The 72089-nt window shown below is 38.3% G+C and overlaps 4 protein-coding genes and 1 pseudogene across 4 annotated transcripts; 4 read left to right on the top strand and 1 right to left on the bottom strand.

Annotated features, from left to right (window-relative positions):
- The first annotated feature begins 13981 nt into the window (after positions 1-13981).
- On the top strand, positions 13982-14950 carry LOC101122603 (olfactory receptor 11H6-like; annotated as a pseudogene).
- A 14555-nt stretch (positions 14951-29505) lies between these two features.
- LOC101122362 (olfactory receptor 4K14-like) lies at positions 29506-30453 on the bottom strand. The gene has a single exon (XM_004010941.4). The coding sequence runs from the start codon at positions 30448-30450 to the stop codon at positions 29506-29508; it is 945 nt and encodes a 314-aa protein (XP_004010990.3). The 5' UTR covers positions 30451-30453.
- Positions 30454-39049: 8596 nt separating this feature from the next.
- On the top strand, positions 39050-40005 carry LOC101122113 (olfactory receptor 11H12-like). The gene is given in 2 exon segments (XM_004010940.5): positions 39050-39632; positions 39635-40005. Coding segments are annotated over 2 exon segments (930 nt in total). The 5' UTR covers positions 39050-39073.
- A 16839-nt stretch (positions 40006-56844) lies between these two features.
- LOC101121860 (olfactory receptor 11H6-like) lies at positions 56845-57789 on the top strand. The gene has a single exon (XM_004010939.3). It carries the CDS (start codon positions 57007-57009, stop codon positions 57787-57789), a length of 783 nt encoding a protein of 260 aa, XP_004010988.2. The 5' UTR covers positions 56845-57006.
- A 9775-nt stretch (positions 57790-67564) lies between these two features.
- On the top strand, positions 67565-68521 carry LOC101121608 (olfactory receptor 11H6-like). Its single transcript, XM_004010938.5, has one exon. The coding sequence runs from the start codon at positions 67565-67567 to the stop codon at positions 68519-68521; it is 957 nt and encodes a 318-aa protein (XP_004010987.3).
- Positions 68522-72089: the final 3568 nt, after the last annotated feature.

Here is a 72089-nt window from a genome sequence, read left to right as displayed (position 1 = left end):
CTGTCTGTGCCCTAATGCTGTTCTTATGAGTCACGCCCTAATTGAGGGCTGGCTGCAAGGACTGGAGAGATCCCCTCTCCCTAGTGCTTTGTCTGTATCTGAAGCTTTTATGGTCCTTATGCCACCATTCAGCCTAATGAGCCCTGGGATTCCCTGGGCTGCTGTTGTTTGAGTTGTCTGTATGTCAGTTCTTGCTGGAAAGCTGACTTTAGGCTCTGAAAGGTTCTGAACAGTCAAACCTTATTGTACAACACAGCCCTCCCATTTACCTACTTCGTGTTGATTAATTTGACACTACGTGTGTTACTAATTTTTCATATGTCAGTCTGTTATCTGAGCAAAACGATTCTCAATGGTTTCCCAACCATGCTTCCTGGAGTGGGTTAGGCTAAATGATAAATGCCAAGTTACCATAGGAAGCTATACAAGCAGTAACACTTCCTTCAGGGTGTTACAGAGCCTTACCACAACACAAGTCTCTTGATGATACTTCAAGCATCTTCTCTGGTGCCTGTGTATGGATCTTATCCAGAAAACAAAGATGCTATCTTTAGTAAGTGACTGTGATGCTGTCAAAGTAAAATTTTTTATGTTATAAAACATAATTCTGATATGGCTGATTCATGTTGAAGTTTGACAGAAAACAACAAAATTCTGTAAAGCAATTACCCTTTAATAAAAAATAAATTAAAAAAACATAATTCTGAAATAGATGATGAACACATGTCAAAATTGTATTTAATTCTTTAGTGAGGGATGATAGAATGACAAAGCCAATTCAAAAAACAATATAAATAATAAATTTATATAAACACAGTATAAAAAAGAACACTAAAATAAAATTTCTAAGGTATACATAAACCAGTTAATGCCCTAAAGGAAAACACAACCTTAACATTTGGGATTTTTCCCCCACACTAACAAGAAAATTAACACAGTTTAGCAGTTTTCTCTTATATCTATCTATATAATTGTATACATCTGTAATCCCATAAATAGCAAATACTAGGTTAAAATTACATCCTTCTAGAGTTAGATGAGCCTTAAGTAGTCTTGTTAAATACTATTTTAACATGACATTAAAAGGTAACACTTATACTTGGATTTCACCTTAGGATAAGAATAAGAAATAAAGCATACCAACAGGATAATATCAGACCTTTCTCTTTTGCAGAAGGAATTCTCATGGCAGACAGGTTTTTAGCTTTTTTTTCCCTCCCACTGCAAAGTGACAGTTCAAGGGAAAAGATGAGATACACGCAGGTGAGAGTAGGACCCACGCCGAGTTAGATAATCCAGGCATTGTAGAAGTCAATATCGCCCATCCAACTGCATGAGCGTAGCTTCCAGGGTCCCTGAAACAGACATACCGAGTCATTAGAGTCATTGCTCTCCAGAATGCCCAAACTTATAGCTTCTCATCAGCCTCATCTATGGCTTCTTAATAGGACATTCATTATCTTCTTACTCTAGATAAAAATTTCTAAGTCAGTTTTATCCTAAGAATTACTTCCCACTAGCATAGTTGACATTCTACCATTTTTAGGTTTTCAATGAACAGAGATAGAAAATTAACCCAAAATAATATTTACTTAGAAAAACTTATTGCAGTTACTTTGTGGGTTTTTTTATTTTATTTATTTATTTATTTATATTTTTATTTTTACTTTATTTTGCTTTACAATACTGTATTGGTTTTGCCATACATCAACACGAATCCACCACGGGTGTACATGAGTTCCCAAACATGAACCCCTCTCCCACCTCCCACCCCACACCATCCCTCTGGATCATCCCTGTGCACCAGCTACTTAGAACTAAAGTGAATAATTTACTTTCCTTCAAACTTCTAAATCTTTCTGTTTCATCTCAAGTTTTATGTTTTATCACTTTTATTTTATATCCAGCATAAGGAGATCAGTCCTGGGTGTTCACTGGAAGGACTGATGTTGAAGCTAAAACTCCAATACATTGGCCACCTGACGCAAAGAGCTGACTCATTGGAAAAGACCCTGATGCTGGGAAAGATTGAGGGCAGGAAGAGAAGGGGCTGACAGAGGATGAGATGGTTGGATGGCATCACCAACTCAATGGGCATGGGTTTGGGTGGACTCCGGGAGTTGGTGATGGACAGGGAGGCCTGGTATGCTGCGGTTCATGGGGTTGCAAAGAGTTGGACACGACTGAGCAACTGAACTGAACTGAACTAGCCATTTATGTTTTCAAACAAATTACTCTTCTTTGCTCTTAATAAGTAAAAACATATCTATTATTTTACATATACATTTGCATTTCCTTGACACCTATGTATCTGGTAGAGTCTCAACCACCTATATTGCTTACACTTGTCAACAAAACGATACTTGAGGATTTTTGTCGTACACAAACATCTCAGCAGATTAGGAATAAGCACACATTTTATGAATTCCTATAGTCACAAAAATTCCTTTTTGTTTCTTAAAGAGGTGAAAATAAAAATGTGCCTTAACATCGCCTAAGCGTAGCTAAACACCCTATCAAACTGTTATCAAATAGCCATTCTATAATATATAATATATATAAAAATAGAAAAATCAGAACTAAGCATGCTTCTCACTCCAATTCTAGGGAACTGTATGTAGGGAATGTTGCCTTGGTAATAAGTAGATGGGAAGAAAAACAAAAGCCCTTGAGAACCTGGGGTTACAGAGAGGCCCTCATGAATGTAGCAGCCTTAGTTTACATATCAGGAATCTCAGACTTTGCTTTCACTTAGGGATATCTTTAACAAATAGTGTCCTCTGGTGCCTGACAGCCACAAACCCTGGGTGAGGAAGGGATTTTCCTCCTGGGTCTCACAGAATCCACACAAAAGTCTTTCTCATAGACAAAGAGCAGACAAAGCCAAAGACAACTGAAATACTTCAAAAAAAATTTCTTTTAGTTGTAATACTATTGTACTGCCACAGTAATGCAACAAATGACCACCAACTCAGTGGCTTAAACAAAAAATTTATTATCTTTACAATTCTATAGGTCAGAAGTCTACAAAGTCTTGCTATGCTAAATATTAGTGTTGGCAGGGCTGTAGTCCTTTCTGGAGGCTTTGGCAAGAATCTTCAAAGCCTGCAACATTAAATCAAGCCTTGTCTCACACCTACCATCTTTCTGGTTCCTGAAACCAGGAAAGGTTCAATGCTCTTAAGGACACAAGGATACACCTTGAATGGGGCCACCTAGAAACTGAAAGTTTTCCCAGCTGAAACCCTTATCTCAGTACATCAAAGTCCATTTCACCAGGTGAACTAGGAGATTCACAGGCTTGGAATATGTTAGTTTGAGGATTAGGCCTCTGAGATTTTTGGTGATGTTATTTTTCTTACCACAATATACAATATAACAAACTGTCACAAATTAGAGCCAACAAAAAGTTCAGACACAAGAGACAGACACCCAGACTTCAGACACTGGGCTTATCACACATGGTTTATAAAAGAACTCTCAGATACAGATTGTTTAAAAATTATGTCTAAAGAAGTAAAACACAAAGTCTGGATATTTATTAGAGTTAGGAAGGGTGCACCTCACATGTTTCTCCAACTGCTTTTATTTAACGTGTCTGTTTAACACCGATCCTCCATGGATGTTGTTCCTGCTGATGCAGTTCTGATAAGGCAGTTTCCCTCCCAGAATATTCAAGATATAATTCCACATCCGGATTTCACTGTAGATATTGAGCAATCAACTTTCTGCATAAGTCCTACTTCTGGAGATGTAATCAATCAATTTTTTTCTCTTGTTCCTTTTCAAGTAATATATTTGTCTTTAGTTTTCTGTTGCTTACATATAACTCATATAAGTATGAATCTATTCTTATTTATACTGTTTGTAATGTGTTGGGCTTGCTCTTTGAGACTGTAGATTTTTGTGCTTGACCAAATCTATAAAAATTTTCAAACATTTTGTCTTTAAATATTTACTTCTGTCTGCTTCTTTCATCTTTTTCAGTTGTCAAACTAATATTGGACTTCCACTTTAACTTCTCTTTCATTTTTCTCTTTATCTATTCAGAATGCATTACTTATTCTTCTGATACAGTCTCGAGTTAATATATTTTTTATCTGCTCTCTGATCTACTGTTAAACTAGTCCATTAAATTTCTTTTTTTTTAATTTCTGGATGGTCATTAACTTTTCTCCAAAGAATATTTCTACATCCAATTAATCAACATGTTGACACGTCTACCTGAAGGTAGTGGGTAAAGATGTTAAATGACAAAGAAGTTTAAATCAATTGCCAGGGCGGTCCTAAGATGGCAGAGGAATAGGACGGGAAGCCCACTTTCTCCCTCACAAATTCCTCAAAAGAACATTTCAACACTGAGCAAACTCCATAAAACAACTTCTGTAGGCTGGCAGAGGACATCAGGCAACCAGAAAAGCAGACCATTGTCTTCAAAAACAGGTAGGAAAAAATACAAAAGACAAAAAAGGAAACAAAGGAGGTGGGGAGGGAGCTCCGTCCCGGGAAGGGAATTTTAAGAAGAGAGGTTTCCAAACACCAGGAAATACTCTCCCTGCGGAGTCTGCGGCGAGCCTTGGAAACACAAAGGGCAACATAACAAGAAGGGGAAAATAAATAAATAATTAAAACCAAGAGATTACAAGCCCAACAGTAACTCCCCCAGCGGAAAAGCAGCACAGACGCCTGCATCCACCACTGGGAAGTGGGGGCAGGGCAGGGACATGCGGGAGGCGCGGGCTGCAGTGCTTTGTAAGAATCAGGCAAGAACGCCCCACGCGCAACCAGAACGATCTAACTTGGGCTAGCAAACCAGACTGTGGGATAGCTACCACGCGAAAAGCTCGAACATAAGACACCACCAGGACCGAGCACAGAACAAAGGATGGAACGGAAAAAGCTGGGGACAGGCAGCCAGAGCCGTAAGGGCTGGAAAGGGGCAATTGCAGACCCGGAGAGATTTCACTTACCAAACTGCAAGCAGGCTTCTTTGCTAAGACTTCTGGGGGTACTGGACAGTCACTATCTGCCTCACAAGGGGCGCCAGCGGTCCACCCAGAAAACTGAGCAGCAGTGGCAGAAAAGGTGACAAGTCAAAGCGATCGCGCTCGCCAAACTCCTGAGCTACTCAGACCCGGGAACGGCACAAAACGCAGTCCCAACCGAATCTGTGCCTCTGAGGGCTACCTGAGCGCCAAACCTGAGTGGCTTAGACAGGGGAAGTGCACGCAGCCTAGAGCTGGCCTCAGACAGTTCCCAGCTGAGCATCATAGAGCCGAAGTGGTTTGTACGCCACGAGAAGGGACAGGTCAAGCGGGGCTGAGACACTGTGTGCACGCGACAGTGCTATTTGTTTGCAGCATCCCCCCTCCCCAGAGCGCGACTGAACTAGTGAGCCTAAAAAACCAGCAAACAGAAGAAGTTAAACAGAGGGAACCACCTTCAAAGTGATCCCACACGGCCCACAACATCAGAGAAGGGCCAGGTATATTTTTACTATTTTTAAAATCATTCCTTTTTTTTTTCTTTTTTTTTCTAACTTTTTTTTAATAGTTAAGTCTTCTATTTCTCCTCTAATTTTTATTTCTATAACCTATTATTACTATTCAAAAAAAAAAGACTCTTTTTTTTTTTTCTAAGGCAAACACCATATATAGTCTTTGGGTGGTTATTGGTGTTTTGTTTTGTTTTGTTTTGTTTTAATAATAATTCTTGTAGCTTTTTTTTCTTTCTTTTTTTTTCTTTTTTCCTTTTTCCTTCTGCTTCTTTTCTTTAATATTGTACTTTTGAAAATCCAACCTCTACTCTAGATTTTTAATCTTTGCTCTTTGGGTTTTGTTGTCAATTTTGTACATTTAAAAACCCAAACTTCACTACCCAAGTTTACCTGAGAGCGAGATTACTGGCTTGATCACTCCCTCCTCCTTTGGACTCTCCTTTTTCTCCACCAGGTGGCCTCTGTCTCTTTTCTCCCCCATCTCTTCTCTATCCAACTCTGTGAATCTCTGTGTGTTCCAGATGGTGGAGAACACCTAAGGAACTGGTTACTGGCAGGATTTGTCTCTCTCCTTCTCATTCCTCTCTGTTATCCTCCTGGCCACCTCTGTCTACTTCCTCCCTCTCCTCTTCCCTGTATAACTCCATAAATACCTCTGAGCAGTCCAGACTATGGAATGCACATAAGGAAGTGACTACTGGCTAGCTTGCTCTCTCCTCTTTTGATCTCACCGCATCTCATTCCAGTCACCTCTAACTACCCCCTCCCTCTTCTCTTCTCCTTGTAACTCAGTGAACCTCTCTGAGTGTCCCTCAATGTGGAGAAACTTTTCATCTTTAACCTAGATGTTTTATCATCAGTGCTGTATAGATGGAGAAGTCTAGAGGCTACTGTAAAAATAAAACTGAAAACCAGAAGCAGGAGGCTTAAGTCCAAAGCCTGAAAACATCAGAGAATTCCTGAATTCAGGGAACATTAAGCAATAGGAGCTCATCAAATGCCTCCATACCTACACCAAAACCAAGCTCCACCCAAGGACCAACAAGTTCCAGAACAAGACATACCACACAAATTCTCCAGCAACACAGGAACACACCCCTGAGCTTCAATATACAGGCAGCTCAAAGTTACTCCAAAACCTTTGACATCTCATAACCCATTTCTGGTCACTCCACTGCACTCCAGAGAGAAGAAACCCAGCTCCACCCACCAGAACTCCAACACAAGCCTCCCTAACCAGGAAACCTAGACAAGCCACTGATACAACCCCACCCACAGTGAGGAAGCTCCATAATAAAAGGAACTCCACAAATTACCAGATTACAGAAAGGCCACCCCAAACGCAGCAATATAACCAAGATGAAGAGACAGAGGAATACTCAGAAGGTAAAGGAACAGGAGAAATGCCAACCAAACCAAACAAGAGGAAGAGATAGAGAATCTACCTGATAAAAAATTCCAAATAATGATAGTGAAAATGATCCAAAATCTTGAAATCAAAATGGAATCACAGATAAATAGCCTGGAGACAAGGATTGAGAAGATGCAAGAAAGGCTTAACAAAGACCTAGAAGAAATAAAAAAGAGTCAATATATAATGAATAATGCAATGAATGAGATCAGAAAGACTCTGGAGGCAACAAATGGTAGAATAACGGAGGCAGAAGATAGGATTAGTGAAATAGAAGATAGAATGGTAGAAATAAATGAATCAGAGAGGGAAAAAGAAAAACGAATTAAAAGAAATGAGGACAATCTCAGAGACCTCCAGGACATATGAAATGCTCCAACATTCGAATTATAGAAGTCCCAGAAGAAGAAGACAGAAAGAAAGACCATGAGAAAATATTTGAGGAGATAATAGTTGAAAACTTCCCTAAAATGGGGAAGGAAATGATCACCCAAGTCCAGGAAACCCTGAGAGTTCCGAACAGGATAAACCCAAGACGAAACACCCCAAGACACATATTAATCAAATTAACAAAGATCAAACACAAAGAACAAATATTAAAAACAGCAAGGGAAAAACAACAAATAACACACAAGGGGTTTCCCATAAGGATAACTGCAGATCTTTCAATAGAAACTCTTCAGGCCAGGAGGGAATGGCAAGACATACTTAAAGTGATGAAAGAAAATAACCTACAGCCCAGATTACTGTAACCAGCAAGGATCTCATTCAAATATGAAGGAGAAATCAAAAGCTTTGCAGATAAGCAAAAGCTGAGAGAATTCAGCACCACCAAACCAGCTCTCCAACAAATGCTAAAGGATATTCCCTAGACAGGAAACACAAAAAGGGTGTATAAACCTGAACCCAAAACAATAAAGTAAATGGCAATGGGATCATACTTATCAATAATTACCTTAAACGTAAATGGGTTGAATGCCCCAACCAAAAGACAAAGACTGGCTGAATGGATACAAAAACAAGATCCCTATATATGCTGCCTACATGAGACCCACCACAAAACAAGGGACACATACAGACTGAAAGTGAAGGGCTGGAAAAAGATATACCACGCAAATAGAGACCAAAAGAAAGCAGGAGTAGCAATACTCATATCCGATAAAATAGACTTTAAAACAAAGGCTGTGAAAAGAGACAAAGAAGGCCACTACATAATGATCAAAGGATCAACCCAAGAAGAAGATATAATAATTATAAATATATATGCACCCAACATAGGAGCACCACAATATGTAAGACAAATGCTAACAAGTATGAAAGGGAAAATTAACAATAACACAATAATAGTGGGAGACTTCAATACCCCACTCACACCTATGGAAAGATCAACTAAACAGAAATTAACAAAGAAACACAAACTTTAAATGATACAATAGACCAGTTAGACCTAATTGATATCTATAGGACATTTCACCCCAAAACAATGAATTTCATCTTTTTCTCAAGTGCTCACGGAACCTTCTCCAGGATAGATCACATCCTGGGCCATAAATCTAACCTTGATAAATTCAAAAAATATTGAAATCATTCCAAGCATCTTTTCTGACCATAATGCATTAAGATTAGATCTCAATTATAGGACAAAAAGTATTAAAAATTCCAACATATGGAGGCTGAACAACACGCTTCTGAATAACCAACAAATCACTGATGAAATCAAAAAAGAAATCAAAATATGCATAGAAACTAATGAAAATGAAAACACAACAACCTAAAACCTCTGGGATACTATAAAAGCAGTGCTAAGGGGAAAGTTCATAGCAATACAGGCATACCTCAAGAAACAAAAAAAAAAAGTCAAATAAATAACCTAACTCTATACCTAAAGCAACTAGAAAAGGAAGAAATGGAGAACCCCAGAGTTAGTAGAAGGAAAGAAATCTTAAAAATTAGGGCAGAAATAAATGCAAAAGAAACAAAAGAGACCATAGCAAAAATCAATAAAACCAAAAGCTGGTTCTTTGAAAGGATAAATAAAATTGACAAATCATTAGACAGAAACAACCCATCATCAAGAAACAAAGGGAGAAAAATCAAATCAATAAAATTAGAAATGAAAATGGAGAGATCACAACAGACAACACAGAAATACAAAGGATCATAAGAGACTACTATCAGCAATTATATGCCAATAAAATGGACAACTTGGGAGAAATGGACAAATTCTTAGAAAAGTACAACCTTCCAAAACTGAACGAGGAAGAAATAGAAAATCTTAACAGACCCATCACAAGCACGGAAATTGAAACTGTAATCAGAAATCATCCAGCAAACAAAAGCTCAGGTCCAGACGGCTTCACAGCTGAATTCTACCAAAAATTTAGAGAAGAGCTACCACCTATCCTACTCAAACTCTTCCAGAAAATTGCAGAGGAAAGTCAATTTCCAAACTCATGCTATGAGGCCACCATCACCCTAATACCAAAACGTGACAAAGATGCCACAAAAAAAGAAAACTATAGGCCAATATCACTGATGAACATAGATGCAAAAATCCTCAACAAAATTCTACCTATCAGAATCCAACAACACATTAAAAGGATCATACACCATGATCAAGTGAGCTTTATCCCAGGGATGCAAGGATTCTTCAATATCTGCAAATCAATCAATATAATTCACCACATTAATAAACTGAAAAATAAAAGCCATATGATTATGTCAATAGATGCAGAGAAAGCCTTTGACAAAATTCAACATTCATTTATGATAAAAACTCTCCAGAAAGCAGGAATAGAAGGAACATACCTCAACATAATAAAAGCTATATATGACAAACCCACAGCAAACATTTTCCTCAATGGTGAAAAATTGAAAGCATTTTCCCTAAAGTCAGGAACAAGACAAGGGTGGCACTTTCACTGCTACTATTCAACATAGTTCTGGAAGTTTTGGCCACAGCAATCAGAGCAGAAAAGAAATAAAAAGAATCCAAATTGGAAAAGAAAATGTAAAACTCTCATTGTTTGCAGATGACATGATCCTCTACACAGAAAACCCTAAAGATTCCACCAGAAAATTACTAGAGCTAATCAATGAATATAGTAAAGTTGCAGGATATAAAATCAACACACAGAAATCCCTTGCATTCCTATACACTAATAATGAGAAAATAGAAAAAGAAATTAAGGAAACAATTCCATTCACCATTGCAAAGAAAAGAATAAAATACTTAGGAATATATCTACCTAAAAAAACTAAAGACCTATATATAGAAAACTATAAAACACTGATGAAAGAAATCAAAGAGGACACTAATAGATGGAGAAATATACCTTGTTCATGGATCGGAAGAATCAATATAGTGAAAATGAGTATACTACCCAAAGCAATCTACAGATTCAATGCAATCCCTATCAAGCTACCAGTGGTGTTTTTCACAGAGCTAGAACAAAGAATTTCACAATTTGTATGGAAATACAAAAAACCTCGAATAGCCAAAGCAATCTTGAGAAAGAAGAATGAAACTGGAGGAATCAACCTGCCTGACTTCAGGCTCTACTACAAAGCCACAGTCATCAAGACAGTATGATACTGGCACAAAGACAGAAATATAGATCAATGGAACAAAATAGAAAGCCCAGAGATAAATCCACACACCTATGGACACCTTATCTTCGACAAAGGAGGCAAGAATATGCAATGGATTACAGATAATCTCTTTAATAAGTGGCCATTGAAAACTGATCAACCACTTGTAAAAGAATGAAACTAGATCACTTTCTAACACCATACACAAAAATAATCTCAAAATGGATTAAAGATCTCAATGTAAGACCAGAAACTATAAAACTTCTAGAGGAAAACAGGCAAAACACTCTCCAACATAAATCACAGCAGGATCCCCTATGACCCACCCCCCAGAATACTGGAAATAAAAGCAAAAGTAAACAAATGGGATCTAATTAAAATTAAAAGCTTCTGCACAACAAAGGAAACTTTAAGCAAGGTGAAAAGACAGCCTTCAGAATGGGACAAAATAATAGCAACTGACAAACAACTAATCTCAAAAATATACAAGCAACTTATGCAGCTCAATTCCAGAAAAATAAACGACCCAATCAAAAAATGGGCCAAAGAACTAAATAGACATTTCTCCAAAGAAGACATATGGATGGCTAATAAACACAGGAAAAGATGTTCAACATCACTCATTATTAGAGAAATGCAAATCAAAACCACAATGAGGTACCACTTCACACCAGTCAGAATGGCTGCGATCCAAAAATCTGCAAGCAATAAATGCTGGAGAGGGTGTGGAGAAAAGGGAACCCTCCTACACTGTTGGTGGGAATGCAAACTAGTACAGCCACTTTGGAGAACAGTGTGGAGATTCCTTTAAAAATTGCAAATAGAACTACCTTATGACCCAGCAATCCCACTTCTGGGCATACACACCGAGGAAACCAGAATTGAAAGAGACACATGTACCCCAATGTTCATCGCAGCACTGTTTATAATAGCCAGGACATGGAAACAACCTAGGTGTCCATCAGCAGATGAATGGATAAGAAAGCTGTGGTACATGTACACAATGGAGTATTAGTCAACCATTAAAAAGCATACATTTGAATCAGTTCTAATGAGGTGGATGAAACTGGAGCTGATTATACAGAGTGAAGTAAGCCAGAAAGAAAAACACCAATACAGTATACTAACACATATATATGGAATTTAGAAAGATGGTAATGATAGCCCTGTATGCGAGACAGCAAAAGAGACACAGATGTTTAGAACAGACTTTTGGACTCTGGGGGAGAGGGAGAGGGTGGGATGATTTGGGAGAATGGCATTGAAGCCTGTATACTATCATGTAAGAAACGAATTGCCAGTCTATGTTCGATACAGGATATAGGATGCTTGGAGCTGGTGCACGGGTATGATCCAGAGAGATGATATGGGGTGGGAGGTTGGAAGGAGGTTCAGGATTGTGAACTCATGTACACCTGTGGTGGATTCACGTCAATGTATGGCAAAACCAATACAGTATTGTAAAGCAAAATAAAGTAAAAATAAAAATTAAAAAAATAAAATAAAGAGACAGAGAAAAATGAGAATGAATAGTCCATGAACAGATATTCAATTAATGTAATTCAAAACTCAGAGTGCTTTAATGATATGTATACCACAGTAGCTATTTCTGCTCTATGTGGCAAAATATATACGGAGAGAGAAAGTACCACCATGAGGTACTTTCCCATCATGTGATAAATTTCAACTGAGGACTGAAGCCTGTGTCCTCAACTTAGGATAAATTTTCAATTAAAAAAAAATAATGTTAGTTTATAGTCTGAATCTCATTTATGCAAACCAGTTTCATTTAAAATGTTGTTCAAGGTGACTGTGCATGAAGCTTACTCCTCTTAAGCAAGAAATTCTTGCCTATAAAGAAGTGAAGTGATCTGAAATTCACTCAGTCATGTCCAACTCTTTGAGACCCTATAGACTATAGCCCACCAGGTTCCTCTGTCCAGCGGATTTTCCAGGCAAGAATACTGGAGGGAATGTCATTTCCTTCTCCAGGAGATCTTCCCAATACAGGAATCAAACCCAGGTCTCCCGCATTGCAGGCAGATTCTTCACCATTTGAGTCACCAGAGAACGTCTTTGCAGGTCCTCTGCCTACAAAGAGGATCAAGTTAAAAATGAAGAGTACATTGGAGAATTGTACAAACACTGAGAGAAATTAACAATGAAAATTGTGGAATGTTTTTACAGAGATCTTAAAAATAAGAGGGTACATGAACTTCATAATTGGCTTTGCTATAAGCAATCACTGATAAATATTATATTCTTTATCTCTTTTCCAACACTTCCAATAGTACATAAACAGAAACCCCATCTAAAACTGTGCATGTGTTATTATTAAAGCTTACATAATACACAAACTCTTGCTTTATGGCTATATATTCTCACAACATTTTCTTCTATTTACACAGAGAATGATCTGTACAATTGTTTAAACGTGTATGTGTCCTTATGTAGGTTTGGCTCAGGTGGACATTTCTGAACCACAAAACTAACACAATATTGTAAACCAACTATACTCAAATTAAAATTAATTCTAAAAATAATAGAAATGTTTTAAAGGAATGAATAAGGAAACTATTGATTGAAAGATGTGTCAGACATAGGAACCAGTGACAAAATGTGAACTTTATTTGGCTCCTACTTCAAGCAAACTGAAGAATTCCTTTCCTTCCAGTGGTTAGGACTCCATGCTTTCACTGCCAAGGGCCTGGGTTCAATCCTTGCTTGGGGAACTAAGATTCCACAAGCTGAGTGGGCATGCCTGAAAAGCAAGCAAACAAACAAATAAATTGTAAGACAAGACAAAACAAGTCTGACATAAAGCAATTGGAAATTTTAACTCTTTATAAAATTAAGGAATTATTAATTTTTGGATTATATAGAGATATTTTGATTATAGCTTTTAAAATTTTCCAGGGTTACATGCTGAAATATTTTGTAATGAAATCTTACATTTGGTATCTGCTTTGAAATAATATGAGAGGTATGGAAGTAGGTGGAGTTACAGCAAGTTTGTCTATGAATAATTCTTAGAGCTATGTGATAAATGTGTAGGGATTCACTATACTCTTCTGTTTGCTTTTGTATATCCTCCATAATCGAAAGTAAAAAGAAAATTATTCTTATTAAACTTTGCTTCCCATTCTCTGAGGGGAAAAAAAAAAAAAGCCCCTCTGAATGGCAAGGAGTATCTACCTTGGTTTCTGTATTGCTGAGGACACAGACAAAGGAAGACATTAAATAAACCATGACAGGCATGATGATCATGAAGATGAGGCCATAATAAGCCTCCGCACTCCAAGTTCCTTGTTTCCTCCCAGTGTCACACTGGGTCAAAGAATGCTAAAAATCTTTAAGTAATCTAAAATCATGCTGCTTGCTGAATTAATATAAAGCAGTTCAGAAATATCTTAATGAGAAAACTTCTGTCGAGTCATTTGAAAGATAATAATGTCTCCCTATTGCAGTTTTAGGAGAAAAAAATGAAAAACCCAGAAGGAAACAATCACTCTGACCCTGTGAGAGAATTCATTCTCCTTGGATTCCCTTGTACCTGGGAGGCTCAGATCTTCCTCTTCTCACTCTTCTCTGTGATCTATGTGTTGACACTAACTGGAAATTTGTGCATTATCTGTGCAGTGTGGTGGGACCACCATCTCCACAGCCCCATGTACATCCTGCTGGCCAATTTTTCCTTCCTGGAGATGTGGTATGTCACTTCTACTGTCCCCAGTATGCTAGCCAACTTTCTCTCTGAGACCAAGACCATCTCCTTCTCTGGCTGCTTCCTCCAGTTCTACTTCTTCTTCTCCATGGGCACCACTGAGACCTTCTTCTTGTCTGCCATGGCCTTTGACAGGTACCTTGCCATCTGCAGGCCCCTTCACTACCCCACTGTCATCACAGTGCAACGCTGCATCAGAATGGGAGCCTGCTGCTGGGTGTGTGGCTTTTTATACTTCCTCTTGCCTATTCACCTAATCTCTCAGCTCCCATTTCATTGTCTCAATAAGACTGATCATTTCCTATGTGACCCAGGACCCCTTATAAAGCTGTCCTGTGTGCCAGCCCCTGCCACTGAAATCATTTGTGCCACTTCTAACTCAGGCATAATTTTCCCTACCTTACTCTTCATTACCAGCTCCTACACCCTGGTTATCAGAGCTGTGTTTAGGGTACCTTCAGCAGAAGGCTGACATAAGGCTTTCTCTACATGTGGATCCCATCTGGCTGTGGTGTCCCTGTTTTATAGCTCCATCATGATTGTATATGTGAGCCCAACAGCAGGCAATTCAGCAGAGATTCAAAAATATGTGACTTTGTCCTATATGGTGTTAACTCCATTATTCAATCCTTGGATCTATAGTCTCTGAAATAAGGAGATGAAGGAGGCACTGAAAAGATTATTTAAGATGGTGAGATTTAGTCAAAAGCATAAAAGAAATCTCTGAAGAACTGTGTTCATAGCTGAAATAATGTATGGGAAATAAATAATTAAAAGATTGGTATTCAATAGTACTAATTAAATTAGGAAAATGTATTTTGGAGGAGGAGGAACATACTCAAGTGTAATTAGATGGTCATTAAATTAACTGTATCCATTTTTATTGTTAGAGAAAATTTGATATTAATAGTAAAACTTTTCAAATTCAAATAAAAATAATCAAAAGCCAGATGATCAGTCATCTTGCTGGCATTCAGATTGAAACTAGGTAATAGTTGCTGCCAGTATCACATACATACATAAGGGTACATGTGATATGTTCAACATTTTAAATTTATTACTAGTATTTCTCTAGTGACTCAAAAGTTTTGTATTCTAAACTTATAAAACAACATTTAAATTTTACTATCTCAATATTCAGTTCAACTCAGTTCAGTCGCTCAGTCGTGTCTGACTCTTTGCAACCCTATGAATCGCAGCACGCCAGGCCTCCCTGTCCATCACAAACTCCCAGAGTTCACTCAGACTCACGGCCATTGAGTCAGTGATGCCATCCAGCCATCTCATCCTCTGTCGTCCCCTTCTCCTCCTGCCCCCAATCCCTCCTAGCATCAGAGTCTTTTCCAATGAGTCAACTCTTCGCATGAGGTGGCCAAAGTACTGGAGTTTCAGCTTTAGCATCATTCCTTCCAAAGAAATCCCAGGGCTGATCTCCTTCAGAATGGACTGGTTGGATCTCCTTGCAGTCCAAGGGACTCTCAAGAGTCTTCTCCAACACCACAGTTCAAAAGCATCAATTCTTCAACGTTCAGCCTTCTTCACAGTTCAACTCTCACATCCATACACGACCACAGGAAAAACCATAGCCTTGACTAGACGGACCTTAGTCGGCAAAGTAACATCTCTGCTTTTGAATATGCTTTGTAGGTTGGTCATAACTTTTCTTCCAAGGAGTAAGCGTCTTTTAATTTCATGGCTGAAATCAAATTCTGCAGTGATTTTGGAGCCCGTTTCCAATGAAGTGATGGGACAGGATGCCATAATCTTCGTTTTCTGAATGTTGAGCTTTAGGCCAACTTTTTCACTCTCCACTTTCACTTTCATCAAGAGGCTTTTTAGTTCCTCCTCACTTTCTGCCTTAAGGGTGGTGTCATCTGTATATCTGAGGTTATTGATATTTCTCCTGGAAATCTTGATTCCAGCTTGTGTTTCTTCTAGTCCAGCGTTTCTCATGATGTACAGTGCATAGAAGTTAAATAAGCAGGGTGACTATATACAGCCTTGACGTACCCCTTTTCCTATTTGGAACCAGTCTATTGTTCCATGTCCAGTTCTAACTGTTGCTTCCTGACCTGCATACAGATTTCTCAAGAGGCAGGTCAGGTGGTCTGGTGTTCCCATCTCTTTCAGACTTTTCCACAGTTTATTGTGATCCACACGGTCAAAGGCTTTGGCATAGTCAATAAAGCAGAAAGAAATGTTTTTCTGGAACTCTCTTGCTTTTTTCATGATCCACCAGATGTTGGCAATTTGATCTCTGGTTCCTCTACCTTTTCTAAAACCGCTTGAACATCAGGAAGTTCACGGTTCACGTATTGCTGAGGCCTGGCTTGGAGGAGAAGGAAATGGCAAACCACTTCAGTATTCTTGCCTTGAGAACCCCATGAACAGTATGAAAAGGCAAAATGATAGGATACTGGAAGAGGAACTCCCCAGGTCAGTAGGTGCCCAATATGCTACTGGAGATCAGTGGAGAAATAACTCCAGAAAGAATGAAGGGATGGAGCCAAAGCAAAAACAATACCCAGCTGTGGTTGTGACTGGTGATAGAAGCAAGGTCCAGTACTATAAAGAGCAATATTGCATAGGAACCTGGAATGTCAGGTCCATGAATCAAGGCAAATTGGAAGTGGTCAAACAAGTGATGGCAAGAGTGAACGTCGACATTCTAGGAATCAGCAAACTAAAATGGACTGGAATGGGTGAATTTAACTCAAACAACCATTATATCTACTATTGTGGGCAGGAATCCCTCAGAAGAAATGGAGTAGCCATCATGGTCAACAAAAGAGTCCGAAATGCAGTACTTGGATGCAATCTCAAAAACAACAGAATGATTTCTGTTCATCTCCAAGGAAAACCATTCAATATCACAATTATCCAAGTCTATGCCCCAACCAGTAATGCTGGAGAAGCTGAAGTTGAATGGTTTCATGAAGACCTACAAGACCTTTTAGAACTAACACCCAAAAAGATGTCCTTTTCATTATAGGGGACTGGAATGCAAAAGTAGGAAGTCAAGAAACACCTGGAGTAACAGGCAAATTTGGCCTTGGAATATGGAATGAAGCAGGGCAAAGACTAATAGAGTTTTGCCAAGAAAATGTACTGGTCATAGCAAACACCCTCTTCCAACAACACAAGAGAAGGCTCTACACATGGATATCACCAGATGGTCAACACCAAAATCAGACTGATTATATTCTTTGCAGCCAAAGATGGAGAAGCTCTATACAGTCAACAAAAACAAGACCAGGAGCAGACTGTGGCTCAGAACATGAACTCCTTATTACCAAATTCAGACTCAAATTGAAGAAAGTAGGGAAAACCCTTTAGACCATTCAGGTATGACCTAAATCAAATCCCTTATGATTATACAGTGGAAGTGAGAAATAGATTCAAGGGCCTAGATCTGATAGATAGAGTGCCTGATGAACTATGGAATGAGGTTCGTGACATTGTACAGGAGACAGGGATCAAGACCATCTCCATGGAAAAGAAATGCAAAAAAGCAAAATGGCTGTCTGGGGAGGCCTTACAAATACCTGTGAAAAGAAGAGAGGTGAAAAACAAAGGAGAAAAGGAAAGATATAAGCATCTGAATGCAGAGTTCCAAAGAATAGCAAGAAGAGATAAGAAAGACTTCTTCAGCGATCAATGCAAGAAATAGAGGAAAAGAACAGAATGGAAAAGACTAGAGATCTCTTCAAGAAAATTAGAGATACCAAGGGAACATTTCATGCAAAGATGGGCTCGATAAAGGACAGAAATGGTATGGACCTAACAGAAGCAGAAGATATTAAGAAGAGGTGGCAAAAATACACGGAAGAACTGTACAAAAAAGATCTTCACGACCCAGATAATCATGATGGTGTGATCAATAATCTAGAGCCAGACATCCTGAAATGTGAAGTCAAGTGGGCCTTGGAAAGCATCACTATGAATAAAGCTAGTGGAGGTGATGGAATTCCAGTGAGCTGTTTCAAATCCTGAAAGATGATGCTGTGAAAGTGCTGCACTCAATATGCCAGCAAGTTTGGAAAACTCAGCAGTGGCCACAGGACTGGAAAAGGTCAGTTTTCATTCCAATCCCAAAGAAAGGCAATGCTAAAGAATGCTCAAACTACTGCACAATTGTACTCATCTCAATATTAAAAATATAGCAAAATACATTCACCTTCTTATGAAAAATTGATTATTCATAATTTTATTTCTTTACACTTTCTCATCAAAATTTTGTTAAAATAATTTTACTCTTCAGATCCAGGTCGTATTAATACTTTTTTCCACTGTATATTTACTTTTAATAACTATTTTTGGAAAGAGCTCTCTTAAAAAAAAAAAAGCCAAGCCTTTTCTTTCTTTTTTTTTTTTTTTTTCGCTTTATTTTACTTTACAATACTGTATTGGTTTTGCCATACATCAACGTGAATCCACCACGGGTGTACCTGAGTTCCCAATCCTGAAACCCCCTCCCACCTCCCTTCCCATACCATCTCTCTGGGTCATCCCAGTGCACCAGCCCCAAGCATCCTGTATCCTGCATCAAACCTAGACTGGTGATTCATTTCTTACATGATATTAAACATGTTTCAATGCCATTCTCCCAATCATCCCACCCTCTTCCTCTCCCACAGAGTCCCAAAATCTGTTCTATATATCTGTGTCTCTTTTGCTGTCTCACATTTGTGTCTTCTGTAGGTTAAGGTTAGAAGATAATTACTAGTGACTCAGGTGTATTTCAAATTACAAAATTGTTAGATTTGCCTCTTCCAACTATCTCAAGAACACTAGTACCTCATGCTCTCAACCAGAACTTTCATCATACCATAAAGAGAACCTGGACCCGTTAACTGCTGCTGCTGTTGCTGCTAAGTCGCTTCAGTCGTGTCCGACTCTGTACGACCCCATAGACAGCATCCCACCAGGCTCCCCCATCCCTGGGATTCTCCAGGCAAGAACACTGGAGTGGGTTGCCATTTCCTTCTCCAATGCATGAGAGTGAAAAGTGAAAGTGAAGTCGCTCAGTCGTGCTCGACTCTTAGTGACCCCATGGACTGCAGCCTACCAGGCTCCTCCATCCATGGGATTTTCCAGGCAAGAGTACTGGAGTGGGGTGCCATTGCCTTCTCCGGGACCCGTTAACTATCACTCCCTAATTTCCCCTCTCTCCAGTCCCTGGAAACAATTAATCTACTTTATGTTTCTATGGATTTTCCTATTCTGGAAATTTCGTATAAATGGAATCATACAATATGTGACCTTTTGTGACTAGTTTCTTTCACTTAACATAATGTTTACAAGGTTCATTTATGTTGTAGCATGTGTTCAGTTTAGTTCAGTTCAGTTCATTCGCTCAGTCATGTCGACTCTGCGACCCCATGGACGGCAGCACACAAGGCCTCCTGTCCATCACCAACTTCCGGAGCTTGCTCAAACTCATGTTCATTGAGTCGGTAATGCCATTCAACTGTCTCATACTCCCTTGTCCCCTTCTCCTCCAGCCTTCAAACTAACATCACGGTCTTTTCAAATGAGGCAGTTCTTCGAATCAGATGGCCAAAGGATTGGAGTTTCAGTTTCAGCATCAGTCCTTCCAATGAATATTCAAGACTGATTTCCTTTAGGATGGACTGATTGGATCTCCTTGCAGTCCAAGGGACTCTCAAGAGTCTTCTCCAACACCACAGTTCAAAAGCATCAATTCTTAAGTGCTCAGCTTTCTTTATAGCCCAACTCTCACATCCATACTTGACTACTGGAAAAGTAGTTTATTACTTTTTGTGGTTGAATAAAATTCTACAGTATGGATACACCATATTTTGTTTATCTAGTTAACTGTTGATGACATTTGCTTGCATTATTGGTCTATATTAGTTATACATAGACAAATTTATTTTGTGAATACGTATTTTCACTTTTGGGGGGTATATCCTTGGGAGAGGAATTGCTGGGTCACATGTTATTTCTATGGGCTTCCCAGGCGGTGTTAGTGGTAAAGAACCCACCTGATAATGCAGCAGACTTGAGAGATGTGAGTTCCATCCCTGGGTCAGGAAGATCCCTGGAGGAGGGCATGGCAACCCACTCCAGTGTTCTTGCCCAAAGAAGTCCATAGACAGAGGAGCCTAGTGGGCTACAGTCCATAGAGTCTCAGAGAGCTGGACACAACTGAAGTGACTTAGCCCAGTACAGCACATAATCTTGATATTACTGAATAGACTACCTCATATCACATATTTTCAAGAGGAATCCATTTGATTATGTCCCTGAATCTATCATTTCTTGATCTAATTTTTAAAAATAAATTATTGACATAATTTATAATTAAATGGGACTTCACAAAGATATTTAAAACATTGATTTAGGATAGGGAAAAAAGAATGATAAATAAATTGCTGATACAAGGAAACAATAGAATAGGCAAATTGCAGAAAATGGGGTAAGTGGAAAAATGTAATTAATGAAATTACTATAATGATTGTAGTAAATAATACATAATAATAAAGTTCTTTTCTTTAAATACATTATAAAGAAAGCAAGTGCATAGGAAAAGGCTTACTATGTCTAAACTATTGGTATTGTCAAAACTTTTGTTCACAATCTTTTCTTTGTTTCTGTTTCTATAGGTTGAACAATTTCCATATTATCAAATATCACTGTATGAACATCATTTTAGTCAATTGTCTTAACTGGCCATTTTTTCCACATTATTATACTTACAGACTTTTTTAATGTGAAATATATTTGTTGGTCCAGTTAAAATGTCATAATAGGGGAAATTTTGATGGTGGCCAAACTGCAGCAAATAATGTGCTTATAAATGTATGAGAGGGAGGAATTAAAGCAACTGGTGTGTTATCCATTCACTCCCTTCACCATGAGGAAATTCTTGAGTAAAGGAAAGACAGGAGAACCACACTAAATTCCTTATCAAGTAGACTCCAAGTAAATCAACTAAAGGGTTTTCCAAGAAAAAAAAAAAAACAGACTTTAATCTCTTAAATTCCCTTATCAAAATGTTACTGATAAAGGATCACCTACTGTAATATGAATCCAATATCCATCTAGAGGCATGACTCTCTAGTAAATATTATGTAAGTTATACAGCTCTTAGGAATGTAAAAAGGAAATTTTCCAAGTGGCCTGGACTCATCAGATTACATTTTAGTGAATAAATAATGCCACCTTGCTTATTTAACTTATATGCAGAGTGTGAACTAAGTCATTCAGTCATGTCCAACTCTTTGCAAGTCTATGTTCTGTAGACCACCAGTTTCCTCTGTCCATGAGATTTCCCAGGCAGGAATATTGGAGTGGGTTGCCATTTCCTTCTCCAGGGGATCATCAGAGTATATCATGGTAAGTGCCAGCCTGGGTGAATCACAAGCTGGACTCAAGATTGCCAGGAAAAATATCAACAACCTCAAATATGCAGATGATACCAGTCTAATGGCAGGGAGTCTAGAGGAACTAAAAGGCTCTTCATGAGAGTGAAAGAGGAGAGTGAAAAAGCTGGCTTGAAACTCAACATTCAAAACCTCAGATCATGGCATCCAGTCCCATCAGTTCAGTTCAGTCACTCAGTCATGTCCGACTCTGTGTGACCCCATGAATTGCAGCACGCCAGGCCTCCCTGTTCATCACCATCTCCCGGAGTTCACTCAGACTCACATCCATCGAGTCAGTGATGCCATCCAGCCATCTCATCCTCTGTCATCCCCTTCTCCCCCTGCCCCCAATCCCTCCCAGCATCAGAGTCTTTTCCAATGAGTCAACTCTTCGCATGAGGTGGCCAAAGTACTGGAGTGTCAGCTTTAGCATCATTCCTTCCAAAGAAATCCCAGGGCTGATCTCCTTCAGAATGGACTGGTTGGATCTCCTTGCAGTCCAAGGGACTCTCAAGAGTCTTCTCCAACACCACAGTTCAAAAGCATCAATTCTTCGGCGCTCAGCCTTCTTCACATTTCAACTCTCACATCCATACATGACCACTGGAAAAACCATAGCCTTGACTAGACGGACCTTAGTCGGCAAAGTAATGTCTCTGCTTTTGAATATGCTGTCTAGGTTGGTCATAACTTTTCTTCCAAGGAGTAAGAATCTTTTAATTTCATGGCTGCAGTCACTATCTGCAGTGATCCATTCCCATCACTTCATAGCAAATAGGAGGGGAAATGTGGAAGCAGTGATAGATTTTATTTTCTTGGGCTCCAAAATCACTGCAGACAGTGACTGCAGCCATCAAATTAAAAGACACTTGCTCCTTGGAAGGAGAGCTATCACAAAACTAGACAGCATATTAAAAAGCAGAGACATCATTTTGCCAACAAAGGTCGATATAGTCAAAGCTATATTTTTTCCAGTAGTCATGTATGGATGTGAGAGTTGGACCATAAAGGAGGCTGAGCACCAAATAATTGATGCTTTTGAATTGTGGTGCTGGAGAAAATTCTCAAGAGTGTCTTGGACATCAGGGAGATCAATCTAGTCAATCCTAAAGGAAATCAACCCTGAATATTCCTTGGAAGGACTGATGCTAAAGCTGAAGTTCCATACTTTGAACACCTGGTGCAAAGAGCCAACTTACTAGAAAAGACCCTGATGCAGGAGAAAGATTAGAGGTAAAAGGAAAGGAGGGCAGCAGAAGATGAGATGGTTGGATGGTATCACCAACTCAACGGACATGAATGTGAGCAAATTCTGGGAGATAGTAGAGGGCAGGAGACATGCTACAGTCCATGGGGTCACCAAGAGTCAGATAGGACTTAACAACTGAACAATGACAAATAAATATTATTGTGAAATGGACAATCTTATCTGCTAGTGAAACTGTACCCAGTTCCGTAGGAACACAAAAGACCAGGTTTACTAGTCTATCTATATGTGGAATCTGAACAAAACAAAAAGCACAAAATTCATAGAAAAGGGGATCAGACTTATGGTTGCCATAAATAGAGTGTTAGCAGGAGGGGGATTTGGAGGTAGGTGGTCAAAAAATACAAAGTTCCAGTTAAAGATAAATAAGTACTTGAGTGAGCTTCTTGATGAGGGTGAAAGAGGAGAGTGAAAAAGTTGGCTTAAAACTCAGCATTCAGTAAATGAAGATTATGGCATCTGGTTCCATCACCTCATGGCAAAATAGATGGAGAAACAATGGAAACAGTGACAGACTTTATTTTCTTGGGCTCCAAAATCACTGCAGATGGTGACTGTAGCCATGAAAGCAAAAGATGCTTGCTCCTTGGAAGAAAAGCTATGACAAACCAAGACAGCACATTAAAAAACAGGGACATTACTTTGCCAACAAAATTCCGTCTAGTCAAAATGTGGTTTTTCCAGTAGTCATGTTTGGATGTGAGAGTTGGACCATAAAGAAAGCTGAGCATCAAAGAATTGATGTTTTTGAACTGTGTTGTTGGAGAAGACTCTTGAGAGTCCTTTGGACTGCAAGGAGATCAAACCAGTCAATGCTAAAGGAAATCAGTCCTGAATACTCATTGGAAGGACTGATGCTGAAGCTGAAACTGCAATCCTTTGGCCACGTAATTCGAAGAACTGACTCATTAGAAAAGACCCTGATGCTGGGAAAGATTGGAAACAATGACAGACTATTTTCTTGGGCTTTAAAATCACTGCAGATAGTGACTGCAGCCATGAAATTAAAAGACACTTGCTTCTTGGAAGAAAAACTATGATAAATGTAGACAGAGTGTTAAAAAAAAAACAGAGACGCTGATTTGCCAAAAAAGGTCTGGATAGTCAAAGCTATCTTTTTTCCAGTAGTCACGTATGTGTGTGAGAGCTGGATCAAAAAGAAGGCTGAGCACCGAAGAATTGATGCTTTTGAATTGTAGTGTTGGAGAAAACTCTTGAGAGTCCCTTGGATTGCGAGGAGATCAAACCAGTCAATCCTAAAGGAAGTCAACCCTGAATATTCCTTGGAAGGACTGATATTGAAGCTTAAGCTCCAATACTTTGACCACCTGATGCAAAGAGCCAATTCATTGGAAAAGACTCTGATACTAGGAAAGGCAGAAGGCAGGAGGAGAATGGGACGACAGGATGAGATGGTTGGATAGCATCACTGACTCCATGGACATGAGTTTCAGCAAGCTCCAGGAGTTGGTGATGCACAGGGAAGCCTTGCATGCTGCAGTCCATGGAGTCACAAAGAAGTGGACATGACTGAGTGACTGAACAACAACAAGTACTAGGAATGTAATGTAAAACATGATGACTATAGTAAACAATAGAAAGAAAAAGAAAGTGAAGTCACTCAGTTGTGTCTGACTGTGATCCCATGGACTGCAGCCTACCAGGTTCCTCAGTCCATGGGATTTTCCAGGCAAGAATACTAGAGTGGGTTGCCATTACAATGGTTGTATAATATATAGGAAAATTATTGAAAGAGTAAATCCTAAGTGTTCTCATCACAAGGAGAGATTTTCTTCCTTTTCTTTTGATTGCATATATTTTGATTCATCTGATATGATGAACGCTAATTAAACTTATCGTGATACTCATTTCATTGCGTATGTAAATCAAACCATCATGCTGTACAACCCAAACTTCTGCAGTGATATATGTCAATTATTTCTCAATAAAACCAGAAAAATATATTAATGGATTGAGGGTACTCCAACCAGACAGAAAGGTACACTACAAGTGGGTTAAAGGACCCAGAAAAATTAGGAAATTTTTCCGAGGCTAGGATATCAAGACTAGCCTTGAAAGCAGCTTAGACCTGCCCATTGCTCTGATTTACTGGTTCATTTGTTAAAAGTATCCTCAATTGGAAGAAAAGTGAAGGCGATGAGAAATTGACTTTATACTGGGTAAGGTTAGAATGAGGTCCACAAGCCAGGTCACAAACTTACAAATGTCCTTGCAATTGGCTACAGGTTTCCATGTTTTCACATTACAACCTGCTTCTCCTTGTCCCTGCATATTAAAACATTGGCAAACAATGGGAAAGAGGCTTGGTGGAGAAAAAGGAAAATATATATATATTAACAAGCTATCTAGAAAACTATAAAACTTTACTGAGAAATTCAAGACATAAATTTAATAGAGAGATATGCCAAGATCATAGATTGTAAAAGTAATTATTATATAATTGACAATAAATCTACCCATTCAAAGCAATCCCGATCAAAATTCCAGTGATAATTTTTGTGCAAATTGAAAAGTGGATCACAAATTTATGTGGAAATGTATTAACCCAAGACTGAAAAAAAAAAAAAAGTTGAAAGAGAAATAAATTGAGAAGACTTACTTTACCAGATATCAAGACTAATTAAATAATTATGATAATTAGAGAATGTGGAACTGGTCAATAGGTACAAAAAACAGAGAATCCATAAAGCAATCTATGCATATACTAACACTTAAAATAACAAAAATATGTACACTATGAAAACAGTGTTTAAATATTAATGCTATTGTGCTTTTGAACTGTAGTGTTGGAGAAGACTCTTGAGAGTCCCTTCGACTGCAAGGAGATCCAACCAGTCCATTCTGAAGGAGAGCAACCCTGGGATTTCTTTTGGAGGGAATGATGCTAAAGCTGAAACTCCAGTACTTTGGCCACCTCATGCGAAGAGTTGACTCATTGGAAAAGACTCTGATGCTGGGAGTGATTGGGGACAGGAGAAGGGGATGACAGAGGATGAGATGGCTGGATGGCATCACCGACTTGATGGACTGAGTCTGAGTGAACTCTGGGAGATGGTGATGGACAGGGAGGCCTGGCGTGCTGCGATTCATGGGGTCGCAAAGAGTCAGACATGACTGAGCGACTGAACTGAACTGAACTGAACTGAGTGCTATTGTAAACTCTGTGTTAATCCTAAAGTTCCTATGGAGAAGATGATAAAAATAAGACTACATACAGGGATAAGACTACATACATAACAGGGATGGACTTAAAGGGGTTTTTTTGTTTGTTTGTTTTTCTACCAAAATGAAAAAATCTAGGTCAAATGGATTTTCATGTTGAACAATGAAATTTGAGTTCTATTTCTTACAGAGAAGTTAAGCTCAAGATGATTGTAGATCTTAAATGTGAAAGTTAAGATAGAAAAGCTTCTAAAAAATAAAGTAGAATGTTTTCATAACTTTGAAATAAGCAAAAAAAAATTAACTCTAAAAAATTAGACACATTAAAATTTTTAATTCTGTTCAGTGAGAAACTGAGACTGGAAAAATAAGTCACATAGCTAAGAGAAAATACTAGGAATGCATATAACTCATAAAATGTGTTTTTTAAATCTTTAAAGTGATAAATTCCAAGTAGAAAATGGGCAAACCTCTTAAAAAGTCATTTCACTTTCTTTGCAGTAACTAGTTTTCTATTGTAGTGTATAGTGTCATTTAATAAGCGAACAATCTTGGAAATCAAATTAATCTTTGAATCCTTAAGTGAAGAAAAATAAAACTGTGTTATCTTGAGGACCTTTAACTCATGTTTCTGAGTCTAATTTTCTTACTTGCAATTTGGAACTAATTAACACATTTAAAATAATACATACAATGGCATAGAATAGGCATTCAAGGATGATAAGTATGCTATTTTTATTCTGCCTTTTGTATTTTGGTTCCATATTAAGAAAAATAAAAACTGCATATGTGTCATATTTTTATTTTCGGGCTTACATTGTTGATTCTTACAACTGAATTTCAACTCACTTAATTTATAGTTCTTCAAGAAAGAGGGTAAATTTTGTTCATAATTTGAAATTTTTAGGAATTTATTTTTAAGGACTGAAGACTGTATTAAATATACCATGATCCATAAATGTTATGGGTATTTGAATGGAAAAATTGGCCTATATATTTACATTAAAATATATTTGTTAAATACTGATTATATATTAACTAATGCCCTAAATTTCCAGTATTAACCAGGTAAGGCATAGCCCCTGCCCTTAAGGAGCTTACAATTGAGGAGTTTTACACAAATGGTTAATAATAATTTAAAGCATAAATATTAGTCCTTGAGACTAAGATAGCCCAAAAAATCATTAGGCTTTACATTTTTTTTTCACTTTTAATGGAAGCCAAATACAGAATAACCTCCAGTTATTCTAACCTCCACTTTTATTTCTTATGTATTGTACCACTGTTATTTCATTCTCTTTCTGTTCTGTCCCATATAGCTTTTCTTTAGTATTTGGGTCAAGTGAAGTGAAGTGAAGTGAGTTGAACTCACTCAGTCATGTCCGACTCTTTGAGACCCCATGGACTGTAGCCCACCAGGCTCTTCCATCCATGGGATTCTCCAGGCTAGAATACTGGAGTGGGTTGCCATTTCCTTCTCCAGGGGAACGTCCCAACCCAGGGATCGAACCCAGGTCTCCCACATTGCAGGCAGACGTTTTACCCTCTGAGCCACCAGGGAAGCCAGTTAAATAATAATTTAGTTGCCTCTTGACAAGAAGTTAAGTGAAATGCTTGAGGGAAAGAGTGAATATTACAAAAACATTTTCCAAATGGAGTTAGGAGAAAATTCAAGAGAAGTTTATTCAGATGCTATCTATCATGATGGGGGTATGATTTGGCTGAATGAATTTAAGCTTCTTATTTAAAGAGTTAAACTTTAAATGAGAGTCTCATTTAAAGAGTTAAAGCTTAGTTAAAGGCATAGGAAGACTGATTAGATAATCCCCTCACAAAGAAGGATTATTAGTGTTTGAATTTTAGATAAATATTTCATGGTGTTCTACCAGTTGACTAATAAGTTGTTGAAATTCCATAAATTATATTAACCCTATTTCTGGACTTGGAGACAGACATTACATGTATATGTAAATTGAATGCGTAGAATTTTCAACCTCTTTTATAAGGTCTGTATAACCAGGGTCCAGCCCTGGTTGGATCCAGGGTATCCTCAGGGGGATGGCATCAATGACCTAGACAAATAATTTATTTAGAGATATAGAAAGAGATAAAGAAGAAATATAGCAGTTATGAAAATATAGGAGAGAAAGAGGCTTATATTCCTTGGTTTACACAGAAAATCAATAAAGTCTCGAGACAAGTGACTTGCACGGTTTACGTAGGCCGTAGGCACCCTCCCAGTCTCCCAAGGGAGTGAAGACGCAGGGCGCCTTCCCGTTCAGGTCTTAGAAGCCCAGGCAAATAAGTAAACATGGTGGACCTCTGTGCTCCAGATGGGAATTAGCTTGAAAAGGAGAGTAAGAAAGAAAAGATGACACGGGGAAACCAGGCTTTGGTGGAACCGGTCTTGGTCCTGGTCCATCTCTTTATTTTTCAGGGAAGCTTTTATACTTTAAGTTGTACATAGAGATAAATGTAAGAAGCAGAGTCATGCAGGGTCAGCTGCTCTCACCCTTATCTAAAGACAGAGTGTTCTTTGCATATCTTTGTTCTTACAAGGGTCTTATGTTTGTTTACAATATCTTCTGGTCTGGAGACTGATTAACATTTTATGGCCCCATCTTTCTTTCTATTGATAAAGGTTAGTCAATCAGAAAACTTGTTTTCCCGTAAGATCTACTTAGTCTTAAGATAGTGATAAAGTTACATTCTTACATAACAAGGATACAACGGTTTATAACAAAGAAAGAGGAGTACAGTGATTTATAACAAAGAGAAAATTCATTAACTCGAAAGTCTAGTATTGCTAACATCAAAACTACTATATTTCTTTTTCTACATTTCAATTACATTGATTAACATACTCCCAGGTGCCTGAGGATGTGGAGGCCTGGCGGCAATCATTAACTCAGCAATGAAACCCTTCACCAACATGATTTTATCTTTAGAAAAGCCCTATACTAACTAAGACTTTCAAAATAGTCCAAACTCTCTGTGCCATTTATGGGTGAGAGGTTGTAAACAATCATGTGCGTAGTAGCAGGAGTGTGGTTAATCCTGTCACACAAGCTAGTCTGCCAGAAGAGAGGTTTGACCTGAGACACTCCTTTTACATGCAGGAGACTATTAACTGGAGCTCTAAGTTAATTTTCCAAAGAAAGGTGGTCGGGGATAGCTCCTGTTAATGTCAGAAGAGTGTAGTATAACAGACAGATTTTTGTTTCGGGGGTAGATGCTCGAGCAGATCTAGGGGACCTCTTGAGTCTTGATCCGTCTCGCCTGCATGACCTTGTCATGGGTGGGGTCGGGGAGTCCCTCAAGTCCTGACCCGCCTTTACCCATCAGGGCTCTTCCTCATGACCTTTGCCATGGGTGGCAAAGGTCTCCTGTGCTGGCTCCCAGCATTGTATGTTATCAATTTGAAGTGCTTCCAGTGAGATTTTAGGCATTAGTATTCCTCTTGGAATGTAGGTAGTAGCTTCTGAATCTCTTCAGAGCATTTTTTATCTCTTTATTTCTCAGGGTATAAATGGCTGGATTTAGAAGAGGTGTAATAACAGAGTAAAACACAGCAAGAAATTTGTCCACCCAGGTGATGCTGAGTGGCCACACATAGATGAAGATGCAGGGCCCAAAGAAGAGCACCACCACTGTGATGTGGGCAGTGCAGGTAGAGAGTGCCCTAGATGTACCAGCTTTAGAGCTTTGGCGAACAGTAAGAAGAATATATGTGTAGGATATCAGCAGCAGAACAAAGCAGGTCATGGCCAGAACCCCACTGTCAGCATTCATTAATATTCCCAAGTTATAAGAGTCTATGCAGGCAAGCTTGATTACCAGTGGTATATCACAGAAAAAGCTGTCAATTTCCCTGGGGCCACAGAAAGGCAATTGCACAATCACAGCCATTTGACTCATGGCATGCACAAAGCCAATGGTCCAGGAAGTTACCACAAGCCCAATGCACTTTTGCAGGTTCATTATGGTTGAATAGTGGAGTGGCTTGCAGATGGCCACATAGCGGTCATAGGCCATTACCACCAATAGCACCATCTCACCCCCTCCAACAAAATGCACAAAGGGGATCTGGCACATGCAGCCTCCAAAGGAAATAGTCTTGTTCTCTCTGACAAAGTCTGTAATCATCTTAGGAGTAGTTACTGAAGAAAGCCACATATCAACAAAAGACAGGTTGGCCAACAAAAAGTACATGGGGGAATGCAGATGGGGGTCAGTGATGATTAGGATCATGATGACAATATTTCCAGATACAATGATCAAATATAGCATAAAAAATATCAGTAAGAGTAAGACTTCCTTATTCCATGACTGACAAAGTCCCAGAAGCATGAATTCTGATACTACAGACAGATTTCTTTTATTCATTTTACTCAGTATGTCTTCTAAAATAACCTAGAGAGAAAGATAGCTTGTCAATTAGTAGGATGGGAAACGCTACTTATTTTATAGACTTTGGTTAAAATTTATTTCACTAAAATTTAAATTTCATTGAAATTCAGCATCTACATCTGAAAGTGAAAAGCATAATTGGGAAGATAAATTTTGGTAAAATACTCAGGGTAGTGTGCCCAAAAACAGAAGTAAAATGCTTAAAACTGGCTTTCCAAGATCAGATTCTTAAGAATGATTGAGAGGGTTCTTTCACAGTAAAGAAGTGAGAAAGGTGGACAGCAATATGAAAGGCTGAGAAAAGATTATTGGGCCACCTATAATCTAACTTCAATCTGCTTCTCCAGTGAAAAGAATCTGGATGCGTGAACAACTGTTATAAGTTAATAACTAAAATTTAAGTAGTCTACCTAGGAAGATGATGGTGAACAGATACTGAAATCCAGAACAAATGACATGGCACAAAATTACAGTTTCTCTGTGTTAAGCATGATGATTTCTTCAAGCCTCAGTTGAACTTAAAAATATACTAAACTAAGTGTTTAGCTTATTACTCTAAAATATGGGTTTCCCAGGTGGCTCAGTAAAGAATCTAGCTGCAATTCAGGAGACTCAGGTTCCATCCTTGAGTCTGGATGATCCTCTGGAGGAGGGAATGGAAACCCACTCCAGCATTCTTGCCTGGAGAATTCCATGGACAGAGAAGCCTAGCAGATTGTAGTCCATGAGTTGCACAGAGTGAAATGTGCCTGAACAACTAACACTTCTACTTCACTTTTCAAGTATATGTTGGAACAAGCTTTAGGAGAGAAGCTGTACAGAAGGCCATATAAAAAATACCATGGCATGATAATTCAAATGCAAAATAAACACAAAATTTACCATTACTTAGGATCACAATTAAATGCAATTCATTTAGTAAACTGAATCTATTAGGAAAAAATGTCAGGGGAGTGTTATGTGAGAAAGGGATAGACAAAGTTTCCACTCTAGTGGAAACCCAGACTCACGTTCTGATTTAATGACCTCTGCAGAGGTTTTTATAACTCAAGTTTATCAATAGAAAATATTTACCTACAACTATGGTTCCAAATAGGAAAATGAGTATGTCAAGGCTGTATATTGTCACCCTGCTTATTTAACTTCTATGCAGAGTACATCACGAGAAACGCTGGGCTGGAAGAAACACAAGCTGGAATCAAGATTGCTGGGAGAAATATCAATAACCTCAGATATACAGATGACACCACCCTTATGGCAGAAAGTGAAGAGGAACTAAAGAGCCCCTTGATGAAAGTGAAAGAGGAGAGTGAAAAAGTTGGCTTAAAGCTCAACACTCAGAAAACAAAGATCATGGCATTCGATCCCATCACTTCATGGGAAATAGATGGGGAAACAGTGGAAACAGTGTCAGACTTTATTTATGGGCTCCAAAATCACTGCAGATGGTGACTGCAGCCATGAAATTAAAAGACGCTTACTCCTTGGAAGAAAAGTTATGAGCAACCTAGATAGCATATTCAAAAGCAGAGACATTGCTTTGCTGACTAAGGTCCATCTAGTCAAGGCTATGGTTTTTCCTGTGGTCATGTATGGATGTGAGAGTTGGACTGTGAAGAAGGCTGAGCGCTGAAGAATTGATGCTTTTGAACTGTGGTGTTGGAGAAGACTCTTGAGAGTCCCTTGGACTGCAAGGAGATGCAACCAGTCCATTCAGAAGGAGATCAGCCCTGGGATTTCTTTGGAAGGAATGATGCTAAAGCTGAAACTCCAGTCCTTTGGCCACCTCATGTGAAGGGTTGACTCATTGGAAAAGACTCTGATGCTGGGAGGGATTGGGGGCAGGAGGAGAAGGGGATGACAGAGTATGAGATGGGTGGATGGCATCACGGACTCAATGGACGTGAGTCTGAGTGAACTCCAGGAGTTGGTGATGGACAGGGAGGCCTGGCGTGCTGCAATTCATGGGGTAGCAAAGAGTCGGACATGACTGAGCGACTGAACTGAACTGAACTGATGCCAATGGATTCTTTGAAATATTGCCATAAAAATTTTAAATGTATCTTTTCTAAAGTGAAAATAAGCTATAGACATGTATGAGCAAAGTACGTCTTTGTTAGTACTGACTGATGTGAAGTTAAAACTTTATAGAGATCACCTCTAAATGAAATAATGATATTGCTTATATTCATCCTGAAATAAATTGGGAACTCCTCTCAAGCTTGACCTTATTTTACTTTTAGGCTGTTGCATCTCCTTTTCTTAATTTTATTTTTTTATCGACATATAGTTGATTTACAACATTGTTTTAGTTTTAGGTGTACAGCCAAAGGATTCAGTTATACACACACATGCACATACACACACACACACACATATTTTTCAGATTCTTTCCCTTATAGGTAATTACAAATATTGAGTATAGTTCCCTGTGCTATACAGTAGGTCTTTATTAGCTATCTATTTATATATAATAGTGCATGTATATTGATCCCAAACTTGTAATTTATCCCATCCCACCACTTTCCCCCTTTATAACCATAAATTTGTTTTCTATGTCTGTGGGTCTATTTCTGTTTTGTATATAAGTTCATTTGTACATATGTTGCATCTTCTTTTATCCTTTGAAATCTCAAGGGTGGTACCAAGGAGAGCAGATGAGCAAAAATGAAAACTATTACCTCATCATGAGCAGTAGTTTTCCCTTCCCTTACACTGAGAACTAAGAAGCATAGATAAAGGATGGAAAGAATTTCTTAAAGGAATTAGGTAAGTCACATATTTGCTGTGAGAATGGGAACATGTGACAATAGTTTCACAACTAACAAATAAACATAACCTCCATAATATTTATTTAATTTCTAAGAGAAAAATATTCTGATTATATATACAAAGGCCTTAGTTAGTTCAGCCGCTCAGTCGTGTCCTACTCCTCGCAATCCAATGAACCACAGCACTCCAGGCCTCCTGTCCATCAACAACTCCGGAGTTCACCCAAACCCATGTCCATCAAGTCAGTGATGCCATCCAACCATCTCATCCTCTGTCGTCCCCTTCTCCTCCTGCTCTCAATCTTTCCTAGCATCAGGGTCTTTTCCAGTGAGTCAGCTGTTCCCTTCAGGTGGCCAAAGTATTGTAGTTTCAGCTTCAAAATCAGTCCTTCAAATGGACACCCAGGACTGATCTCCTTTAGGAAGGACTGGTTGGATCTCCTTGCAGTCCAAGGGACTCTCAAGAGTCTTCTCCAACACCACAGTTCAAAAGCATCAGTTCTTTGGTGCTCAGCTTTCTTTATAGTCCAACTGTCACATCCATACATGACCACTAGAAAAACCATAGCCTTGACTAGATGGACCTTTGTTGAGAAAGTAATGTCTCTGCTTTTTAATATGCTGTCTAGGTTGGTTGTAACTTTCCTTCCAAGCAGTAAGCATCTTTTAATTTCATGGCTGCAATCACCATCTGCAGTGATTTTGGAGCCCAGAAAAATAAAGTCAGCCACTGTTCCACTGTTTCCCCATCTATTTGCCATGAAGTGATGGGACTGGATGCCATGATCCACCATAACTTAGGGTGGATTTTCACAAAAAGGAAGTAGTGAAATTGAAAGGTTTGAATTTTTCAGTTGGGATTAGTGAAATTGAAAAATTAGAAAAAGGAGATAAAGTGAGTTACTCTTTTTGAGTATTAAAAAAATATATTTCAACATATTTTTCATCCTAATCTGGATGCTATGTCCTTCCATTAATTTTTTCATGATAGTAATCCTAAAGCTGTTAGATTCTCAACACTTATTATATTACAAAGAGAAACCTGGACTCAGAGGATTTAATAGATTGCCTGATATAAACACTGGTTGAAGTACACAGGGAGATACTCCAAGTTCCTTCTTTTACTTAAAATTGCCTTCCTTTTTTCTCAAGTTACAAATTTTAATCCTGTTAATTCCATAACAAATGAGTTTTACATCACTTCTCACTGGATGCATAACTTTTTTCACTTCTATCTCTATGCTAAAATTTGTCTTAGTATGCAATACTCTCTCTGATATAAAACACTTATTTTCTTAAATGGTAAGAGCCATTTAGCCAGAATAGCTGGAAGTTGTTCAAAATCAAGTAGCTGTCAAAGCCATGTGACCTCCCAAAGAAGACTTGAGAGCATCGCTGAGAAACAGCATCGTGATGATATGTACATTTGTTAAAGAAACCACAGAAATTCCAGTAGGAATAGAATATAAGGAGAAAACCCATGAATGATCTCTTTAAAGTTCAGAAGTTAAATGAGCCATACTCAGGTCCAAGCATAACAGGCATGTGTGAGACAGAAACAGATATACTTTTAAAATTCTTTTAAAGAAGAGAGTCCCAGACAATATGAGATAACTTACCATACACAATTTTCTCTAAGACCAGATTATTTTTACTCTTCTCTTCTGTTATATGCTTGAGATAATCTCCATTGTTGGGTAGAGACAGTATCTATGCAAGAACTTTCCCTCAGCCTGACTCATATTTACCACTGGAAGGAATCCCTTGAGTGAAATTCTCCTATTCTCTGTTTTGGACAGAACAAGATTCATGAAAATAATTTGCACTGGACATCTCTTGGGAACTTCTTTGTTAAGAGCAATAAAATTTGCATATTCTGAGACTCAAAACAGGGAGACAAGAAAATCCACATATAAAGCAGCTAAGCATTAACCATAAGTGAAGTTTTAGATTATTTTTCATTTAACATATAAGTACTAGGCAGATGTCTTCTGTGATCTTAGTCTCTAACTAAATCTAAATCATCAGATACAGTTAAGGTTTTATTAATAGTTCCAGTTCCAAGAGAAATCATATCTTGACCACTATGATATATGACCACCAACAGAAAACCTTGATATGGATGGCATGCTCTAATGCATGCCTAATGTTTCTAAATAGACAGGTAATGTTGGTCACCTGACTAATTTGTTTCAACATTATCTATGATTACTTCAGGTCCTGATAGTTATGCACTGGAAGTCAAATTATTAAAATATCTTCAAAAGAACACAGATATTAGCATAAAATACATTTAATTTGATCTTTAAGGTCTTTTAAATAATTTTATTGTGGTATAATTAATATATAACAAACAGCACATACTTAAAGTGTGCAATTTGATAAAATTTGACATATGTGTTCAACAATGAACATCATCAAAATCAAGATAGTGAACATATCCATCAGCCTTTATGTTCCTTGTTAACCCTTCTTTAATAGAAAAGATACATGCATCCTGATGTTCATTGCACAATTATTTCAGTAGGCAAGATACAGAAATAATTTAAGTATACATCAATATATGAATGGATAAAGAAGATGTAACATAGATATAAATATGTACACAATGCCATTTGCAACAACATGGATGAACTGAAATGTATTATATGTAATAAAATAAGTCATACAGAGAAAGGCAAATAGTGTGTGTTATCACTTATATGTGCTCTCAAGCTGTTTCTTCAATGAGCTTCCAAAGAAGTCTCTCGTAATGAGTTGTAACCTACTTACATCTCTCTTTCCCTCTGAATTTCTTTCCCATCTGTGAATATAATGTAATATTGTCAGGCACCTTGGTGTTGTCTTTTTTACTTTGGTGCACCAGGTGTTGATTTTACTAAGAATTGTGGTTGTTGCTTAGTCACCAAGTCGTGTCCTACTGTAGCCTGCCAAGCTCCTCTGTCTATGAGATTTCCCAGACAACAATGCTGGAGTGGGTTTCCTTCTCCAAGGGATCTTCCTGACCCAGGGATCAAATCCATATCACCTGCATTGGCAGGTGGATTCTTTACTACTGAGCCACCAGGGAAGCCAATACAAATAAGAAAACTCAGATAACAAAAAATAAGAATTCCATATATTCAACAAATATTTAATGTGGATAAATAAATGCAATGTATTTATATCATCTTGATTTAGTTCAAACTTGAATAATATCTCTTGTCTACAATCTTAAAATCTGGGAGGGGAGAAAAGATATGTATACAAACAAGTAAACATAAAGCAGCTTATGAAAAGTGTAAAAAGAAAGATACACAAATGGTGAAATAAAAATTCAGAGGTGGAAAAGGTGCTTCCATTAGGGGAATAAGGAGAATTGTTATGCGAAAATGTCATTTGAACTAGACCCTGAATGATAAATGGGGTTTTGCAAGTACTGCTGTTTAGTCGCTCAGTCGTATGCAACTCTTTGTGATCCCATGCCAGGCTTCCTTGTCCTTCACCATCTCCTGAAGTTTGCTCAAATTCATATCCATTGAATCAGTGATGCCATCCAACCATCTTGTCCTCTGTTGTCCACTCCTCCTGCCCTCAATCTTTCCCAGCCAGCATCAGGGTCATTTCTAATGAGTTGATTCTTCACATCAGGTGGCCACAGTATTGGAGTTTCAGCTTCAACATCAGTCCTTCTAATAAATATTCTGGATTGATTTCCTTTAGGATGGACTGGTTTGATCTCTTTGCAGTCCAAGGGACTCTCAAGAGTCTTCTCCAACACCACAGTTCAAAAGCATCAATCTGCAGGTATAGAGGGAGGTAATGAGAATTCCATATAGAGAAAGTGGCCACAAAGAATCAAATATGAAAAACTGAAAGCTACTCAGAGAATGAAATGCTGTCCAAAATTATTCTGAAAGAAAGAGTAGGAAAAGGTAAGAAAGAAAGTCATTTGAAGTCTATTTGTGGAGAACACGGAAATTTTTGAATAAGGAAACCACTGGTGGATTTTAAGCAGGCAAATGATAAAATCAAGATTGCTTTAGGGGTTTCTTAGTGTCACCAAGAGGTAATAATGTCGAAGTAATATTTTTCTCTTTAGTCTTTCAGTGTAAAGAGTTTGCTTTTATATGTTAATTGGGAAGTCACACATTCCTCTGAAATATTTTAGTCAATAAGCTTAAATATTGATACTTCTCGCTCTTTTCTCTAAAATCTAAAGACTTCTACCATACTGCCCTTCTAAACGATACTTCCAAATTCTCCACATTTTTATCATCAATGTCCTACAGTTTCTATATCTCAGCATTTGCCTCACTGGGGTCTCTGAACATCCCCTCTCTATTCTCCAAAATATGCACAATGATATTTGAAATATTCCTATCAGAACTTTGGCTGACATAGTGTGTCTTTTTTGCTCCACAAACTGTGTTTTCTGGAAACTTTTGGAATCTATATTTCAGGTGGGCAAGTTATTTGTAAATAATGGGTCCTCAGAGAAGTTGCTACTTCTCTTTACTGATCCCTCAGAGAATGTGCATTAATTTAACTTTATAAAGAACCTTTGGCTTGGAAGATAACTTCTCTAAAGCTACAGAGGCCACGTCTCAGGAGAACCTGTGATAAAGAAAGTGAAATCTTAATTTTGTGAAGCAATAAACTCTTTATCCGGCTAGAGACAGAAGGTATGATTTATTAAACAGGTCTTAGAGATCTGGTCAACATTAAAACCACAGGTCTTTCGATTTTGAGCATAGCAGAGAGTCTTGACACGATTAAGCCAACTCCCTTTTGTCCCCATCTCCTTATATTGATTTCCTAATGCTCTTGATTTGAAGTGATTTTAAAAGGATTTAGATTACTAAAAGATGCACACATTTCTACCAGATCATTAGGAAAGACTTCTCAGAACACTGGTGTGGACAATAAGTGGGAGAAAATTACTTTTGAAAATTTTGTGTTTGTGCTGAAAATATAAGCCTTCATAACTTTTAGGACTCACATGCCTGCATATTGCCACACACAAAAAAAAATTTTTTCAAGAAACTCAGATATCTGGCATCCTTTCTATGAGAATATAGAGTAAAAAGAAATCTGTTTATGACAAAAGAAAGCATTTGCCTTCTCTTGAACTAGCTTATAAATAAAATCAATCCCAAAAACTTGTGAAAAAAAAAAACTACAAAATATAGTCCCATACCTAGCTTCTTTTTTCTACAAAATTTTCAGTAAAAGACTAAGTGCAAACTGAAAGCCACTGATTTCTAGAGAATCACTGTAACATTACAAAAGCCAATGTTGGTGAGTAACATTATGCTCTTATATATTTATGTTGCAGAAAAGCAGAGGTATTGCCCTTAAAATAGTTACTGCCAACTTACTGTAAAATATATCCATTTATTTTTCACATTTTAATTATATGATAAGGAATATATTCGACTGAGATGTAAATTGTAAAATCTCTGCTGAGTATTTCACCATAAGTTAGGTTTAGTAAAAAAAAAAAAAAAACTAGTACATTTATGGTAACTTTGTGTTACATGCTATACAGAAACTGTCATAGATCATCTCTGTCCCCAAAATAAGAAGCTTACAAAATATGTTTAAAGTTCTCTAGCTCTTTCAAAGTAATGGAGAGATTCAGAAGGAGGCAAAAGTTTGTTTCTGTGCCACCAGTTACCTACTATGCCCAGAACTCAGAGTATAGAGCCAAGAACAAGCAAACTATATTCTTTCCTAACTGATGAATTTTGGAAAAATATCTTCTCCTCATTCTCAAACAAAAACACATTTGAAATGAATTCTAAATGATAAATACATGTCTTTTGAACTTGCAGGTTACTGACCCAATGAACATCTCTAAGCCAGATTCCAGCTTTGCTTTCGTAAGAGAATTTATACTCCTAGGTTTTTCTTATGAGTGGAAGATTCAGAGCCTCCTCTTCTCACTCTGCCTTACAATATATGCTCTGACCATAACAGGGAATGGGGCCATTATTTGTGCTTTATGGTGTGACCAGCGACTCCACATCCCCATGTACATATTCCTGGGGAATTTCTCCTTTCTAGAGATCTGGTATGTCTCTTCTACAGTCCCCAAGATGTTGGTCAACTTCCTCTCAGATAAAAAGACCATCTCCTTTGTTGGATGTTTCCTACAGTTTTATTTCTTTTTTTCCTTGGGAACGACTGAATGCTTGCATTTGACCGTTATGGCCTTTGATCGGTACCTTGCTATCTGCCGTCCTTTGCACTACCCTAATATCATGACTGGACATCTCTGTACCAAACTGGTCCTTATCTGCTGGGTCTGTGGATTTCTGTGGTTCCTGATCCCCATTGTTCTCATTTCTCGGATGCCCTTCTGTGGACCAAATATCATTGACCATGTTGTGTGTGACCCAGGGCCACTGTCTCTGCCCCCCAAACCGAATTGCTTTGCTACAGTCTAAGCTCAATAGTTATCTTTGGTAACTTCCTCTTTATCCTCGGGTCCTACACTCTAGTGCTAACAGCTGTGTTGCATATGCCTTCAGCTACTGGGAGACAGAAAGCCTTCTCCACCTGTGGGTCTCATCTGGCTGTGGTATCCCTGTTCTATGGCTCTCTCATGGTCATGTATGTGAGCCCAGGGCTCAGACATTCTGCTGGGATGCAGAAAGTTGCAACTTTGTTCTATGCTATGGTGACCCCACTCTTCAATCCCTTTATCTATAGCTTCCGGAATAAGGAGATAAAAGCAGCCTTGAGGAAACTTCTTGGGAGTTTCAACGTAATGTAAGACATACCAGATGATCCATCCATTGTCAGGTCAGTATAGTCTAACATAAAACAATCAGAATTATATTGCTATCTAAGCTTCAAATATGGGTCTAGTGATATTAACTTATATCAGCTTGTGAAATAAAACATTTATGATGCTACTTATAATCATAAAATGCTGAGATTTTATAGATGAATGGTAGTGTTGGGTTCCTCCTTGGCATTTAGCCTGTATGATAAATAAGAAATGTACACCACACTTAGGTGTTTTTTGAATAGTTAATATGACTCACATGTGGTCAAAATTCCTATCTTCTATTTGATAATTTAGGTTAATAATTCTGGGACCTATAAAATTGTAATTATGTCATCTTGCTTATTTAGTTGGCTAGAAGAGTCGGACACGACTGAGTGACAGAACTGAAGTGAACTGAGTTGTAAAGTAAAAAAAGAATCATTAATATACTATTTTCCAATTGTAGTTCTTATCATATTTGACTTTATTATCTTTGTGACGTGATCATTCTTAGTAAATAAACCCTTAAAAGCAATTATCCAAAATTTCTGTAGAGAACGTACAGTCACCTATATATGCTACTTTGTCTAAACTAGATAACCAACAAGGACCCGCTGTATAACACTGGAACTCTGCTCAATGTTATGGGCAGCCTGAATGGGAGGGGCGTTTAGGGGAGAATGGATACATGTATACATATGGCTGTGTCCTTTCTCTGTCCACCTAAAACTATCACAACATTGTTAATCAGCTATGTGTGTACATGTGCTAAGTCACTTCAGTCGTGTCAGACTCTGCAACCTTATGGACTGTAGCCCATCAGATTCCTCTGTTCTTGGGATTCTCCAGGCAAGAATACTGGAGTGGGTTGCCAATGCCCTCCTCTAGCGGTTCTTCCCAAGCCAGGGACTAAACTCACATCTCTTGCATTGGCAGATGGTTTCCTTACCACTAGCAATATACACCAGTACAAATTTTAAAAAGAAAAAATTTCATTCTGTTAAACAGTAATGGTCAATGCTAGCCTAATGACATCCAGACATAGGTTGTTTCCTTTACATATTATCCCTTTATGAAGCCTTAAAGGGCAGGTTCTAATGCCTACATAGCAGCATCAATCAAAGTATTCAGAAATGCAGTATTCTGAATACTAATATTTTCATCAAAGTGTCACCAAAACTTTGATTGTTCCTGTAATGGGGTTTTAGGTAACAGAACATCTCCGCCTAGAAACTGGACAGAGAAATGGTTTTGGGAATACGCTACTTAAGATCAAATAAATGAGGGACAGTTCAAGGTTATCTGTTAGTAAAACAGTGTTAAATAACATTGAGGGACAATTTTAAAGAAAAGCATCCAAAATTCAATCCCTGCAATAAAGTTATTTTCATTTGTATATATGCTTCATTTAATATAATGTCAAATTTGTTCCATATTATGACAAGTCTTTATAATTATTTTTAGAAACTATATTAATCCATTCAAATATGTGTCATGGATTGTAAGTTTTTACGTAATGAAGTGACTGTTCTCCAGAAGGAAAACTCCCCTGTAGCTGACTTGTGAAGGATATAAAGGAATTTTCAGGATGCAGATTAAGAGAAAAATATATGTTACCACTAAATAATAATGACTGCTTACAGAATTAGTACTCAGGGAATCAGACTCCTGTTCCATCTACTACCAATCCTTTTTTTGAATATTATTTTCATTATTTTATTGTAAAAAATAGTACTTTAATAAAACCTTTATAAACATTTGCCATGGAGATACATTGCAAACCTAATTTAGGAGCCATTCAGTCAGTCAGTTCAGTCGCTCAGTCATGTCCGACACTTTGCGACCCCATGAATCCCAGCACGCCAGGCCTCCCTGTCCATCATCAACTCCCGGAGTTCACTCAGACTCACGTCCATTGAGTCAGTGATGCCATCCAGCCATCTCATCCTCTGTTGTCCCCTGCTCCTCCTGCCCCCAATCCCTCCCAGCATCAAAGTCATTTCCAATGAGTCAACTCTTCGCATGAGGTGGCCAAAGTACTGGAGTTTCAGCTTTAGCATCATTCCTTCCAAAGAAATCCCAGGGCTGATCTCCTTCTGAATGGACTGGTTGGATCTCCTTGCAGTCCAAGGGACTCTCAAGAGTCTTCTCCAACACCACAGTTCAAAACGCATCAATTCTTCAGTGCTCAGCCTTCTTCACAGTCCAGCTCTCACATCCATACATGACCACAGGAAAAACCATAGCCTTGACTAGACTGACCTTAGTCGGCAAAGTAATGTCTCTGCTTTTGAATATGCTATCTAGGTTGGTCATAACTTTTCTTCCAAGGAGTAAGCGTCTTTTAATTTCATGGCTGCAGTCACCATCTGCAGTGATTCTGGAGCCCAGAAAAATAAAGTCTGACACTGTTTCCACTGTTTCCCCATCTATTTCCCATGAAGTGATGGGACTGGATGCCATGATCTTCGCTTTCTGAATGTTGAGCTTTAAGCCAACTTTTTCACTCTCCACTTTCACTTTCATCAAGAGGCTTTTTAGTTCCTCTGCCATAAGGGTGGTGTCATCTGCATATCTGAGGTGATTGATATTTCTCCTGGCAATCTTGATTCCAGCTTGTGTTTCTTCCAGTCCAGTGTTTCTCATGATGTACTCTGCATAGAAGTTAAATAAGCAGGGTGACAATATACAGCCTTGACGTACTCCTTTTCCTATTTGGAAGCAGTCTGTTGTTCCATGTCCAGTTCTAACTGTTGCTTCCTGACCTGCATACAGATTTCTCAAGAGGCAGGTTATGTGGTCTGATATTCCCATCTCTTTCAGAATTTTCCACAGTTTATTGTGATCCACACACTCAAAGGCTTTGGCATAGTTAATAAAGCAGAAGTAGATGTTTTTCTGGAACTCTTTTGCTTTTTCCATGATCCAGCGGATGTTGGCAATTTGATTTCTGGTTCCTCTGCATTTTCTAAAACCAGCTTGAACATCAGGAAGTTTAGGAGTCATTACTTAACCTCAAAAAAACTGTCCTAGAAAATCCAGAATGTAAGAATATTTTGTTTATGTAACAATTTTCCCTGTTTTATTCTTGGGAAAGAGATGATTACTCAGCTCAAACCATAGGAATGCATTTGTGAGTTTGAAGCAGACATTCCAGGTAAGAAAATTATTTGTTTTTGATGTAAGGAGTGCTCAAGCTCCTAAATCATTCTTACTTATCACAACTCTGCCATATAATCTCTTGCTTCTCTAGTCCATTGAGACACTTTCTAACTCTATGCATTTTTCCAGGCTACATGACTTTTAAATTTCCTGAAACCAAGTAAGAAATGGGCTCAAGAAGAAGTAATGAGGCAGAAAATATTTCCACCCTGCCCTGTTTAATATGTTAACCAAGTTAACATATTAAAATCATATTAATAAGTTAATATGTTTCTGAAGCCACTGGTTTCCAATGACCTCTTCTTATAACCCCAAACATAATGAAAGTATTCTCATTAGCTCAATTTTATAGATTAAAAAGTAAAAAAGAAAGGTCAAATAATTTGCAAAAGCTTGCAGTCACTGTGTCAAAGTGTTTTGTAAATGTTAAAGAGCTTTACTAATGGAAGAGGTTCATAAAATTAAGTGACGGCAAGGAAATCAAACCAGTCAATCCTAAAGGAAATCAATCCTGAATATTCATTGGAAACACTGATGCTGAAGCTGAAACTCCAATACTTTGACCACCTGATGCAGAGAGCCAACTCACTGGAGAAGACAGTGATGCTGGGAAAGATTGAGGGCAGGAGGAGAAGGGGACAACAAAGGATGAGATGGTTGGATGGCTTCACGTCACTGACTCAATGGACATGAGTTTGAGCAAACCCCAGGAAATAGTGAAGGACAGTGAAGCCTGGCATGCTGCAGTCCATGGGGTCACAAAAAGCTGGACACTACAGTGACTGAGCAACAAAGTGACATCAATTCTACAATATTATGTATAATATGCTATTTTTGATTGGCTTCATTTATTCATTAATATATGTAAAGAACTGAAGATTGTGCCTGACATAAAACAAGTGGCTCAAAATGTTAATTATTATTATCTTCAAAATAGTCAACAACAAGCCCTGTAGTGGTGAATTTGCACATGTAAAACTTGTTAAACTCATAAATTCACTTTCTTTTTTCTTGTAATATTATTTTCCCACATCCTACATGCCCTTATTTTTCCTGGAATCTGGAACATCAATAGAGTATGATTTTATAAATAAATTTAATTTTGCAAAAGAGTTAGCAGCATTGAGGGAGATTCAGTGTTTAGTCAGCTTAACAAGGGTTTAAAGGCAGCTAATAAATATGATGACTCGAATTAAAGGTAAAAAAAAATACTGATTTTTTCTTTTTATTTCCCCTGAGGAAACAACTAACCATCACAATTATTTTTAAACATCACCTTTCTGTGTTCTTTTGAAAGCTTAAGTATTAAAAACAGACAAACAAAAAGAACACTATCTTCTTACTGTTATTCCTAGTGCTCTCTCTCCCTCCATCTCTCTCTCTCTTTCTCTCTGTCTTTGGGATATTTTGGCCTTGAAAAAAATGTCATATACAAATTATAATGTTATACTGTGCAAGGGTTGTAAAGCAGTAACAAGCTCATGAATGTATGTGGAAAAAATAAACTTTTGTTTCCCTGACCCTCAACAAACAAAATCACCTCATATAGTACTTGAAAAAAATATGGATTATTGATACAAGTGGTAAAAGAAATATTTCAAGATATCCATATTCAAATTTATGAAATTGTTACTCCAAAAACAGGAAAAAAATATCTGAAAAGAATTTCAGTCAAGTCAAGCATGATATGAATCAAGGGAAACTTCTCTTTGGGACACTAAGTTACCAAAACCCAACCTTGGCTCTGAGTTCATGACTTCCTCACAGAAGTATCTCAATAGCCCATATACTCTGGATAAGGAGATAATACCATTCAGGCAGAAATCTATCATTCTATTTCTTCTTCCTTCCTCCTCTACACTCCCAATCTATAGCTTGAAGGTCAAGTTCTCTCCAGAAAAATCATGGGCCCATCTTTAATCTTCCTAATACAAAGGGACTTAATATTAAGACTAGTAGAAGGACTAAGTGGAAAGAGATAGAAATGGTGAAGATAGTGGATTGTACTTACGATAAGGAAGAACATAAACTCTCCTGGAAAACAGAGAAGCATCTCATTATTTCAGACATCAGGAGGTATGACACAAAAATAGTGAGAACTGAAACCCCCAAACCATATTGGAAAAGAGAAATCATGAAATAGAAAAAGGTATTAAGAGGGAAAAGAGAAAGAAAACCTTGTAAGTTGGAGAAGTTAAGAGGTTAACAAAGCACTGTATTCTTTGCCCTGACACTTCCCACCTTCAGTTGAAAACAGTGTCACACTTATGGATGAGAGGAAGGAAAGATCACAGAGGAAATGAAGATGAGAAAGAGGGACTTCCCTGGTGGTCCAGCAGTTAAGAATCTACCTTCCAAGGCAGGGGATGCAGGTTCGATCCCTGGTCAGGGAACCAAGATCCCATATGCCACGGGGCAACTAAGCTCATGCTCTGCAACTACTGAGTCAGCATGCCCTAGAGCCTGGGTGCCACAACAAGAGAGAAACCCACACACTACAGCTGGCGCATGCACCATAACAAAGATTCAAAGAGGCCCCCCAAAATAGAAAAGAAGATGAGAAAAAATCCTTCCTGAGAAATGTCAACTCTGTCTCCACTGATCTTCATTTCCTCTGTTCAAAGGTAAAAAATTGCTCCAGTGCCAGGTAAGCTTTCTGGACAGTGTGGAAGAGTAAGTAGTGAAAACAAACAAGGATGACAGCAAAAACGGAGAATCTCTCCTATGTAGAGATCCTGGACTTCTCCAGGGGAGCCAGAAGCCTCAAGTTAGGCAGGGGCTGGGCAGAGCTTAAGAGGAACATTTGGGTTAAAACTAGCAACGTTTAACTGGCCAAATGAGGAACCATCATTTGTGGATAATCTAAGTGATGCCAACAAAGCTAATTTTCTAAGGACAAAGGACATTCCACCGCCCAGAACTCTTCTTGTATTCCAAGGTCACTGTGTGATCCTAGTCTAAGATCTATCCCAGGCTCTGAAATCTCCTAGGTACTAGAAAAGAGAGGGAAGTCCAAGAAAAAAAGGGCATGCAACTTGACATATAGAGGACTATGGGAGCGAGCTCAAGAAACAGTCTTTCTAAAATGCAAGGAATAGCCATGGAGACAGAAGTATTCAGCATGAAGTATGTTGAGTGACACATGAGGCTGGTGGTTTTGCAAGGTCAAGTTACCTGGACGAATATCCCCAGGCCCTTCTCCTCATGCCTCCTCTGAATTTTTCATTGAAGTCTGAGATACATACAACTGTGCTGTTCGAGGAAAGGTAGTTTAGTGCTTCCAGAGTCAGCCTTTTTGTGATCACCCAGGCATGTTGTCTTCATGGGCAAGGAGGAAGGGAAGGAGGAAAAGTCTCTTTCAATACCAAATCCTCCTTTGCCCAAAGTCATGAGTTACTGAAAAAGCTAAATCCCTCTCAGGAGGGTGTCTTCACTGTGGTAACTGACATCTGGACTCTCAGGCACCAGTCTGGTCACCTGTCTATCTTTCTTGGAGTGGGATGAACGGCATGAGATTACCACTTATTTCTACTGCTTCCAGCTTTGTATATTTGGCCTTGGGAGGAACCAAATTCAAATTGTAAAGGACAGGGATTTCCTGAACTATTGCTCCCTGAAACACCTCAGCCTTCATGCCAATGGCTTGCAGTCACTTCCTTCCAGGCTCCTGAGTGACCTGCTCCAGCTTCAGAGGCTTACTCTGTCAAAGAATAAACTGGGCCCAGAAGGCTCCCAGTGGGCCAGTTCAGCTCCGCCTGAGGGTGCTAGATCTGTCCCATAACAAGCCCTGGGGTCCTCTCCTTTCTCCCTCAACTCCAGGAGCTCTGACTGAGTGGTAACAATAATTCCACCTTACCCAACAAGAACCTGGAGGGACTGAGGTGGCTGAAAAGACCCTAAACCTAAGGTGGAACTAAAATGAGGTACTGAAGCCAGGCTGACTCTCCTCCCTTTCTGCCCTCACCTCACTGAACCTCCTAAGTAGATCTTAGGCAGCTCTAGGGTCCCCAGAAGCTAAGCCATCTGCAGCTGGGTTCTCCTGAGATGTTGGAGACCTATTCTCCCTGGCATAGTAGCACTGTTCAGCTTGGAATCTGGACAGAAGTTTGCAGTGAGTTTATAGAGACCCCTTCCTGTTCTTGGAGAATCTCACGTTGCAACCTTCACATATGTTGCTGCATCCAGATGACACCATCCACCCTGTGTCACCTCACTTTGACAGGCTGCCTGCCCTCCATCTTCTCTAGCCATTAATCTAGAGATTCCTCCCATAGCTTCCGCTCCTGGAGAGCTTGCACTTCTGGTCTGATCGTGAGGGTACAGAAGTTCTATGTCTATTTGTGATGCCCAGGCCACAAGTATTGGAGCTGGGGGACCTGGATGTGCTATGCACCAAGTTCAGTGAAGCTGGAGATGCTACTGGAGGAGCTGCCTCTAAAGTTACAGATGCTGGCACTGAGAAACTTGAACCTCAGGAACACTCCTTCCTCGCGCTTCAGAGGCTTGGGCCTCTTTTAGAGGCTGCTGCTTACTCTAATCTACTGCCTTCCAGTGATCTCTAACATACAACCACTTGGCCTCCTACCAAGTCAAAAATCTTAAAAATATGCAAATATAGGATCAAGTCCCTATAAAATTTCTTAAAGAAAGAAAAATTTAAAAGATTACCAAAAAATTGCATAATGTTATGTGTTCCCAAAGAGGAAGATAGTTTAAGTACATTGATTAAAATGGAATATCATGCACTCATTAAAAATCATGCTTGAAGGATATGTACTTTTATGGGGAAAGACTTGCAACATAATATTAACATATATGCACTGCTGCTGCTGCTGCTGCTGCCAAGTCGCTTCAGTCGTGTCTGACTCTGTGCGACCCCATAGACGGCAGCCCACCAGGCTCCCCCTTCCCTGGGATTCTCCAGGCAAGAACACTGGAGTGGGTTGCCATTTCCTTCTCCAATGCATCAAAGTGAAAAGTGAAAGGGAAGTCGCTCAGTCATGTCTGACTCTTAGCGACCCCATGGACTGTAGCCCACCAGGCTCCTCCATCCATGGAATTTTCCAGGCAAGAGTACTGGAGTGGGGTGCCATTGCCTACTCTATACAAAATAGATAATTGATAAAGATCTACTATATAGCACAGGGGGGCTTCTCCGATGGTTCAGCAGTAAAGAATCTACCTGAAATTCAGGAAACACAGGAGATTCGGGTTTGATCCCTGGATCAGGAGGATCCCCTGGAGGAGAGCATGGCAACCCATTCCAGTATCCTTGCCTGGAAAATCACATGGACAAAGGAGCCTGGTGGGTTACAGTCCACAGGGCCTCAGAATTGGACACGACTGAAACAGCTGAGCACAGCACAGCATATAGCACAGGGAACTCTACTCAGTATTCTGCATTAACCTACATAAGAAAAGAATCTAAACAATAGTGGATATATGTGTATATATAACTGATTCATGTTGCTGTACACCTGAAACCAACATTCTGCTCTAATTTAAAAATGTTCAAAAAATTTACTAATTGCATGTACTATAATCCAATTTTGAAAAATTTGCATATGTACCTAACATAGGAAATATGTAGAAGAGAGAAGATTGGACTTCCCGGATGGCTCAGTTGGTAAAGAATCCCCCTGCAATGCAGGAGACCCAGGTTCAATCCCTGAGTCGGAAAGATCACCTGGAGAAGGAAATAGCAACTCACTCCAGTATTCTTGCCTGGAAAATCCCATGGACAGAGGAACCTGCTGGGCTACAATCCATGGGGTCACAAGAGTCAGACACGATTTAGTGATTAAATCACCACCAGAAGAGAGAAGATTAGAAATGTAAATTATAAATGGCCCCAGAAATGGAATTGTGGATAATTTAAACTTATATATTTCTGTTTTATTCATTTTTTTCTTAAAATAAGCATGCATTACTTCCTAATAATAAAAATAAAATAAAATATCTTTCAAAAGTGAAACCAATTAATACAGACTAAATTAAGTAGTCTCTACTTTATGGAGACACAATGGGAGCTTTAGAGAAAGCATGAATGCTGAAATCTGGGTAAATGGAGGAAACGGAGTGCAAAGCCGTCACAAACCACTGATTTCAAAGACCATTCATCATATAAAGGAGCCAAAAATGGCTTCCACATACTGGCCTATAGGTTATTTACTTCTTCACAGCAAACTGTAGTTTACTAGCTCAGACTCACACAGGACAAAATTGTTACTCATTCGGCAGTTTCATTCGTGGTCCAGATGTGCAGGTTTTTAGCCATTTAGAGCCTGCCTACTTTGCACATTCCAGAAAACTGTGCCCAGCACCTGCTGGCCATAGGTAAATGTTCAAAATGACTGCCTTTCAGAAATCCTTGGCACAGAGTCCTCACCCTCACCAGGCTGACATCACTTAGACAAGTAAGCCTTCTCTCTATTCTCCCTCTTCCTCCTAGGAGTTCCTTAGCTCACCTTCCCTTCTTAGTGGCCCCCAAGTCCATAAGCCTCCGGAAGGTCTCCTGCTCTGAGGGATTTCCTACAAGCTGATCTGTAAAAGCAGTGTCACCAGACAAAATTATGTGTACTACTGCCACTTTGAGGCCATATCTTTTTCCTTGTCCAGCCCTAAAGTCCCTTGAGCACTCTACACCCACCTTGCAGAACTATCTTTGGCCAAACCAAGGAGCCACTCAATTTTAGGCTCAAAGAATGAAAGAGTTCCACACACATTTTTTCAGTGTGTGTGAAAAATTGACGTTGTAAAAAAATGCCAATTTCTTCAGTTAATAGGATTAGACAATTTGTAGTCCCAGTATATAATTCTGGGACTTTGCTGGCCAAGCTGCAGTCCAGAATTCCCTTTTTGCCCCCGTTGTCTCCTGTCAACTAATGACCATTAGAATATACCATTCCTTTTTATCAATGTTAATGTGAAAAGCTCAAGTTCTCATTAAACTTAATATTTCACATTATTCCTTTTTTCTTTTTTTCATACATCTTAAATGCATACAACCAAATTTCAGTAGTAAGAGAAATTTGCATCTGATGTTTAAACCTGCTCTACCACTTTCTCAGCCTTTATCTGGTGAAATCCGTGATAGAAAGTAGTCTTCTGAAACAGCTTATTCATCACTGTCTAGGAATCCTTTTCAAAGTTATTCTCCACATTTAATTACAATGTGCCTCCCTATGTGCTGTGCTTAGTTGCTCAGTCATGTCCAACTCTTTCTGACCCCATGGACTGTAGCCCACCAGGCTCCTCTGTCCGTGGGATTCTCCAGGCAAGAATACCAGAGTGGTTTGCCATGCCCTCCTCCAGGGGATCTTCCCAACCCAGGGATCTAACCCAGATCTTCAGCATTGCAGGCGGATTCTTTACCAGCTGAGCCACCAGGGAAACCTAAGAATCCTGGAGTGGTAGCCTATCCCTTCTCCAGGGGATCTTTCCAACCCAGGAAGCAAACCAGGGTCTCCTGCATTGCAGGCGGATTCTTTACTAGCTGGGCTACCAGGAAAGCCTGTATCTCCCTACAACTTCTATTAAAAACAATTATTTTAAATTCTGTATTGGGATTAAGTGAGACAAATGCAATTGCTCTGTTAAACAATCATCTTTCCTTTCTTCTGAAGTTCTTTTGTTCTTTTTACTTCAATTTAAAAGTCTAATTCCTTCCAGTTACTTCTTTCAGATACTTGTGAGCCCCTTTCCAAATTCATTGATCTTTGCCCATGTTCTTAAACTGTGAAATCCAGGACTTATGAAGTGTTCTATCTCTGATATCTTAAGATAGAATCAAACAGGATTAGATCTTTACCTTCATTTAAATATCTAGTCATATTAGTAATTATAGTAATCATAATGTTGATTTATTTTTAATTTATATTTGTATTAGTTTTTAAAGACTGAGGGCTAGAAATAGCTATAACATGGACTGCAGCTTTAAAAGGCCTTTGCTAATCATAGTTCTTTTGAAGTATTTTTGAAAGTCATACATCCTTAATATTTATTTAATTGATTGTGTAGTAGTGAAAACTGGATGAATATAAAGAGATTAACAAACTGAAAAATCTTTCTTGACTTTTTTTGCTTTCCTTACTTTCTGTCAAAAGCTGTGGACTTTTATCCAAAGTGATCCTGCCCTGGGACTTCCCCAGTGGTCCAGTGGTTGAGACTTTGCCTTCCAATGCAGGGGTTGTGGGCTCAATCCCTGATCTGGGAGCTAAGATCCCACATTCCTTGCAGCCAAAAAATATTAACAACAACAAAAAAAAAACACCAGAAGCAATATTGTAACAAATTCAATTAGACTTTAGAAATGGTCCACACCAAAAAAAATCTTTAAAGTCAGAATGATCCTGCCCATCTGCCAACCTCTTTTTCTGTTCCCTGATGCCATGTGTTCTTTTGACCAAGCACTTCCTTTTGAAATTTCAATATTTTCATTTTTATATGCTATTTAATCTCAGAGAGGAAAGTTGTTTAGATCACATCCAAACTTGAAGACATTCTTTAACTCTAATAATCTTGCAAATAATTTGTCACATTTTTCTTTACCAAAAAAAAAATTGTGAAACACCAGTTGCCTCCCTCTGTCATCATGCACTTATTCATTTGGACAGTTCATACACTGGTTTTCACTGGTGCTATTCTGACTCTGAAGTCTCAAAAGTTAGTTATAACCTCTTACTTGATTAACACAGAGATATTTTCCAGTTCTTCTCCAAGTTTATATTACTTGTATTTTGCATTTCATATCACTTTACATTATTAATTCTTTTTTCCTTCTTGAAAACCTCTTTTCTATCGACTTATATGGCTAGGAAAATAAAATGTGTAAGAAAATAAATTAGTGACTTTGCACATTTGTATCACAGTTGTCGTGACACACTCCCAAGTTCCCTAGTTCATTTGAATTTCATCATTCAAAGAACAGTTGTAAAGTCAGTGTTTGCTAAGAAGGAAAAGATTTTTATAAATTATTTTGCCATAATTTCAGACATTGGAGTTTTTACTTTGATTTAAATGTTTAGCTTTCTCTGGCTGAAGTGAGATTCAAAGGACAAATTCACAAAACAAGCGGAGCTATAGTTTATAATCGAGAACGAATGGAACAGTTGTCACAGATCCAAAAATCTCAACATTACCATAGTATATGTGGGGTTAGTACATACGCAGAATTGTGGAAAGAAAGGAACAAATAGATAAAGGCTTTGAAGTTTGTTTTTTTTTTTAATTCTTTGCAACAACTAACCTGTCTGCATATCTTTTGGCTTCATAGGAGTCTTTGTTCTTACTTTTTTTTTTTCCCTAAACCCAGTATCATCTCTAACATGGAAAAACAAAGCTGCATTACTATAAATATGCATACAGATGTCTCTGGTTATATTTAATATTCTCATCCAAGGCATAAGGCCAAATTATTTTTCACCTTAGACCCAGGCTTCATCATCCTTCCCTTTTCCTCGAGAGGTTGGACCAATTTAGACCTCACTTGAAATACTTCCTGAGGTCTGGCCAAAACTTTCTCATTATTATCCCCAGATGAGGCCACAGGGAGAAGTTCAGTAATCCAGGATGGTCAGAGACAGTCGTGGCATATTATTAAAAACTGTGTGGGGAACAGGAGCTCTTAACAGCTCATGGTTAAGAGCTGACTACATAGAGTGCCCTGGACCACCTTCCCTCCAAGATGCGCTGCCCGGAACAGATCAGCCATAACTCAGAATGTGTTTTTTAACATACTCTCCTTTAGAAGCAGGAATGGAATTGGTTCTTCCCAAACCAGAAAAGACCGCAGTGTCCTTTACAGCTGCATATAACCGCCTCTTCAAGTTGCTTAAGCAATATGGTCATTGTATGGGCTTCAGGTAAGTGCTATGTTTGATGATATTACCTTCCAATACTCACCCCCTTTTAGAAGCCATCAGATACTCGGATGCCAGCCCCACTGTTTGGCTCTGCTGCACATTTTCTTCTGCTGAAATGAGAGAACAAGGAGACTGAGGCTGACTGCATATTCCAGGAGAGAGAAACCTGAATTTGAACTCTGCTCTCTGCCAGATTCTGTAATTCTCACACAAGATCTTCAGGTAATATACAGCTCAAATTTCTTTGTAATGCCCTTTTCACTTTCCTCTAACCCCATGTTGTAGTTTCTCCATATAAAAAGGTAAATTAGAATAGCTTCCTCATAATGGAAACTGGTTAAATTCTCAATTATATAACATTGCTTCTGGTATTAGAACTGGTCTGACTAAATGTTAGATTTTGTGTGTTTCATTTATAAAATATAGGTTAACATATTTAAACAAAATAATATTTTTCATATGAATATGTTTTCTATATCACAATACCACATGGGCCAAGAATAAACTGTGGATGACAACTTTATTTTATATCTTACTACATATTCAAGTCAGATATACCAGATTTCCTTCTGAATATGATACAGAAGGAAAATCAGGGAGTAAGAGCATTTTTCTATTAAAGTAACTTGAACAGCCACATTTTCTTTAGGCTGCTCTTTTGATTTTAGGCAGGAGAAATCAAAAACACTTACCTATTTAAAAATAAGAGAAAAGAATTATAAAAATATTCATTTAAAATATGGACAATCAGATACAGAAACAGATTGAGAGAATAGATAAAACTGTGTATGCGCACACACACACACACACACACACACACACACACACACACGCACACACCCTTGGAGCATGATTTTCACTTAGCAACGAGAAGAAAGCACAGAGCACAAAGCAGAGTGGATGAAAGGAACATAGAGACAGTGTGATTCACAGAGAGAAGTGGCTTCGATAGGACTGTCTTGAGTGGGCTCCTCTCATGGATCTCCTGTTTGTGAAGACTGAGGATGTTTCCCCATACAAAAGGTGTTGCCTTGCTTTTGTGTTTTTAGCAAACTGGAGAAACCAGTCTCTGCATTTTTTTAAACGTTTTTCCCTGTCTAAAGGAATGGTTTTCCTCTTTGGTTACTATTAGGGCAAGGCACTGATTGAGATGACAAATATTTAATGAGCATCCCTAATATGCCTTGCCCGGTGGGCTATAGTCCATGGGGTTACAAACAGTCGGACACGACTGAGAGACTAAACAACAAAAAGTATGTCTTGAACACTATCTTAGATTCTGGGAATACATCAGTGAGCAAAACGATATCCTCTTATATTCAAGCAATTGAGATAGAAAATACATGCTAAGTATACAATACAATGCCAGGTAGTGATATGTGCTTTGTAGAAAACCAAAGCAGAATTGGGAAACAGAATAGTAAAGATGGGCTAAATCAAGGAAGGTTTTCCAGGTGGTAAAGAATCTGCCAAGGCAGGAGACGCAAGAGACACAGTTTGATCCTGGTGTCAGGAATATCCCCTGAAGTAGGACATGGCAACCCACTCCAGTATTCTTGCCTGGAAAATCCCGCAGACCGAGGAGCCTGGTGAGCTACAGTCCTTGAGGTCACAAAGAGTCAGATGCGATCAAGCCTTCACACGTATAAGTTTAAGAACGGCCTCTCTGAGTCTCTGATTTTTCCAGATACCTGGACAAAGGAACAAATTAAAGCATATGAATACTGCAAAGAGGAATAAAGGACATTCCAGACCTTGATAGTGGCTACACTTGGCATGGGCAAGTATCTGTGTGTCTGGAGTGGGGTCAGTAGAGGGAAAGGTGCTAGGAAATGAGGGCTTGGAGTTAGGTCTCGGCCTTACAGACTGTGGGAAGAGCTTTAGACTCTCTTGTAAGTATATTTGAAAGATTGAGAGCAAGTAGTTGACATGATCAGATTTTTTTTTCAACTATATTTTGAACAAGAAGCCTAGAGCATTTGTTGATGGTTTGGATGTGGAGTATTAAGAAGGGTGGTAAGGATGTGGCCAAAGTTTGTGACCTGAGCAACTGAGTAAATGGAGGTGCTGCTGGGTGATATGCTGGCAAAGAAGTAAGGATCAACCAGTTTGTGGTGAGAAAAATCAAGAGTTTTGTCATGGGCCTCTTGTTTCAGTTACCTTCAATAGCAAATGGAGATGTTGAGTAAGAAACTGGGTAGATAAATCCAGGTTGCAGAAGAGACTTCACAGTTAGATAGAGAAAATGTGGCTTCATTTTACATGAGTAGTTTTTATGTCAAAGGGCTAGCTGTCACATCACTTACTGAGAAAGCATAATTAGAAAAGGAAAAATATCAAGGACTAGGTCCTAAAACAACGTTTATAGGTCAAGGCAACCAGAAGGAACTCTAACACAGAAGTCGCGAATAAAAGAGAGAATAATGAGAATAGTCCACGAACAGATCTCCAATTAATGTAATTCAAAATTCAAAAGTGCTTTAATGACATATACCACTGTAGTTATTTCTGTTTTATGTGGCAAAGTATGTATTGAGAGTACCATCATAAGGTACTTTCCCAGCATATGATAAATTTCAACTGGGCACTGAAGCTTGTGTCCTCTACTTAAGGTAAATTTCAGGTAAAAGAGAATTATATTAGTTTGCAGTGTGACTCTCCTTCGTGCATACCAATTTCATTCTTAAATGCCTATTCTAGCTGAAAATATACAAAGCTTACTCTTCTTCTGCAAGCTTCTTTATTACAAAGAGGACCAAGTTAAAAGAAAAGAGTGTTTTGAGAATTGTGCATATGTCACTAAACCCTGAGAGAAATTAACAATGCAAATTGCGGAATTTTTTTCATGGAGAGTTTTAAAAATAAGAGAGAATGCAAATACCACAACTGGGCTTGCTATAAGCAATCATTGATAAAACATCATCTTCCTTACTTCTGTATCCAAAATTTCTGATAGTACAGAAACCCCATCTAAAATGATACACATATTATTATTAAATTTACAGTAATAAACTCTTAATTTACAATCATGAATTCTTGCAATGTTTTCTTCCATTTACACACATCATGAACTATTATTATTGTTACTTAAAACTTCATGTTTGTGCGTGCTAAGACTTCAGTCACATCAGACTCTTTGTGACCTTATGGACTGTAACCCAACAGGCTCCTCTGTCCACGGGAATTCTCCAGGCAAGAATACTGGAGTGGGTTGCCATGCCCTCTTCCAGGGGATCTTCCTGACATCTTACATCTCCTCCATTGGCAGCCAGGTTCTTCACCACTAGAACCACCTGGCTCAATGGACATGAGTTTGAGCAAACACAGAGATAGTGAAGGACAGGGAAGCCTGGTGTGCTGCGGTTCATGGGGTCTCAAAGAGTTGTACATGACTTACCGACTGAGTAACAATGAAAACTTCATGTGTCCTTATATAGGTTTGGCCCAGATGGTTGTTTCTGAACCAGGTTGAAAGCCTCTGAATGGCAAGGACAATCTATTTTGGTTTATGTAGTGCTGAGGACATTACACAGAGGCAGGTGTTCAGTGGACCATGATGGGCATGGTGATCATGAAGATAAAGCTATAATAAGCAAACGACCTCCAAATTCCCTGTTTCTTCCCAGTATCACACTGGGGCAAAGAATGCTAGAAATCTTTAAGCAATCTAAAATTATGCTGCTTATTGAATTGTAAAGAAGTTCAGAGAACATCTTAATGAGAAAATTTCTGTAAAATCATTTGTAACATGGTAACATCTTGTTGTTGCAGTTTTCTGGAGAAGAAAGAAAAAATGAAAAACCCAGAAGGAAATAATCACTCTGACCCTGTGAATGAATTCATTCTCCTTGGATTCCCTTGTACCTGGGAGGCTCAGATCTTCCTATTCTCATTCTTCTCTGTGATCTATGCATTGACACTAATTGGAAATTTGTGCATTATCTGTGCAGTGTGGTGGGACCACCATCTCCACACCCCCATGTACATCCTGCTGGCCAATTTTTCCTTCCTGGAGATGTGGTATGTCACTTCTACTGTCCCCAGTATGCTAGCCAACTTTCTCTCTGAGACCAAGACCATCTCCTTCTCTGGCTGCTTTCTGCAGTTTTACTTCTTCTTCTCCATGGGCACCACTGAGACCTTCATCTTGTCTGCCATGGCCTTTGACAGGTACCTTGCCATCTGCAGGCCCCTTCACTACCCCACTGTCATGACAGTTCAACGCTGCATCAGAATGGGAGCCTGCTGCTGGGTGTGTGGCTTTTCCTGTTTTCTCCTCCCAGTTTATCTCATCTCCCAGCTTCCTTTTTGTGGCCCCAATACTATTGATCACTTCCTATGTGACCCAGGACCCCTTATGAAGTTGTCTTGCGTGCCAGCTCCTGCCACTGAGATTATCTGTGCCACCTTTAATTCAGCCCTAATTTTTTCCACTTTCCTGTTCATTACCAGCTCCTACACCCTGGTGATCAGAGCTGTGCTTAGGGTCCCCTCAGCAGAAGGCCGGCATAAGGCTTTCTCTACATGTGGTTCCCATCTGGCTGTGGTGTCTCTGTTCTATGGCTCCATCATGGTGATGTATGTGAGCCCAACGGCAGGCAATCCAGCAGGAATTCAGAAAATTGTGACCTTATTTTATTCTGTGATGACACCACTTTTCAATCCCTTGATCTACAGCCTCCGGAATAAGGAAATGAAGGAGGCCCTGAGAAAACTATTTAGGAGCGTGATATTTGGTCAAAGAAAGCCTCTCAAGAACTAGAATCTATATATATGTAGGACATATAGGAATATAAAAATTTCAGACATTAATGGTTTTAATAAATTTGAGGGAAAAGTGTTTCCTATATTCCCTAAAATATTTTAGGTTGCATTTCAATGAAGCAAATAACAAATAAGATGGCACCAGAATTTACATAAATCATTTGTTCTAGGCTTTATTGTATTAGTGTTCCTGTGCATACTGTATGGAAACTGGAAAATGCCAGACATTCTCTTATATTTTTCCAGGGAAAAAACACATATAACCCAGAATTCAACTGTTCAGTTTCTGGGTTTCTAAGTCAAATTCTCAGTTTGCAAATTTAAGCAACAGTTGGAACCAGGCATGCAACAACAGATTGGTTCCAAATTGGAAAAGGAGTATATCAAGGCGGATATTGTCACCCTGTTTATTAAACTTTTATGCAGAGTACATCATGCAAAATGCCATGCTCGATGAATCACAAGCCAAAATCAAGATTACCAGGAGAAATAACAATAACCTCAGATATACAGATGACACCACCCTTAAGCAGAAAGCGAAGAGGAACTAAACAGCCTCTTGATGAAAGTGAAAGAGGAGAGTAAAAAAGCTGGCTTAAAACTCAGCTTTCAAAAAACTAAGATCATGGCACCCAGTCCTATCACTTCATGGCAAATAGATGGGGAGACAATGGAAACAGTGACAGACTCTATTTTCTTGGGCTCCAAAATCACTGTAGACGGTGACTGCAACCAGGAAATCAAAAGATGCTAGCTCCTTGGAAGAAAAGCTATGACAAACCTAGACAGCACATTAAAAAGCAGGGACATTACTTTGCCAACAAAGTTCCATCTAGTCAAAGCTATGGTTTTTCCAGTAGTCATATATGGATGTGAGTGTTGGACCATAAAGAAAGCTGAGGACCAAAGAACTGATGGTTTTGAACTGTGGTGTTGGAGAAGAACTGTCCTTGGACTGCAAGGAGATCCAACCAGTCGATCTTAAAGGAAATCAGTCCTGAATATTCATTGGAAGGACTGACGCTGAAGCTAAAACTCCAATATTTTGGCCACCTGATGTGAAGAACTGACTCATTAGAAAAGACCCTGATGCTGGGAAAGATTGAAGGCAGGAGGAGAAGGGGACAGCAGAGGATGGGATAATTGGATGGCATTACCAACTCAATAGACATGAGTTTGAGTAAGCTCCGGGAGTTGGTGATGAACAGGGAAGCCTAGCATGCTGCAGTCCATGGGGTTGCCAAGAGTTAGACATGACTGAGTGACTGAACTGAACTGAACCCAGATGTCAACTGCTCAGTTTCTAGCTTTTGCAAATTTAAGTAGATTTGTCTCTGACCCCTAACTGTATAGTGATTAGATATCTAGAGTCCCCTCACTATTTCCCTACACACACACCATACCACCACTGTCTCCCTACACACACACCATACAACCACTATCTCCCTATACATGTGCCATATAACCGCTATTTTCCTAGATTCACACTACACAAGATGTTCATGTGTGTTTCTCTCCTCTCACTCCTAGTCTGCCTGCTATCTTGTTTTGATCACATCAATCTGAGTGTGAGACTCATCCCCAGCAACATTTTATCCGAAATCAAACTGATTCCAGCTTTTTTGGGGTTAATATACCTGACTACAGGATGGAGTTAGGAAGTAAGAGGAAGGATCTTTGTGCTGAACACACAGTCAAGTTCTCATATTATACCTGGTGCTATCTCTATCTCTTCCTTCCTCACCCTCTCCCCATCACCCACCAGAGTGACCAGAACGTCTTTCCCTTTCATATTCAGAATAATTTCGTCTATATATAGTACTCTGGCCTGGAAAATCCCATGGACGGAGGAGCCTGTTAGGCTGCAGTCCATGGGGTCGATAAGGGCTGGATATTGACTGAGCGACTTCACTTTCACTTTTCACTTTCATGCATTGGAGAAGGAAATGGCAACCCACTCTGGTGTGTTCTTGCCTGGAGAATCCCGGGGACGGGGGAGCCTGGTGGGCTGCCATCTATGGGGTCGCACAGAGTCAGACACTACTGAAGCGACTTAGCAGCAGCAGCAGGCTCTTTGGAGTTTGAGCTTCTTTGCCAGATAAGTTTGTCAAAAAACTTCTTCTTAGAAAGTCAGTTTTTGAACACCATCTGGTGAAAATAGTTTTCTCCAACTCCTTAGTTTTGGGATTGTTTTAAAATCATATAACTTGATATATTACATCTTTATTTTAGTACCACCTGGGAGCACTCAATACAAAAGAATTAATGTACTTAAACAGAATACAAGCAAGACCCGGAAACAAGATTCCCTAGGAAAAATTAATAAGGCCACAATAATTCATATTTTAAGTACTTTAAGATTTTTTAAAGTGCTTTTCCCCCTGTGTATATGAGAATGAAGATTAATCATGCAGCAAGGACAGTGTGTGAAAGTCTGAGGACAGAAATAAGATAGTTTAGCCAATGTCTGAAATGAGGTACATTACTCTGCAGTTAATTTTCAAAGTGGCCTGGAATCATTGTATTGCATCTTAGCAAATAAATTTCATTCTGAGTGACACAATCTTATCTACTAATGAAATTATAGCCAGTTCCATAGAAGCACAAAAAGACCAGATTTACTAATATATCTTCATTTTAGCTATGCAAGGGAGGTAAAATCAGGATCTAAGTGAGGTGATAGTATGATTTAATTTAAAGTTTGGGTGCAGGGCCTCAGGTTAGTCTCTGAAGCCCTTTGCATAAATTATAAAATCACAAAGCAGCAGCCCCTTAGCTACAAGTCTTGACCAGAGGCGGTTTTATGCACCCCTTCCTCAGGGGGGACTCCCATGAGCATCAGGGTGCACACTTCTACTCCCTGGGCACAGGCTGAGTGACAGCCCCCACTCCCTCTCTTGGACAGGCTCCCTTATGTCAGGAACAACCAACAGAGCCTTACAATACCCCTTGGTAGTGGAGGGAAGAAGTAAGCCACATGGAGCCTTCCCCACCTTCTCTCATTTAAAGTACTAGAAAAAGGGAAGGCAAGCATTTAACCCTTCAATTCTTCCAAAAGAAAGAGGGAGAAGATAAGGATTAAAACATAACCCATCATGATCATCAATTAGCTCTTGAATTAAAACTCAGAAATTTACTCTCATCCCAAAACTTATTTTTCTGCCCATTTTTCTTTATCACACACTAGCAGATATTAGATGTGAATTTTCATAAAAATAATTTCAAAAATGATTAAAATCAGAAAAGAAACTTTTAAATGGTGGCCTCCTGCAAAGTAAATATAGAATAGATAATAATCAGGAGGAAAATAGAATAAAAGTAAATGTCATTCATAATATCAACAAAAATGCAGTACAACTCTAAATAAATACATCAAAAATCAGTAAAGTGTATACAAAGAAAACTGCAAATACTTCACCATAAACAGGGAAAAAAAATGAATAGGTAGAGATATCTACCATTTTTCTGGATGTAACAAGTAAATGTTGTAAATCTGTTGTTTCATTCCAAATAATTTTATTAGTTTAATGAAAATAAAATCATGATAACATCAAAATCATACATATCCAAATGTTTAGTAACTGGAAAAAAAGTGAATTATAACACAGTTAAATTATAGGATATCATTTAGATATGTTAACAATATAATGATAAATCTAAACTTTTATTCCAAAATAGAGTGGACATACATAATTGTTTCCAAACATATTTCATAATTAAGAAATTAAATGAAGGAATTTTATAGAAAATTTTATAGCTGCCATCTTTTAACAAAATTATAGATTTTGTTCTGCTTCCTGAAGTGTTTTACAAATTTATTATTATAAATTTGCTGTTAATTTTTCTTACCAAAGTCTTTTTAAAGTTAATACAAAAATCTCAACTTGACAATGTTAAAAAAGGCTTATTCTTTATGTCTAAATTGACAACATCCATTGGATCATAGAAAAAGCAAGAGAATTCCAGAACAATGTCTACTTCTGTTTCATTGACTACTCAAAAGCCTTTGACTGTATGGATCACAGCAAACTATGGAAAATTCTTCAAGAGACAGGAATACCAGACCACCTTACCTGCCTCCTGAGAAACCTGTATGCAGGTCAAGAAGAAACAGTTAGAACCGAACATGGAACAAAGGACTGATTCAAAATTGGGAAAGGAGTATGTCAAGGCTGTATATTGTCACCCTACTTATTTAATTCACATGCAGGGGGCAGGAGGAGAAGGGGACGACAGAGGATGAGATGGCTGGATGGCATCACTGACTCAATGGACGTGAGTCTGAGTGAACTCTGGGAGTTGGTCATGAACAGCGAGGCCTGGCATACTGCGATTCATGGGGTCGCAAAGAGTTGGACATGACTGAGCGACTGAACTGAACTGAGAGTACATCATAAAAAATACTGGGCTGGATGAAGCATAAGTTGAAATCAAGATTGCCTGAAGAAATATCAATAACCTCAGATATGCAGATGACACCACTTTTCTGGCAGAAAGCAAAGAGGAACTAAAGAGCCTCTTGATGAAAGTGAAAAAGGAGAGTGAAAAAGGCTGGTTTGAAACTCAACATTCAAAAAACTAAGATCATGGCATTCAGTCCCATCACGTCATGGCAAATAGATAGGGAAACAATGGAAACAGTGACAGACTTTATTTTCTTGGGCTCCAAAATCACTGCAGAAGGTAACTGTAGCCATGAAATCAAAAGACGCTTGCTCCTTGGAAGAAAAGCTATGACAAACATAAAAAGCATAGACGTTACTTTGCCAACAAAGGCCTGTCTAGTCAAAGCTACGGTTTTTCCAGCAGTCATGTATGGATGTGAGAGTTGGACTATAAAGAAAGCTGAGTGCAGAAGAATTGATGCTTTTGAACTGTGGTGTTGGAGAAGATTATTGAGTCTCTTGGACTGCAAGGAGATCAAACCAGTCCATTCTAAAGGAAATCAGTCCTGAATATTCATTGGAAGGATTGATGTTGAAGCTGAATCTCCAGTACTTTGGCCACCTGGTGTGAAGAGTCAACTCATTGGAACAGATCCTGATTCTGGGAAAGATTGAAGGCAGGAGGAGAAGGGACAACAGAGGGTGAGATGGTTGGATGGCATCACTGACTCAGGGGGTATGAGTTTAAGCAAGCTCCGGGAGTTTGTGATGAACAGGAAAGTCTGGCATTCTGCAGTCTAAGAGGTCACAAACAGTCAGGCATGACTGAGAGACTGAACTGAACTGAATTCTTCCCTCAGAATGAAATGGGGGAAATATTGCTTCTGGAACTGAAGCTGAGCCAACAAACTAGGACTTTGATCCAGAATTTATACATTGCTGGCTGAAGCAGCCACTGATAAACCTTTTGCAGCAAAATCTGGAAAGAATTTTAATAATAGACTCTATCTCCAAAACTAAAACTGGTTCAAAACAAGTGTACTAAATGCATACCTGATACTTCAAGAACAAAATAAAACCTATGTAAAACACACAAATACACAACTTGTTATGTCTTGTATTTCCTATAATTGTTCTTAGAAAGTTTACCTGCTACTTAGAGCTCTTTGACACAATTGCTGCATTGTAGTCTTGGGGACGTCATCAGTGTCCCCTTAATAGCATCAGTGTTATAGACTAATCACGTAAGTACCCCAACTATGACCAAAATTTCCTCTTCTTGGTTTTGTGCTCTTTCCTCAAACCAGTTCTCTCTTCTGTCATCTACATTTTCTCTTCTGTATCTCAGTTCCTCAAGCTTTTTCATACCAAGTCATCCCTGGAGAATATCTGAAACTGTCAATAAATTACATATGCACCAATAAATAAATTAAGACCATTATAGTATGTATGCATGCATGCTAAGTGGCTTCAGTCGTGTCCGACTCTTTTTGACCCTATGGACTATAGCCTGCCAAATTCCCCTGTCCATGGGGATTCTCCAGGCCGGAATACTGGAGTGGACTGTCATGTCCTCCTCCAGGGGACCTTCCCCACCAAGGGATCAAACACAAATCTCCTATGTCTCCTGCTTTGGCAGTCAGGTTCTTTACCACTAGCATCACTTGGGAAGTTCCTAGTATGTATACGTGATAGAATATTTTACCAGTATTCAGTTCAGTTCAGTCGCTCAGCTTTATATTTTCATATTAGACTATTTTTCTTAGTTTTATTTTCTAAATTAGTCACATAATTTTCTGACATAGTGTAAATGTCTAGTAACAAGTCAAAGAGCAAATACCTATGGTGGTATGAAACGTAAAATGATTAAAATTTTTATGTGTGAAAGGTGTCAATGATATTATTTCTGGGATGAGAGTGCCACTAGAAGGGGTATTTTCAGAGAGATTTAGTCCCGTGAGTCCTAGGCTTTTGAAACTGTCTTCCTAAGACAATTTTCTCAGAGTTGTATCAGCCCTATGTATGGGGAAGTGGCACGATTTGTGTATTTCAACAAGGTTAGCTTCCTTAATAGTCGTGTCTAGCTTTTCCCATATTCTTCCAGGCCTCTCTGTTTATATCCAGGAATTTTTCCTAATTTTCCTCTTGAATTTCAAGCCATACAACAATGTGCCTGAGATTGTCTTTAACAGATTCAACACAAATAAATGATATTATTGATTCTGAAACTACTAACAATAGTTTATAAGATTAATGTGAGTTAATAATTATAAATTGTTTAGAACAACATTTCATTTGGCTTTAAAGAAAAAGGAGAAAAAAGTGTTAAGAATCATAAGTGATTTATAAAGAAAAAATATAGAAAATATCAACAGAATTGACGAACTTAATGCTGACATTGGAATAAACATTTCCTAATTCATTCAAAAGGCTATTCATATCCAAATACCAAAGCCAGTAAAAGATATGACAAGATAAGAAAACTACAGACCAATATCCTCATGAATATAGACACAAAATTCTCAACAAATACTAGAAAACTGAATTCAGTAGCATATTAAAAGGCTTATACAGATGACTAAGCAGAATTTATCCCATGAATGCAAGGAGAGTTCAACTTATGAAAATTAATTAATATATTACATTAGTAGATGTAAGATCTACCTGCTTAGCAACTTTCAAGTATGTAATATAGTTTAACTATAGCCACCATGCTGTTCACTTGAATTTATTCATGTTATAGCTGGAAGTTTGCACCCTTTGACCAAACTCCCATTTCCTTCATCCCCCAGAGTTCCCAGCAATCACCATTCTCTTGCTTTGGCCAAGAAGTTCATCGAATTTTTCCATAACACCTTACAGAAAAACCTGAAAAAAATTTTTGGCCAATCCAATACTTCTATGAGTTTGAGTTGTCAACTCTTTTTACTCTAAAACAATGCAGCTTAAATATCTCTAACAAGCTATGCGAGAACAGATATTTGATGGACAAGAAGAATGGTTTCTTCTTCTTCAAAGTTGGTATCAAGAACCCAGTGATAAAGCTTCCTATTGTAGCTATTATGACAATTCCAATTATTACTTAATTGTTCCCCAGGAACCTTCAACTATACATGGATACTAAAGAATAAAAATAAATAAATAAAATTGATTTCCACATCTTCACTATTCTTTGGAGAATACTAGGACTTGGTGTTTTCAAAATTATCTCCTCTTTTAAACAAATCTAATAGATCATTAAGAGAGAAAACCCCAAATCCCCAAAGATTATGATGCAAGGAAGTATGCATATATATATTTCCTTTATCCATGCTTTCATCTTAACCACAAACATGTGCCTTGAAACTCAAGAAAAAATATTTTATATAGGGTTCACCCTTTGCAACCCTTAAAAGATTACAAACTGGATCATCCAGTTTCTTGGAACTCCCTCACATACCTTTTGCTCCATGGAGTAATATTTAATCTTCCATCCCTGAAACTCTTCTCAGCATTCAGCCAAGCAGCAAGTGGAAACCATATCATGTGAGCCACATGTGTTCTATTGTTTGCAAAAATAATTTAATAGGAAGTGTTTTCTTCTTTGAGAAAACTAAATATTTCATTAGGACAAAACGCTAATCCTCTCCCCCCCCAAAAAAAACCTAAATAATATATGTTCCTTCTTGTTTCCTTAAATCCTAGAAGCTTAAGGTCTAAGTCTCACATCTTTCTCTCTCTAAAGGGTGAATAAGAGATATACGCAAAGAAGCTTAAGATTTCAAATGAAGATGCAGTTGTTGTTGTTCATATTAACTCATAAACTGCTGGAGAAGAATTTATTTAGATGATTTCTGTTGCTTGGTAGTAGAGGAAATATGGCAAATATTTCATCTCAGAGATACATTCTTTTCCAAGCTCATATATTGTTTTTCACTTCCATTAGATTAATGAGCCCTGGTTTAACATGGATTAATTCTTTTTGAAGTAACAAGTTTTCACATGTATGAGTTTTTGTTGTACATACAAGATTTATTCTAAATCTGTCACTGGACAATTACTATCCTCAGGAAATATTCCAAAACAAAAGGGTAAGTATCAGTAATGATTTAAAATTAATCCTTTGTCAATGACTTTTCCGTATGTAAAATAAATTAATAGAGGTGGCTGATACTAAGATCCTGAGTAAAAAGGTTGCAGAAATTTCTAAAAGATAGAGAGATAATCCATTCAAATACATACATATCTTTCAAACAAGTTATTAGAAGATGTGTTTCCTAAAAGCCTTGTGTAAATAGTGAGTTCTTTCTTTAAAAGTATTAACAGACTATTTTAGATAGTACCATCACATACTTAGCTGGCTTAATTTACCACACCCATATTTATACAATCCAAAGGGCAATGAGGATCTATAAATAGTCCTTCCAATTTAGGTGCCATCTCAATCATCACATAAGAATCAGTCATCTATGTGGTCTGACTTAAGAATCCAGATATTACCTTTCTACACAGAAATATATCAAGGACATCCCTGACTCCGTCTTGAACTCCCACCTTGAAAAAGATTCCTTGATTTATTAAATATTTTTTGTAAAATGCAAAAATATTTCCAATAGTAGGAAACACATCAAAATTTTGCAAAAAATATATTAAAAGTTTATGGTAATCTCTTGATTATAAGCTCCATGAGCTTAAGATCTGTCATGCCCACAGCTGTTGTTTCTCCAGCACTTAACAGCCTACCTGACACAATGAACATGTTAATAGATATTTTTGTGGCTGAGTAATATTCTATTACAATGGAATATTACTGATACAATAATATATGTGGTATGTATATATATACACACATACATATGTGTGTATGCTACATCTTCTTTATCCATTCATTTGTTGATGAACACTTGACTTGCTTCCATGTCTGCCATTTACAACAATGTGAATGGACCTAGAGAACATTCTGCTTAGAGAAATCAGTCAGAGAAATACAAACAGTATGTGATATCATTTATATATATAGTATCTAAGTTGACCATGGGTACCAAACACAGACACATTAGAAAAACTTCATATGCACAGAAATGTAGTATCATTAGTATAGGTAAACAGATGAAAGAACACACTAACATAGGTAATCCATCAGAATTACATACATTCTTAGTATCTAGTTGAGCTTTCTTAGAAAAGTAAAAATTGTTCTCCATTTCATGTTTTCCCTCTTCTCTTATTGTGAATTTTTAGAGTAATATATGCTCAGTGCTGAGCCATGAAAGCCACAGTTCTTTTGCTAAAAATTTGTTTACAATTTTATGAAATGAAAGGTAAAGAATTTGTTTTTTGTTTTTTTCAGGAAGAATCAGCGCACTCCATTAGAGCACAAACCACTGTCATCCCATGTCTTCCAGATTAATGAATATGTCCAGCAGGGAAGCCACCCACTCTGTTACCCACTTTATCCTCCTGGGCTTTTCCTCAAGCCCAGAAATGCAGCTCCTCTACTTCGGGCTCTTCTCAGCAGCCTATATCCTGACCCTGATGGCGAACACAGCCATTGTCTGTGCTGTGCGGTGGGATCAGCGCCTTCACACCCCCATGTACATCTTCTTGGGGAATTTCTCTTTCCTGGAAATATGTTATGTCACCACAACCGTCCCTAATATGTTGGCCAACTTCCTGTCCTCAAGCAAGTCCATCTCCTTCGTGAGTTGTTTTGCACAGTTCTATTTCTTCTTCTCTTTCGGGTGTGATGAGGGCTTCTACCTTTGCATCATGGCCTTTGACAGGTATCTTGCCATCTGCCGTCCTCTGCATTACCCATGCATCATGACTAAAGAGCTCTACACTGGCCTCATCATCTTTGGGTGGTCCGGTGGGTTCATTCTCTTCGTAACCCCAGTTGTTCTCATTTCACGGTTGCCCTTTTGCAGCCCAAATATCATTGACCACTTTATATGTGATCCTGTCCCATTGATGATGCTGTCTTGTTCTGAAGACAACACCACACAACTCATTTACTCTATTTTTAATGTTATTTTCATGATCGGTACGTTTCTTTTCATCCTTTGCTCCTATGTGCTGGTGATTCTGGCTGTGTTCAGGATGCCCTCAGCAGCAAGCAAACGCAAGGCATTCTCTACTTGTGCATCTCATCTAGCTGTGGTAATTCTGTTTTTTGGCTCTGTTATGGTGATGTATATTAGTCCTGGATCAGGACACCCAGTGAAAATGCAAAAATTCATTACCTTATTTTATTCTGTGATAACACCTTTATGCAATCCTCTAATATATAGCCTCAGGAACAAGAAGATGAAGGCTGCCCTAATGAAAGTCTTGGGACTGGACAACATGTTAATACAATACAAATGAGAGCTAAATTTTATCTCTCAAATGCAACTCACCTAAATAAGTCATGTGTAAAATAGATGGCTAGTGAGAACCCACTGTATAGTGTGGGAAGCTCAGCTCAGTGTTCTGTGTTGGTCTAGATGGGAAGGATGGGGGGTGAGGTGGGAGAGAGGGCCAAGAGGGAGGGCATATATGTATATATGTGGCTGATTCACTTCATTACACAGCAGAAACTAATACAACATTGTAAGCAACTGTACTCCAATTAAGAAATAAAAACAAACAGTAAGCCCCATAAAATGACAAGTGATATATTTGTCTCCAAATTCATTGTTTTATTAAGAAGCTACTGTAATGAGGGCCAATTATCACCTTACTACCACTCACCACAAAATGCAGTAGTCTTATTTAAGAAAAAAATATGTTTTTAACAAGTGAATTCAACTTTGAAGCTGTGTGCTCACTCAGTTCGGTCCAACTCTTTGTGACTTAATAAACTGTAGCCCACCAGCCTCCTCTGTTCATGGAATTTTTCAGGCAAGAATATTACAGTGGGTTGTCACTTCCTCCTGACCCAGGGATCGAACCCATGTCTCTGGTGTCTCCTGCATTTGGCAGGTGGATTCTTTACTACTCCACCAGCTGGGAACCCCCAAAGTTACCACCAACTAAGTGTAATTTGTTATATCTAAACCTATCAGTCCCTCTATACATAACTTGGTTTCTAGAAAGAAGATAGAAGTCGACTCTGCATTACTATGTTGCAGCAACTAATAATACACATGTAATAGAGATCATAGATTGACTAGGGGATTAGTCCTGCAAGCCAGTGATTTTCCACTGAGATATATTGACTGATAGAAAAGATCTGAGTTCGAAGGAGTTCACCTTGCCAGAGTGTAGCATTTGTCTTCACTTCAAAGAAACAGATAAATAACTTTAGTTAGACGTTAGTGATTTTTGATGCAATGTTAAATGAGATTATTTTCTTAATTTCTCTTTCAGATACTTCACAATTAGTATAGAGAAATGCCACAGATTTCTGTATATTGATCTTTTATCCCGTGACTTACTGAATCCCTTTGTTAGTTCTAACAGTTTTTTGGTGAAGTCTTTAGGGTTGTTTTCTTATAGCATCATGTCATCTGCAAATAGCGACAGTTTCCTTCTTTCTTTCTGATTTGGGTGACTATTTTTTTCCTTGCTCAGTCACTCTGGCTAGGATTTCCTGTGCTATATTGAATTAGTGATGAGAGTAGGTATCCTTGTTTTATTTCTCATCAGAGAGGAAAATCTTTCAGCTTTTCACTGTTGAGTATGATGTTAGCTGTGGGTTTGGCATATATGGGTTATTATGTTGAAGTATGCTTCCCAGGGACAGCAGAGCCCGGTAGGCTGCCGTCTATGGGGTCACACAGAGTCAAACATGACTGACGCGACTTAGCAGCAGCAGCAACAGCAGCATGCTTCCTCTATACCACTTGGTTGAGAATTTTTTACCATAAATGGATATTGAATTCTGTCAAATGTTTTTAATGAGCCTGTTGAGACTATCAACAGATGAATGGAAAAAGAAGATATGTTATATATATATACAATGGAATTTACTCAGCCATAAAAAAAGAATGAAATTCTGTCATTTACAGAAAAATGGATGGACCAAAAGAATATCATGCTTAATGAAATAAGTTAGAGAGAAACAAATTCTATATGACATCAATTATAGGTGAAACTGAAAAATAACATAAATGTATATAGCAAAACAGAAACAGATTCACAGATTCAGTGGTTAACAAACAATGAGGAAAGGGAATGGGGAAGGTCAGGCTTGGGATATGGGATTAAGAGATACAAACTAGTATGTATAAAATAGATAGGCAACAAGGATATATCGTGTAGATAGCACAGGGAAGTATAGCCATTAGCTGGTAATAACTTTTAATACAGTACAATCTGTAAAAATCATACCACTGTTAACACATGAAACTAATATGATATTATAAATTAAATTGATCAGTTTTATTTATAATATTAATATTTTTGAATCATAGTGATTCAATAAACTGAATCACTAGGCTAACACATGAAACTAATATTAAAAACCAATTATGCTTTAATTTAAAAAGTAAAAATTGTATAAAAAGAGATGCTCCAAATGGTATGTCATCAGGGAACTGCAAATTAAAAGAACTATGAGATACCACTACACACCTATTAGAATGTCCAAAATTTGGAACATTGACAACACCAAATGCTGACAAGAATGTGGAACGACAAGAATGTGGAACAACAAGAACTCTAATTCATTGCGATTTTGAATGAAACATGGTCCAGCCACTTTAGAAAGAATTGGCAGCTTGTTACAAAACTAAACACACTCTTACCATACAACCCAGCAAGTGTGCTCCTCAGTAATTACACAAAAGAGCTGAAACTTATGCGCACAAAAACCTGCACACAGATGTTTTTAGCATTATTATTCAAAATTGACAAAGCTTGAAAGCAACCAAAATGTCCTTGAAATCACAAAATAAACCATGATATATCCAGATAATGGAATATTTTATGGCATTAAAAAGAAATGAGCCATCAAGCCATGAAAAGATAGGAAGGAAAGTTAAATGTGTATTACTAAATGAAATAAGCCAAACTGAAAAGTCTACAATGTATACAGTAAAACAGCAGTGGTTGCCAGGAGCTTGGGGGTAGGGAGTGGGGATGGTAGTTGAAGGGATGAGTTTGTGGAACACAGAGGGCATTTTGACCAGTGAAAATAGTACAATACCATAATGATGGGTATATGTCATTGTGTGTGCATGCTAAGTGGCTTCAGTCATGTCCAATTGTGTGTAACCCTATGGACTATAGCCCTCCAGGCTCCTCTGTCCACTGGAATTCTCCAGGCAAGAATACTGGAGTGGGTTGCCATGCCCTCCTCCAGGGGATCTTCCCAACCTAGAGATGGAACCCACGTCAAGTCTCCTGCATTGGCAGGTGGGTTATTTACCTCTAGCACCACCTGGAAAGCCTATATATGGCATTGTACATATCTAAACAGATAGAAGTACAACACCAAGAAAGAGCCCTCGATAACTATGGACTTTGGGTAGTTACATGTTAATGTGGGTTCATCAGTTGTAACAAATGTACCATTCTAGCGGGAAAAGTTGATAATATAGAAATCTGTACACATGTGGAAGCAGGAGCTATATGGGAAATCTCTGTATATCATGTTAATTTTAACCTAAAACTGCTCTTAAAAAAATAAGTCTTAAAAAAGAAAAAAAAAAAAAAGATGTCTGCCTTCATTCACTAAGCCTGAGCAATTACCTCAATCAAAATTTTGTGTGTCCAACTTATTCTGACTTAGGGATTCATCACTCCAATGTAAGAAAAGCTAAAATACAAAGAGTTACCTCAAAGGTAGGTACAATTGATACTCTGAAAAGGAAGGTACACACACACATTTGTTACAATGTATTTGGAGGGATCAGGGAAGGATAATAGCAGAGTGGTAAAACCAAATCTAATTTCAAAAGATGATAAATTATTGCTATAAGACCAGTTACTAAATGACACAGGATATGTG

This window comes from Ovis aries, chromosome 7 (assembly GCF_016772045.2).
Source record: "Ovis aries strain OAR_USU_Benz2616 breed Rambouillet chromosome 7, ARS-UI_Ramb_v3.0, whole genome shotgun sequence".
Taxonomy (NCBI): domain Eukaryota; kingdom Metazoa; phylum Chordata; class Mammalia; order Artiodactyla; family Bovidae; genus Ovis; species Ovis aries.
This window is presented reverse-complemented; position numbering and strand designations above follow the sequence as displayed.

Bases quoted from the DNA above. Each gene is read 5' to 3' on its own strand.
- LOC101121608 (XM_004010938.5), top strand. From the start codon at position 67,565: ATGAATATGTCCAGCAGGGAAGCCACCCACTCTGTTACCCACTTTATC.
- LOC101122362 (XM_004010941.4), bottom strand. From the start codon at position 30,450: ATGAATAAAAGAAATCTGTCTGTAGTATCAGAATTCATGCTTCTGGGA.
- LOC101121860 (XM_004010939.3), top strand. From the start codon at position 57,007: ATGTACATCCTGCTGGCCAATTTTTCCTTCCTGGAGATGTGGTATGTC.